This window comes from Rousettus aegyptiacus, unplaced genomic scaffold (assembly GCF_014176215.1).
Source record: "Rousettus aegyptiacus isolate mRouAeg1 unplaced genomic scaffold, mRouAeg1.p scaffold_m13_p_7, whole genome shotgun sequence".
NCBI classification, from domain to species: Eukaryota; Metazoa; Chordata; class Mammalia; order Chiroptera; family Pteropodidae; genus Rousettus; species Rousettus aegyptiacus.
The window spans coordinates 93,472,049-93,544,137 of record NW_023416310.1 but is presented as its reverse complement, the minus strand read 5'-3'; positions in this window follow the sequence as shown (position 1 = coordinate 93,544,137).

Below are 72,089 nucleotides of genomic sequence, written 5' to 3'. Positions count from 1 at the left end.
CTCTGAGATGAGAACTCAGAGGAGGAACAGAGAACTTTCTGTCCAGTAGCCAAGGGTAATTGCTGAAAGTATATTCAACCTGAAGGCACAGGACTTTTTATTTGCCCGTTCAGAATTGAGCAAAGAATCACACGATCTATAAAACACTCAGTTCTTCATGAGTTCAGTTAGAGCCTTAAATGCCCAAATGCACAGACTGTTCTGCTTTAAATTGCTCCTGTTCAAATGGAATCTGGTTTTACTACCTTTTTTCAAAACTTAGCCAAATTCTTCACTTGTGTTCAAAGGGTCAGGATTAATCTGATCCGCCATGCTGTCCGTATCTCCTCTGAGTTCCCCCAGTTAAGAGCTTTAACTAATCTTTGCAGAATGGGAGATTAATGTAAAAAGAATAATGAAACATTTGACTGATATTAGGTACTTGCCATTCTTCATTAGATGCCCCTGAGTCACCTTCGTAAAGCCCTGCAAACAGAATAAAATGGGATATGCTGATAGCCCATGTAGCATATTAATAAGAAGAAATGTAAATGGGAAAAGGCTTTCATTCTGCCAGAACAAACAGCAGTACGCGCCTCTCCATCTCTGAGCATTTTGTAGTTTCTCCAGGGGCTCAGTCCAATTAGCTATTTCATATTAATCACTATTTGTGCAGTTGATTCTTCCCGTGGCAGCTTTCCATTTTCATATACCTGGAAGACTAAAGACTTTTCTATTTCTTTGGACACTCTGCAGGCCCAAGCCATGCATGGCCCTCAGTAACAGCTGCTGTACTTTGTACCTAGTACATATTCAAAATAAGTTTTTCAGATTCATGCTTCTCCATTCGACAGATAAAGAAAATGAAACTCAGATATTCCAAGGGATAAAAGAAGACAGAAATACTTAATGACAGTAGTTAGATGAACTGCCATTTCTCTTGACAACTTGTTTAGATACTAGTAGATAAGCAGACTTCAGTAGCTTATAAAAGGTTTAACTGAACCACTCCGACCAGATGAAGTACAAATAAGGGTATGCAATAAGAGTCTGCACCAATTGTAATTTAAAATATTTATTGCACTTGTATTTTCAGACAATATTTCCTTCAGATATTTTTGTAAAGTAGTCTAATAACCCAAATTAATTTAGCAACTGGTATTCTCATTATTCAAAAAACTGGTTTGGGTCAATGCACTTTTAACTTTTACCAAAAAATGCATTAAAAGGATAGCGTGTATTGGTTCTTCCTCGGGCTTATACATGAACTTCCTATTTTAGAGAAAGGACCTTTGCTTTGGACTTTAATTTAGGTTCAGTCTCTTTTGAAGCAGTTGTGGATATGACATCCTCAGACCTCCCTTTCATAGAGTTGCTAACCATTTTTTAAATTATCTATCCATTTGTATCATATTTTCAGAAGAGCCACCCTTTCAAATTAGAGGTACTAGTTATTTTCTCCTGGACCATACCCCCTTGTTAGAGAGTCTGTAGGTACTATTAAATGTCACATGCAATACAGAGGATGAACCCAACCACTCTGGCTAGAGCCAATTGGAACAGAGTGGATCCTGGCCTAGGTTACCTTTCCCATGGTTTCAAAGTAATACCTCCAATACTGAGTAAGTTGCTTTGTGGGAAGACAGATTCAAGAGCCGAGGGCTTTCCTCTTTTGAGCAGCTGGTCATGAATGAAGGGATGCGTTGGGAGAGGACAGGAAAGGATAGAAGACAGGAGTGGGAAAAAAAGAAGACAGGACAGAAGCAGAGAGAGAGGAAGTAGATGAGACAGGAAGAAATTCTAGCAAAAAGCATCCATGAATTTCCCCCATATACTTATAATATATTGTCCTTTTGCTTGACTTGAACTACTTTAAGTAGACTTCTTTGCATTGTAACAATATCTTAGGCTTTTAGGCAGTACTTTTTTACATTTTTCTTCATAGAATCATGGCTCCAGCTTTTAAAAACATCAGAATATATTAAATCACGTAAGGGACAAACTGTCATCTTCTAGAGAAGGGCATTGATTGGTTAAGGAGAATTTTATGCTTTACAAATGAAAAGTATTAGGTAAAAAGTGGGATTGCAAACAAAAAATTATAGAAACCCAGATCTGTGAATGAAGAATCCAACCTTTTATCCCACACTGATTTTATGTGGATAAAGCCAAATAAATTGAGTCCTTAGAAAGAAACAGTTTTAATAGAATTATAGAGTTTGGGGATTGAAAAGACATCCACTGAATTAAATATGATGCCCTATTTAATTCAGTAATTCTACTTTTACCAAGTAGACTCATTCAGTGGGACCTGACAGCTTGACATTTGATTTTTTTTTCTTTTAACTACAGTGTGTTTTAGAATAAAGAGAAAGTTTAAGGTTTTCATTTGAGAAGTAGGATGGATCATATACTTCGAGGACAGACAGACTGGATTTGCGTCTTACTGCCATGTTATCTTGGGAAATTCACTGAACCTACCTCAGGCCGGATTCCCTCATCTACATACTGGACTAATGGTAGCTTCTACTTAGAACGGTTATGAGGAATACGTGAGAAAATGCACATGTTAGTCTAACAAATAGTAAGCGACAATTTAGCTGTTGCCTTTCGGTGTCAGGGGAAAAAGTGATTGGAGATCTTTTTGGGTGATGTACTTTCGATGTGACATAAGTGGATTCTTATGAACTTAGAATCTGAAGCATCCCAGTGTCACCACACATACAGCATTCTGTGGCCAAAGCATTTCACGACGCGCTATGGCATTTAGTTCTCCTCTCTCACTCATGTATTCCTTCCACAAACATCTGTTAGACGCCTGTCATGTGCCTGATTTCGTGCTATTCAGTAGGAGTTCAAGATGCAGGCAACAGACATAGTTCTTGCCCTCCTGGTACCTACAGGCCCTCTGAGGCAGATTTACCCAGTTTTACTTTTTGTTTTTTAAAGGTGGAAATAATAAGGACTAGAGCATTTAAGTAACTTGTTCAAAATGTACCCAGTTGGAGAGGGTCAGGCCAACATTGAACTCAGTCTCACTCAAGGGGTAGAGGACCAGCTGTTCTGTTTAGGTCCACAGAGGGCACTCTGCTTCTAGAACTGAGATGCCTTAGACAGAATTAGAACAAGTCGTGTTTCTACTGAATATATATTTACTGATTTGGTTTCATTTGCCTGAGGGCTGAAGCCAAGCTGGTACTGATTCATAAGCCTCATTTTCCATTGTCAAGATTTTCTCTTGACAAAAGTTGATTAGCCGCTCTTGTGATTTTAGCTTACCGATGATGACTTGACCTGATTTCAACTGAGATCTGTCGGCTCTAGACTCCCGGTAAAAGGAGCAGCACCACATTGAGAATCCCAGTGTCAACCAGACCATTTCCCTGTATCAGACCTGATGTCACTGCTGTGGGACTGTTCTCTAGTCCTTTAGTTAAATAAAACACTGGTCCAGAGTGGAGTAGTGAATTCCCAGATCCCACACTGCTGGCAGTCTGATGATAACGAAGCTCTGGAGTACAGTTTTATCGTGCAAGTCCAAGTGAGCTTCCTGGTGTTTATGTAATTTCTCTACCAGTGCCCTCAGCAGTGCCCCACTGCAGAGGGATAAAATCCAATTTCTTTTACGTGGATGCAGACCTTTCATGGCCTGGCCTTCACACCCTTTTAGAGCCCCATCTTTCATTAATATCTCCACATTTTCTATGTTTCAACACAACCAAAATTCTTATGTTTATGGATTCCTAGATACCATAGTATCCCAACTTTATGCACTTAAAGAAGTTATGTCTGCAAATATCAGCTTGCTATTATTATCTTAATAACTAGATGTGCTATGGTTTCTTCTATGCAATCCTCAACTAAAGAATGAGACCCAAAGCTTTATTTAGGAACAGTGTCCAAAGATGCCAGGTGTCGCGAGCTCTTCTCCTTCTCCACCAATTGGGGTCATAGCTGTTTTAATGAAAACTAATAGAATGCTATTTATATGAAAGACAGGTTGTTGTGAAAGAAAATCAATATGAGGTCAGATTCAGTGGGAAAATGGAAAGTTTACAAGGTTGAGCTTGTTGGCATATCCTATTTCAGAGAGTGCTATCTAAGGTGACTGTGATGGAATACTGCAAGACTGATGGGCAGCCAGGATACATACGTGATGTTAGATATCTATGCTGGGAGCGAAATGAATGTTGGGTTTTGAAGACACACAGACAACTTCCCACCTCTAACCAAATTACATTCTTTGAACAACAGATTTAAAGTGAGAAGAAATTTAGATGTTATACGAAATCCTTCTGGTAATTTTAAGAACAGTACATTTTCTATTAAAATAGTGCGATCACAGAGATCAGTGCCTCAAGGACATCTCTCAGTTCAATTTGCTAGAATCTGTCTTTGGGCAGGAAAACTCCTTATGAAATAACCAGATGAAAGTTGATGATACTACACTACAATGGGATCCTAAGGTTAGTCCTATAAACATAGATCCTAATATTCACAAATATTCATCAAGCATCCAGAAACTTACAGAGCTGAGTATTCCTTGGCAATCATGTCATCTATAAGAAGAAAAGATATTTTCCAAATCTGTCAATCATGTCCCCTTAAAGTCTCTTTAAAATAATGATATTCCACATTTAACATTATTGACATTGAAATACTTAAACAGAAAAGTATTTTGGTGAATAGGAATATTAAGAAGATAATTACAGTGTAATAAATTAAATAATCTCCTTTGATGACTTAATAGGGATAATCTTGGCTGCACTAGCTCATTTTTTTTCTCTTTTTAAAACATAATTGGGTTCAAATCTACAAAATAGGTATGAATTTTTCTGAAATTTATTCTGTATTAGACAGTCTTATTTCTAGTTTAGCCCAGTATTCAAGGTAAATGTAAAGACAACTTCATCAATGAATGCTGAGTGAGTACCACTGCTGAGTAAATCATGAGAATTTCATAGAAGAGGATGGAACTTAATGAGTCTGTTCTAGAAGCAAACAGGCAGGATTTAAATCTTGCTCTGCAAATTACTAAGAGGAATCTCAAAAAAGTTACTTAACTTTGCTGAGTCTCCATTTATTCACCTGTAAAATAAGGGGATGCCTCATAGGATCGTTGTGAGGATTAAATGAGTTAATGCAAGCATGTCAAGGCTTGGAAGAGTGACTTGCACTTCATAATTACTTGCTAAATAGCAGCTAGTATTATTATGACCCAGAGCAAAAGCAAAGTTGTGGTTTTATTTATCAGAGAAACATAAATAAGCTATGCAAGTGTGAAAGATGACAAATGAGGAATATTCTCAGAGCCTGTGTTCAAACACACATTACCTGTGTCCAAACACCATTATGTTTTCCCTGCATTACTAATAATTCCTGTCTTGTATCTCTCCAAACCACTTTATTCAGACATTCGTCCAGAGTGATCCTTTTATAACTTAGATCTGTTAGATCCCATCCTTTAGACCATGCCAACTTTCTCTCAGCCCTGTCATTATCTCACATTTAATGTTTTCTTACAGAAACACACTCTGTTCACTCACACCAGCCCTCCCTTGTATTACCCACGAATTCACCTAGAAAATTCTTACTCATTCTTCAGGCCAAGCATAGACTTTACAGTCTTTTCAGGAATCTTTCTCTGATTCTCTCAAGTCTTGTTTATATGTACCTCATCTATTTCTGTGGCACCTTGCTCACCTCTGAATCAAACTGGATCACTAAGATGTCACCTATTGTATATCTATTGTACTATTGTACAAAAAAATAGTAAATTCACTTTTCTAGTAGAAGCCCAAGGAAAAGGAAGCAACAAAATTCAACATACTGTAAATAATTACTAAAATATTTTCCAAAATTGAATGCTCAATGGCATATTTTCAAAAGGAATACGTACATATCATTACTATCATGCTTAATATTCATATTGTAAAATGATCTACCTGATGGTATTGTGGAGGATAAAAAAATAGTGAGATGTGAATGTAAAACAAGCTTCGTCAACATGCAACCCCAACTCACCTTCGTTTCTAATGCGCCCCTCCTAAGCACTGTGATCTAACTGCTTTGAATGCTACATGATGCCCTGAGCCTATCTTCCACATGCCAAAGCCTCTCAGCGTTTACATAAGGTACTCCTTTTGCCCAGAATGCGCGTTCCACATTTCTCTGCCTCATTAAGACCTGCTCATCCACAGAACAGTTCAAATGTCACCTCCTGAGCCATATCTAAGAACAAATCCTGCTCTGTCTCCGTATCTACCTCCATCCAGAAGAGTCAGTCAGGACCCTGTTAAAATTAACCCGTACTTGTACTAATACAGTAGCCACTAACCAATAGCCACGTGTGGCTATATAAATTTAAATAATTAAAATTAAATACCATTTAAAGTTAAATTGCTTAATTACATTAACCACATTTCAAGTACTCAGTGATCACATGTGCCTGATGATTAGCTTATTGGGAAATGCAGACTATTTCCATCAAGTTCTATAGAAAAATACTGGTTTATACCCTGTACCTAGTATACTCATTGTCACATATAGACACTCAATAAACAATCTGTGATTGAACGAACGCTGAATAAACTAGTATCTCTAGTCTAGTGCCTGCATCTGTCAGAGTTCTGGTCGAAAACAGACTTTGACTCAGTTGTTTAAAGTGACAAGTTTAAGTACAGGGCCTACTCCTGAGGTATTACACGGTTAAGGGAACAAACGTGAAATGTTGAGGCACGCAGAACAGCAATTATGGATGTCGCTGCCACCAAGAGAGCCGGAGCGAGATGAAAGAAATATTTTCATTTTGTCAAATAAATCCGGAGTGTGAAGGTTTCCTGTCTTGAGGAAAGGAAGAAGCCGTGCTGCCCACAACTCAGTGAGAGCCGGAGCTGGGAAGGAGTGGGGAGGGGTGTGCTGTGACCACGGAGGTCACAACCACCGCCAGAGGTAGATGGCAAAGCAGAGAGGACATCAGAGAAAACACTGCGACCCTCCCCACCCGCCTGCCCCTGAGGTCTGTAGCTGAACTCAACTCGAAGCCAGCTGGTGAGGGAGAAATTCACTGGGGTCAGCCTTCCAGGGCACCGGTCAGGGAAAGGAAAGGCAGAGAAGAAATCCATGGGTAGTGAAGAATAACCAATATCATCCATTACTTAGCTTCACTTGTCTGTTTATATGTCTCCCTCACCTTCAAGACTGGGTCCCTTAACTTAGGGACCATGTCCGATGCACTTCCAGTGCACAGCACAGTGCATGCCACAGTGGGTGTTCAGTAATGTCTGTCGAATAAAGGAAGTAATCTTTATTCTTTCTGTGTTAGGTGGGTGTTTTCAGAAGTTAAGGTTACTATCTGTGTGGATCGCTCCCTTCATATTATTATGGTACATCCATGACCTTCAAATCCTGAATTTATTTGACGAAATGAAAATATTCCTTTCATGTTTTAACTGTTGAAGCCATGCTTTCAGGTTTTGATGCAGTTGTCAATATATCCTTTGACAGGCTTAGCAAATATGCCATTTTCATTTTCCTTGGCACATTGCTTATCCTGATGGCACAAGTCGGTGACAAGTCAGGCTCCGACAGAAAAGTGTGATCAAACACTCAACGAAAGTACCACTTTCTTGAACAATAAGGCACCATCTGCTCTCAGATCTCCTGGCAGAATTTCTAAGAAAATAGACTGAGTCGAGAAGAAGGAACACCACACCGCAAAATGGCTTTAAAACAACACAACAGAGAACCTGGGTCACAAATGAGAGGGGGAAGGGTAATGTTTCATATCAACAGAAACCTGTTGCATTTCAGCTTTATCTCCCATTTGCCAGAGTGTCACACATGAAGTGAAATTCCATATAATTACTCATATTCTGTCATTACACTTATATTGTTTTTATATAATATTAGAAGACTCAAGTTCTACCTTAATTGATTTTGGTTTATATGGTACCTCAGCACAATCTCCATTACTGTACATGTTTGGTGACTAATATTAGGGGTAGAATTGAAGTAGGATTTCTAGCATAGGATCATCTGCCATATTATACCTCCTCCTAATAACAATAATAATAATAATAATACAATAATCATTTATAGAATGCTTTCTATGTGCCAAGCACTGTAGTAAATGCTTCAGCTTGTTATAGAAATGAGGAAACTGAGGTTCAGAGGTATTAAGAAATTTGCCCAACATGTGACAGTTACTCAGCCAAACTAATGTACTTAACCATTATACTATTAGCTCTTGACTTCTTCTGTATGCTGACATTAATTGGAATTTTTAGAACAGTTGCAAGAAATCCTTTTCCTAATTATTTCTAAAATTTTATCACTTGGTTCTCTAATATTAAACTTTGCACAATTATGGGGACTCAAATACTCCAAAGTAGCTCTCACCTTTTCAAACTACATATGCTTATTATTGTATGTTTATATCTGGAGAAAGACTTAGGCTGGAATTTAACTTATAACTGTTGCAACCCAGTGGTCACTTTAATGTGTCAGCACTTTTAAAATCACTGTTCCTGGAAACTGAAATTCCTTTTCATATAGATTAATTGGCTCTTAATTCAAAGGAATATGATATTCACAGAATATTTCCAGTTCTGTTTGATGAGTCTACATGTACTTGGATAAAGGGCCAAGTTTTTTTTTAGAGTAATTCGGTACATCCTATGAGACAGGTCACAATATCTGATAATATGTCAGTATACAGTCAGAGTCCAATAAGGGTTCAGCAACTAGGAAGAAGGAGCCATCCTTTCAGATTCAAGGTGGATGGGTGAGGACTCGTGAGGGAGAGTCATCAGAGCAGCTCTGCATCCTCAGACAAATGAACTGAGCTCTCTGCACCTCAGTGTTCTCAACTGTGTATGGGGGTCATAACGACCTACATCACAAAGTCATTATGAGATGTAGAAATGAGAGCCTAGGTTACCATTTAACACAGTCCTTGACATCCAGTAAGCGATAAACAAATGCTATGGAATTTGAACTGTGTTTTAAAGACACAAAAAAACTCCAAATTCCAGACTACCTCAACTGAATCATTCAACTATTATCTTAGAGACTTTGGATGACAGAATCTTCCCTCCTAATTCTTCCTTCCTCTCTTTGAAACTCATCCATCAAAATTTGGTTTAGACCTTTCTAAACTTTAGGGACAATTGGATGTCTATAGAATATGATTTTTTTATTTTTATTTTTATGGAATACACCTGTTTGGGAGGTGCCTGTGGAATATGCCTTTTTCTTTTTTACAAATTACTTACACATTAGCTTTAATTTTATCCTCTGTTTCCTGGCCTCTGTTTTTGTGTTACAACTTCTCAAACAGAACACCCCTTAGAGCTATTTTACTGGTGCCACAGCATTGCTGTATGCCACTCATTCAGTCATTCATCAAACACTGAGTAGTCAATAAAATAAATCAACTCCACTCATATGGAATTTGAATTCTGCTTGAGGAAGACAGATGATAAATAGATAAACATGTTAAATGTGGAATATTTCATGTAATAATTAGTCTTAAGGAGAAATATAAATCATGGTAAAGTGGATAAAAAATAGTCAAGGGCATTGTTTTGGAAGAAATGGGAATGAGGAAAAGTGTTTCCATTAGTATTTACAAATCTGAAAGGAGAAGGGAGTCTTGAGAGGATCCAGAAGTTTGTTTCAGGCAAGGAGGGGGATCCAGTGAAACTGCTCTGAGGCAGGAGTATCCCGGAAGGCAGCTGGTACGGCTGGGGCCAGGCAAGAGAAGAGAGGGCGGCAGGAACTGAAATTACAGAGGTCCGAAGAGCGTTAAGGGAGATGGGAACCACTTAGAGGATTTAGGCAGCAGAGTTAGGAGATATGACTTGCAACTTAGAAGAATCGCTCTAGCCTCTGTGAGAAGGATAGACTACGATGGTGTCAGATAAAGCAAGGAGACCAGTTAGAAGAGTGTTGCAATAGTCCTGGCGAGAGGTGACGTAAGGTTGGGCTAGAGTGCTGGTGGAAGGAGTAATGATTTCTGACCAAATTCAAAATATCTTTTGAAGTGGGGCTCGATAATTTGCTCATTAATTGCTGATACATAAATGGAGTATGAGAGAAAAGGAGGAGTCAGGCATGAGTCCAGCATCCTTGGCCTGGCCAAACCCTACCCAGAAGGAGGCTATTATGATATTATAAGCCCTAAAATTGCAATAGATTCTCAAGTCCCCTTCCTCCATTTCCATCACCCTCCTAGCACAACATCTTAACTTTCCAAATTTGCACCATGAGAGTGGAGGAAATAAAGGTGAAGAAAGATCCAATCAAATTATCTATAAACAGACTCCTTTGTGCAACCTCTGTCAAGCCTCAGCAATGCTAAGAGTTAAATTGGGTATATCAGATTGAGAAAGATAGGGATTCTCCACTTTTCTCACTGGTGCTGTTATGGTTTGAATTGATGGTCAAAAGTCTGAAAGCCTATTAGTTTAATAGGGTATCCTATCTAATTTCCTTGGAATGAATGAAACCATACTATCCCCAAAAGAATATCCCACAAAGTTTGGGTAAGAATGAATCATTTGAAGTTTTTTAATTGAGTTTTCTGTCATTCTGTTCATCAGACTATTCTGTTTGAGTACTGAATAATAATTCAGTCCCCTAGAGTTGCTCTGTATTATCTAAGAAGGTATATGTACTACAGCGTAAGTTAGATAACTGGGTTCTAGAACGAGAGAATCTGGGTTCAAAACCCAGTCTACCACTTAACTGCTGTCAGGCATTGGATATAAGCTCCTTATCTACCTGAGCCTGACTTTTCTCATCAATAAAATGAGGATAATAGTAGTACCTTTAAGTAATCTCAGAGAACTTAGCCTAGGTCCTATCTCAATAAAAGTGCTCCATAAAGGTTAGATATTATTAATTTTTAAATTTCATTTCTAATTACTGGGGAGAAACAAACAAATGAAAATGGCAAAAAGTCTTGTTAACTAAAGTATTTCTATCTCCTTCCACCTCCAGCCCATGTGAGCCTACAGATGTGCACAGGGAAAGTATTCCATAAGCAAACAATTTGCATAAAATCATCTGTGCCTCTTCAAACTTATTAGCTGTTCAGTGTGGGCTCCATTCAGATTCCAAGCTCAAGTTCCTGCCAATTTTATGTTACCGAAACAGGCTTACTCATCTTAGTTAAAAACCTCAAAAAATGATCTGTCATTTAGAGATTCCTCATCCTCACAGGGAGAAACCGAAACTTTATCCCCAATCAAAGAGACACAAATTCTGCCTTTGGAGATTCCATTTTGCATTTGAAAATCCCAGTAAGGAAAGCAGTTTCCCTTTTGTCATATCTCAATCAGTGAGTGGTTAGTGTTAGAAACAGCCACACCATTTATCTACTCACTGACCTAGCTTCTCAACATGGCAGCTATTATAGCAGAAGAAGAAACGTCCACATAACTCAGCTTCCTGGAATCCAGGCAACAACACATGCTTTGCACTCCAGTTATTCCTGCATGCTGCCTTCTGAATTTATCATCTCTATTTATTTTCTGCCATTGAAATTCTGATTTACACTGAAAGCCATGCTGATCAGCACAAGATTGTCTATTATGTTGCCTTTCATTGAAGTGCTAATGACTCAGTGTACTTAGCAGGCAAACCTCTCAGAGCATCTTACTTCTGGGCAGTGTTGCCACAGTTCCATTCTTTCCTTACCAAAGAGAGAGGAAGAGGGCTATTAGTAGTTTAGTGTTCCACTGGGAGGTAAGATTGAGTAATGATGACAGATAGATGAATGGATGTCAGACAGACGGATGAACAGATGGAAGGACAAACAGGTGATAAAAAGATAGGTAAGAATCTAATTTACCACAGTCATATTTTTTAATTTCATGAGTTAACCATGAACATATGCCATCCTGGTAAAATTTATTTTGGAAGACTTGCTTTAGACTTTGTATTTCCTGTATTTGTTGAAGGGTTTTAGAATTTTCTTTGCCTTTGTTATTAAAAACATATGATTCTAAAAGACCCCATCTTCACATCTGCAATGAAAAGAATCATGAAAGAAAACTAATGGGAGAAAGACTCTTCAAAAGCAAAAGTGAGAAGTCACGGCAGGTTGATAAAAATGAAATGTGTTTTCATCAATGGGATTTTTAATTAGTGTATTTCTTTGGTATTCTTTGGCTGCAGGCAAATTCTAAAATGGGTTATTGCATATAGATTGAGGCCTATAAAATATTAACTAGTATAGTGAAGTTGAACAAGTTCCTCTTGGCAAATCACAACTGAATAAGGGTGGAACCACGTCAGGGAAGTCTGTGGAATTTCACAGCATAGTGTAGTGGAGAGTGCACAGGACTAGAAATTCAGAAACAAATCCAAATCCCAGAGGCTCTAAGACATTGCGCAGGTTTCTCTATGCCCATTCAGTCAGATGATTAGCGCAAAGCACCTCTAAGCATTGTACTAAGCATTGAGCTTGAAGGGTTGAATGGAAGGACCAATAGGATATAGAAGCTGCTGTCACAGTTCCCTGGAGAAAACAGAAACAAGGATAATGTATGTGTGATGTAATAATGAACCCTGTGAGGGGACATCCTTAGAGCTGTTCATAGTCTTATTCCAGGCACACTGTGCTTGCTGCCCCCTGTGAAATTAGATGTGTCCATAAGACTTCTTCAACCAAGGAAAAAATGAAGTACTTAAGTCATTCCTGATCAGTAGTGTTAAGAGCCAGATCACGATTTCTCACGTTCCTGTCCCTCTGATATGCAATCATGGATGCACACGTGAAGATTGAATTTCCATCAGCCTCAGTCCCTAGCTGACCACAATGAGCAAAGAAAGCCCTACCTGTCAATCCTCAAGACACTTGGCTATAATTAGAAAGACACCTTAGTTATTTGAACCCTCTGTGATTTTAGCCTTGCTGCAACAGTACAAACTAGCCTCTAACTTTATCATAATGATAGACTTTATTAGCAACATGGATCAGATAAAGTGAACCATTAATTTAATTGAACCAAAGGGTCGATTAAATCTAAGTAAGGCTAGAAGTCTTTCAGAAGTAATGACCAGGTTTCGAACAATGTATGGTTTTAGATAGGCAGAAAAGGTAAAGTTAGGAAATTGAGGAAAAGAATGGGCTGGAAAGTATAGAGCCAGAAAAGCACATGACTGTCTAGGTGAGTCGTCTGCTAGGGCTGGAGCTTAGTGCTGAGAGTGTCAGGTGATGAGACAAGGATAGATTATAACTAGAACATTTTTGGAATTTTCATTGTGATATAATTTAAAATTATAGAAAATTTGGAAGAACAGTATAAACTACCTCTACATAAACTTTACCAGAATGTTCAGTTGTTATTTTTTCCTCCATTAGCTTTATCTTTCCTTCTATCTCCCTAGATGATAGAAAGATAGATAGATAGATAGATAGATAGATAGATAGATAGATAGATAGATAGATAGATAGATAGAAAAGAAAGAAAGATAGATAGATAGATAGATAGATAGATAGATAGATAGATAGATAGATAGATAGAAAGAAAAGAAAGATAGATTAGATAGATAGATAGATAGATAGATAGATAGATAGATCGATCTAGACAAACAGTATATAGATGTATATTTAATATAAATGTGTATGCTTATATGTGTATGCAAATTATTTATTCTGGAGCAATTAAGGATAAGTCAGAGACAAAATAGTCCATTACTTGTTTATTTCATAGTATATTTCTAAGAATGAAGACATCCTCTTATATCAGCACAATGCAGTTATAAAATCAGGAAATTTTATATTAATACAATACCATTTAGTTCATAGGCCATATATTCCAAGTTCTTTTAATTGGTCCAACAATGACCTTATAGCTATTTTCTGCTGGTCCGGGATCAAAAATAGGATCACACATTGCATTTGATTGTCATGTCTTTTTGATCTAGAAGAGTTTCTCAATCTTGGTATTCCTTGGCCTTGGCATTTTAGAGATATATATATATATAGGGAGGGGGAGGGGGAGGGGAAGAGGGGTCAGTCAGAATCAGAGTCAGAGTCAGAGTCAGAGATAGTTTAGAGATAGGTAAATATAGAGATAGATATAGATATATAGATATAGATAAAGATAAATATGTATTTAAAATACATTTAGATAAATATATATATTTACACATAATATTATTCAGCCATGAAAAATGAAATCCTGACATTTGCAACAACACGGATGGAACTTGAGGTCATTATGCTAAGTGAAAAGTGAGACAGAGAAAGGAAAATACTGTATCATTTCACATATATATGGAACTGGAAAAAAAGGAATTCATAGAAACAGAGAACATATTTGTGGTTGCTAGAGGCAGGGGATGAAGGGTGGAGGAACTGGATGAAGATGAGCAGAGTACAAACTTCCAATACAAGTTAAGTAAGTTCGAGAATGTAATACATAACAGTGTACTTACCGTAAAAATACTGTGTTGTATGTTTGAAAGTTGCTAATAGATCTTAAAAGTTCTTAATCACAGGAAAACAAATGTTTAACTATGGATGTTAACTGGACTTATGGTGGTAGTCATTTTGCAACATATACATATATCAAATTAATATACTTTACACCTTAAACTAATACAGTGTTATATGTTAATTACAACTCAATAAAACTGGAAAGAAAATTTGTATATTACCAATTCAGGGACACTGCACGTTCCTTTCACTGAAGTTAATTTATCTAATACACTAGTATTTTAATAAAAATTTAATTTTAACATACTTTTCAAAAAAATCAAAGATCCAAATGATAGCAGTTTCTTTCCTTTACCTCATATTATTGGAACAGTGAGCAAAATGGTTTTCTTAAAGGTGAGGCTATTATTCATTTAGAATTGAGGTGAAGTTACAATACTTCATAAGGATAAGAAAGCAATGTAGTTTAGTAAGACTTCCATCTAATTTAGATTTCAATAATGTTTTTATTAAGTAATGAGAAAAAAATACAGTGGATGAAAAAAGCATCAATAACCTGGTCCACTGTTTGGTTAAAGGAATTCAGAAATGTAATCTCCTCAAGATCAATGTTAACATCTGCCATTTATCATTTTTTACCACGAGGCTCTGTGGTCGTTAGTGATATCCATTCAACAAATAACAGCTACCCTTTTCTAATCAGAAAAGCAATACATGTTTTCATTATACAATTTTGAAAATACAAAAACTATGAAGAAGAAAATGAAACTCTGAGAAAAGTTTCTATAACATTTCAGACATACATATGTATATTTTGCAGAACCTGATCAAATTGTATGGGAGCCAAGGATCTATCTCTGGGGCAGTGCTGGGGATGGTGACCACTCAGATTGCATGTGACCAGTCAGATTATATGTGTCTCCCCATTTCCAGGGGCTTGCTGCTTCCAAGTGAGTGCACCTAGGGTATTGCCAAATCTCCAGGATTTGGGAGAGGACCTAAAAATATAGTCAATTTATAGTGAAATATTCTGATTCTTCAATATTGGCAACTAAGTAAAAAAAATTAACACCAGGCAAACCAAACCGAATAAATCTATAGGCTGAATTTCATCAGCGAGCTTTACTTCTTCTATATTTACTCTTTCATTTCCTACCTTTTTCATTTAACTTTATCAACTAAGCATTTCCCCATGTCATTAAATAATCTCTCTAAGGGTAAACATTAACTGTTATGGCAATTCAAAATTGAATTATAGGCATGTCATTATTTCTACTGCTGCATCCCTACTATTTGGGTATAATGTTGTTTCCTTCTCATTATTCTTAAAAATTCCGGAATGAACATGCTTATATATAAATCTTTGTGTACAACTCTGTATTATTAATTCCTAGAAATGCTGTAATTGATAACAGTGACATTTTTAATGTACATCTAACTAAATTGTTTTCAAAATCGTTACACCAATTTCCACTCCCACTAGCAATGTTTAAGAATACCATATATCTATGTTGGCCTCACCATTATTTTATATTTTTTTCATTTTAAAAATTTAACAGGTGAAAATTATATAATAGTATTTTTTTTTTTTTACTTAATAGTTTGGGATTAGACTTTAAACTGGGAACATTTTCCTTTTTTCCTGAAATCACTAAATTTTCTAATCCAATAATAATAATTTTTGAGGAAAATAATTAACTAGACAAAACAGAGTGGTTCCTTAATAATTACATTACCGTGAACAAAGTAAAAGGCACCTTGCTAGAATGTGGTTTAATGCTCACCGACTTTCCATTTCTTTCATTTATTCAGCTTTGGGGACTGATTAAGCCAAAAAACAGCTAAGGAAAACTATGTTTTTAAGGAGTAAATGACAATGCATATTTCAAAGTGTAAATGTCTCTTGCTTTGCAGAGCCAATCCATTTCAGCAAAATTGGCTATAAAGTGAATCTTGTTTCCCTACAGACTTTTGATACAAAATCAGCAATATGTTGTTTTAGCAAGAAAAAAATGACTAACTTGAGTAATAAAAATAGCTTAAGTATAAATAAAGATTAGCAGTTTGTGAGATGTCGCATGGATTCATCTATTCATGTAACAGATATCTGAGAGCCTGCAAGGTGCCAGCATTGTGCCAGGGACCGAGAATACAATGGACAGACACAAAAAGACAATATTATACCTTATAGCAGCCTCCGAGCTTTGTGTTTACGCCTCACTTGAGGGATTTATATCCCATGCTAAAGGCCTAGTTTGATGCCACGCTCTCCTCCTGTGCTCCAATTGCTTATGAGATATAGCACAATTAAAATGCAATGTTTGAGTTTTGCAGGCAGGTATCAGTATGCAGTATGTATCATCCACTCCTTTCTTAGATGAAAATGTTAACTTCGTAGTGTGCTTTATCTATTTTGTAAGTTGTATCTTTGTTTAAATTAACTTTCTTAGAATGAAGAATACTTTATCTTAGCTTAGAAGTTATTCATAATGTTCCTATGTTAACATTATGTTAGTACTAGTGAATACCTATTATAAAGTACTAGTGAATACCTATTAATGCAAGACACTAATATACTGGGATCTCGACCCAGATGATCATGCATATATAGGCCCTGCCTTTGTGGAATTTATGCAGTTGATTAGAGAAATCAGACCAAAAACTGAATAAGCAAATTAGTTCATTATATATTATCATACTAAGTGTTATAAGAGTGAATCTACTATAGGTGGAATGATCAGGAAAAACATCTCTGAGAATACGCAGTTTTATCTGGGAGCCTCAAGCGTGAACATTGGGGTAATGATGTTCTAAGATGAGGGAATAGTAAGTGCAAAGGCCCTGAGGCAGGGAATAAAAAGACAAAAGGAGACCAGCACGGATGGAGTTCAGTGAAAAGGGAAAAGGGGACTAGAAATGTGTCAGGTACACAGGGGCCAGATCTTCCAGGGCATTGTAGATCATGGTAAAGAATTCAGACTTATTCTAAAGGAAGTGAAAAATCGTAAGAGAAAAAATTATAAAGGGTCTACCCAACAACTACATGGTGTTGTGAGTGGTTTCCCAGGACTGAAATTTCTAACAGAGACAGGACTAAATTTCATACGTGTGGTATTAGAATGGTTAATTTAAAGATAAAAGGGCTAACTGTACTCAAGACTGGCAGGGGGCGGGGGAGGTAGATGATATGATTGTATGAAGGAACCCAAAGGACATGCGAATGAGTAGCATGTGATGGCATGAGAAAGACGCACATCTCTGGGGAGAGAGAAGCTATGGGGACAGAGCAGTTCACCAGGCAGTCAGGGCAGGTGACCCCAGAACATGAGCACTGGAATGGTATGCCTCTCCCCAGCAGGCAACACTCGTAACGGAAGTTCTGCTGTGAACATGGGATTAAAAGCAGCCCAACCAAAATAGGGTGAGGTGCCAGTACAACCCTAGAAAATAAACATTTCGATGAGAGTTTAGGTGTGGGTAGCTAGTTTCACAGTATTTTTTCAAGCCCTACGAAGGGCGTAATAAACTTTATCTGATTTGTAATCTCTGGCACAACTATATTGCAAGGGTCCATACAACTTCCATAATCACAGCTGGCTATACATGGTTTCCTCAAACACATGGGATTTTTCCCATATTAAAGAATTGATTCAGAAATAACAGTTCTTAAGCGATCATTAACATTGTATGATCTTTGATTTCTTTCCATCTCCCATATATTTCTAATGTTGTTGGTGTCAGCTTTTATAAATTGTGTGTTGTTTCAAATCTGCTACACCTTCTTTTATGAGATTTATTTAATACATTGCTTTTTATGACAACTTTTTAAATTTCTAATGGTGATAGATGTGGCATATTGGTGGAGAACTGTCTAATCATAATAATGGACTAATTAACATTGGGCCAAATGAAAAAGGACATGAGTTGCCTCAAGAAATGCAAGGGCTTATATTTACATCCACATCTGAAGACATCTTTCCAAGAAAACCTTTCTCATCCTAATCCTTCATCTACATTCTGTATAGGACCAGGGATTTCATTATGCAGAGAAAAGATCTTCCTGTAGAGTTCACATCCTCAAGAATAACTTCAGAGTCACAAAGGCATGTGTCCTAGGCTTCAGGGAGACTGCTGAACTTCATTTTCTGTGGCATTTCCTCTGGCAATATGTTTGCCTATGCCAAATGGATACGGCCATTTTTAGCTCAGATTTTTAGTGGTTTGGTTTTTTTTTATCTCCTCCGTGCTCAGATGCACAATTTCATCTGTTCACACCTGCATAACCAACATGTTGGCTCTGTAGACAACTTACTGCTCCTACCACATGGGACTGGAGTACAAAACTCCTAATGGGCCAGGCACTTCCAAAGAAAGTGCAAGATTCATATGGATTTGGACTCTCTTCGTGATTGCCTTGTACATGCGAAAAATCCTTTGTTCTGTTTATGCTAACCTTTCTTCTATAAAACCAGTATTGTTGAAATTGCTTTAAGATAAATAGATTGATAATGATGATGATGATGGTGGTGGTGGTGGTGGTGATGATAGAGAGAGAGATGATGGATGGACAGACAGACGGACGGACAGACAGATAGAGATAGAGATCCTAAAGCAATGTCAATAACTTCTATTGACTTCTGTTTCTGTGCCAGGCACCATTCTATATACTTCACTTATATATTCTCATTTGATACAACAACCTTATAAAGGAGATGCTATTATCCTCCCCATTGAGCTGATGAGATCTAGTAAGTCTTAGAGCTGGGATTCAAAGCCAGGAGGTCTGTCTTCAGAGCCAGAGCTCTTCATCATACCCCAGACACCTCTCCAAATTAGAAACAGGCTGAAGAGTGGTATGTGTGGTCTGCTCTAAACTGTTCAACTCCTCTGTGCTTGTTTCTCTACAAAGAACTAAATCCCTATAACAGCCCATATCAGCTTTTAAAAGATCACTCTAGTTACAATGAGAGGATCTAATTGGACAGAAGGCACACATGGAACAAGAAGACCATATATGACTCTCCTTGTACTGCTAGCAATGAGTAATGATAGAATGGACTAGGATGGAAGAACTGAGATGAAGAGAAATGAATGGATTGAAAAAATATAAAATCATCAGGACTTGCCGAAGACTGGTTATTGGGGAGGGTGGTAGAGATGTTGCAGATGGTTATCCAGACCTGGCATATGCTGCTTCTGTCTACTGAGGCTAGGAATAGCACATTAGTACAGGCTTGGGGAAAAACATCTCAAATTCGCTTCTTAATCTTCTGAATTTAAGGACTTTTGATACATCCAAATTAAGATACGTATGTATTTCTATGCTGCTAATTCAAAGTTACATGCAGGGTACAAATCGATCCATCCTGGGTATCAGAAACTTCATGAGATGCTTTCCATGAATTATTTCAGCAAAACCCCACGAGTATTTACTATTCCTCACATTTTACAGACAAGTGTTCCCTGGAGCATCTATAGTCAGTTTTATTTCTTAATGCTTTCAGAAATTTTGGTCACAAACCAAGTGAAAAATGTCAAGAGAGGTTCTTGGATGTAGCAATGAACACAGTGAGCTCCCAGTATAATAGAAAAAGCAAACTTTAAACAGATGGAGCCAGCAGTGATGAATGCTGTGAAGGAAAAGTTTAGTATGTTTTAGGGATGCATATTGGGGAGGCCTTGACTCATCAGGACGATGGGGAAATCAGGGAAGCCCTCCTGGGGAAAGTTAAGCTGAGACCTGAAAGACAAGTCTCATTTCGCCACATGGAAGAGTCGGGGTGAGAGGAGAGAAAAGGTAGTGAAGTCAGAAATTGCAGGTTGTGTGAAGATTCAGATTCCATGCAGGATATGGCACACCGAGAAACTGAAAGGAGGTCGTGATGACAGAAGCAGAAAAAATGTTTAAAGAAAAGTACACATAAGGCTAGAGAGGTGGGCAAGGGCTGGATCATCTCAGGATTTATAGCCACTTGAAAGACTGTAGACTTTTTCCTAAAGACAATGGGAAGGGAAAGGAAGAGTAAAGGATTTCAGACATTTTAGGTAATTCTTCTGCGTAGGATACATCATAGCTCTTTTTGGGCTCCCTGCTATTCCGAATAAGCTACTCACACCTAATAGCCTTAATGGAATAGAAAAATGTGGGGAATTATAAATTCCTGTAGTTATCTGTCTATCTGTCATCTACCTACCTACTTACCTATCTGTCATCCAATGTTGCCTGCTCTTTGGTTTTGATTTTGCTGTGCCAAGAAGTACCTCTAGTCTCGGTATGGATTTTGGTACTGATCAAACTGCCAATCACACTCCCCTCTGCCTTAATTTCTTAATTTCTATCTTCTATCTTATCACCACTTGCAACAAAAATTGATGCTCACTGCACATGTCCATTTTCACACAAAAATGAGCACATATTTTCTTGGAAAATTGTCGTTATATTAGTAAATTTGAATCTAAACTGGCAAATATGGCTTTAAACATTTGGAAAAATGTGCATTTCAGTCTGCTGTCTGGTGGAAGTGTACACCTGGCTAACACACACACACACACACAGAATATGTGCCTCATTGTTAAAGTCGGCCATGCCTAAAATCTCCATAGAAAGTTCTGTCAAATTGTAATCAGCCCGAAGCACACTATCATGGCTATGACAAGGATTGAGCATGTGTCAGCAGGAGCCATGAAACAATATACAATCACAGTTCAGAAATAAGCGTTTATGTTATTGAATGCTGCAAATGCACAGGCCTCAGATTTCTTCTTTCAATCACAAGGAGCTCTCCAGAAGTATGCATGTTCAAGGCATAGCCATTGAAATATGTTCAAGTTCCACTTGTTTACATAATTCTCCCCAAGAAAAATGGGACTCTCCTTACATTTTCTCAAGTAGTAACACACTTCTAAATGCCTATATTCCTTAAATTTCCACTTTAAGAAGAAATAAGACTGACTGTTGACCTTCATTTATGGTAAGCCAAGAGGGTGTGTCTTCCCCACACTTAACTTTCCCATCAACCCCCACAAACCCAAAAAGAATAGTTGATAAAATATATGAAAATAGAGGTATGTTTTTCAAGGCTTTTGTGAATATCAATGTTGACAGAAAACCCAAGTTCTCTGAGTTTCGATGGTTCTAATTTATTTAGAAGGGTGTCTTGAAGTTTTTCTCTTTAGCCCAAAGACTTTATTCAAGGACTCAGCTTCAAAGGCCAGAACTTATCACTGAGTCTCCTTAGCAGCTTGCGATGCCCTTGCCATGACAGTCACACATGGGGGGAGGACGCATTTAATCTGCAGTTAACAGAACTATTAGTGTTTACTAGAATTGGCTTTGTGGATATTTTTAGAGAATCATTTTTAAGGTTTTTATTTTAGTTTTTCTTTTCTATCAGCAAAGATGGAGGGAGGGTCAGAGCAATACTCTGTTTAAACAGAGCTCTGGAACATTGACATAATCTAAAAAGATGCAGTGTTGAGCATGGAAGATGGTGAACACAGCTGGCAGTTTCCAGATGCATAATAAAAGGCACAGATGGGATTCACCCTTCCACTACCCACCCAGCTCTGATCAGATGCCAATAGGATGTTAATGTAAAAGTCTATTCGGCTCCAATAGACCCTCAACTCACAGCCACTCATTTGAATTCCTACCTAAGGGGCAAACATAAGCACTGAACTCTAGCATTCTATCATGAGCCATGGCTGAAAGCCCAGCCCAGAGAGCTGGCCATGTATGTGGACAGCCAAGAGTAAGACTTGAAACTTTTTTCCAGCCTCCCTCTTGGACAATTATTCTTTCTCAGAAACATAGGCGAGTCATGGGATGGCCATTCTATATTGGAACCCAAAGGTTCCATCTTACTCCAGAGTGCGTAGTTGAACCTGGATAGCCCCCAGACTGGTATGCTCAGGGCAGCATCATCAAAGCTTATAGTCTGGCTGGTGAAACTACACGCTAGATAAGATGCTATGGTATAGTGAACCATCCACACTCATTGAACCAACTCTGCTCAGTGTCTAGCACATAATAGAGGCTCAATAAAACTTCATGATTAAACTTCCAAAGACCATTGAAAAGTCATCCCTAAACCATATTTCCTATATCAGCAAGTATCAACCTTAACTTCCTCAGTTTATCATAAAATAGGCTATATTTGCAGAATAGATCTGTTACCAGCTTTGAAGAGCCAGTGGCCTCAGTGCTTTTGTCTCAGGAGAGACAAATGAGTAGATTGTACCAAGTGACATAATCAGGACATTCACAATGTTATTTTGTACTTGGCTGTCCTATCATCCTCTTCTGAGCCAGCCAGTATAATCTCTTGGATTGGGACCCACGTGCCACTCCACAGAGCAATAACTGATTCTCCCTAAATGTGTAGCTACTGACCTATCAACTCATGACTCATAGCTTGCAAGACTGAATGAGATCCACTCTATTTCAGGATTGCCACCATAGGATTTCTATCATAAACATTTGGAAGCCCCCTGTTTTCAGAGACTGTTCACTCCACCTTTGTTACACTGGGAGCACATTCTTCTTCTTTTGAGCCATAATCAGCCACCTTTTGTGGCTACGTGGATCAAGTTTAAATCCTCATTTTGATGGCAACCTCTCAAATGTTCAAAGACAGCTATTGCAACCTCTTTGAATCCTTTCTTCTGTAGAATTAATTCTTGTTATTAATTTGTTGAAATCAGGGGCATATAGATGTGGTTTACAGATTAGAACAAAAATAAATAGCTGTAAATTTATGTCCCATGACCAGAACAACAAGAAAAAGGAAAAAGACACCAAAATAGAAAATACACAGTACACAGTCTGAAGAGAGTCACAGATGTTGCATTTGCTGGGTCCTTTCTCAGGACACCACCTGACTGGACACAGCTAACCAGGACACAGAAAATGAACTTCAAACCAAAGCTATTGTCTCAAATGAGATAGTCCCTGGGTCAGGGATCATCAAGAAGGCCCAACACAGAGTATCCGGACAGGTGGGTGGGTGGAATATGGTATCAGAGCAGGGATAGGGAATAAACCATCCCTGGCTGCAAGGGAAAATTCACCAGCTGGTGACTATCCTGTCCTCTAGACCAAGGTTTTGAAGCAAGACTTATATTCTTAGAAGGAGACTAGAAGGCAGAACTTCAACTGTAGAGGGACTCAGCTGTTGGACAGGATCTCAGGACTAAGACTTAAGGGAGAATTCAGAGATCAATTAATATAAACCGAAGCAAAATGTGGGAGTGGAAGCAAAGGAATGAGGCAAATGCCTAGAGGTCAGTAGGGCCAACCTCAATGGCAATGTAAATCTTAATCTCAGAAGACTTGGCTAGAAATAGGTAAACATCTCCTTCCTCACGTTAGATCTGGGAGACAACATAGCTTGAAGGTGATAGATGTCTCTGGCAATAAAAAGAGAAAACAAGCAAAGCTGGGGACCAAGGCCTGATATGCAGTCCAAAAATGAGAATATTGTGTCATTCTTATATTTTCCTGTTTATGCTTTTAGGAGCAAACTAATGTGATATCGTGTTTCTAGCCAGGAGCAGACAATCACAGGAATGTCCTAATAGTACTTCTTAAAGCAGGCTATGCATCAGAATCACCTAGGGAGCTTGTTAAAAATAAAAGTGTGGAGGCTCCAAACTGGATCTACAAGTCAGAATCCTGAGGGACCCAGGAATCTGTATTTATAACAAGGTCTCCTGGTGATGCTTACACACAGCTTGACTTGGGAGCCATTCACCAACATACCAGAAACTGTTACCTGAAACTTGAATAGAAAATTTTTAAAACTTGAAAACATCACCCTCATAGGACCTGTCAGTCTACCACACCATGAGTTCTGAAATGGTTAAAATCTACCAGTGTTCCATTCTACCTCTATCTCAAACACACGCACGCACACATGTACACACATCCTTTAAAGTAAATTTCCCACTTAATCTTTTCTGCACTGATCTGTCAAATATTTGAACTTGATGGTTTAAGTGATTTTTCTTTTGAAATTTGCATCTGATATTTAAGATCCTCAGCTGAATAAATACCATGCTGTTAATCAAACAAATTCATTGTGGAAAAGTAAAAATATGCTCTGTATTAAATTTAATAACTATTTCAGGCACTCACCAACAAATATCCAGTATAAGTTAATCATCTGATCTAAAGTCCCTAATAGTTCACAATCAAATAAATCAAAACCCCAGCAATGATAGATTCTTGTAATTATGTTTATCAAGTTAATGTCTGTGTATAATTACCCACAATATAAGATTATGTGAGACAGTGAGCTCTGGAACTGATTCCCCAAACAACAAGCATTTTATCTTATAAATTAATAACAACAATTTTCACTTTACTAACCTTCTCATCCATTGGTCTCATTGCAAAGATGAATTAATTTGATTGTAACATTACTTCCTGAAACAAAAGCGTCATTCTCGAGATAAAAAAATGCATTTAAATCATTGTCATGATGAAAATCCATTTATTGTCCAATTTCTTTGAAAATATGTCTTTCAGTTATAATCCTATTCCTCCACTGCATTATAGAGGTAAAGGGATAAAAAGTCTTTAGAGAAAATTTTATTTCATAATTTTAAATTTATCTCTAGTCAGAAGTAGGGCTATTAGCTACGCCAATTCAAGACCAAGTCTCTTTCCCCAATTTCACCCAGCAAATGAGAACGATATAAGGGATTTTTCAGAGAACACAGAAGCCACAGCTACTATATCTGACTAAGAAATTATTATCTCTGTCCCCCTGGTCCCCACTCACAGATTCCTTTTTGAGTCCCATAGAGAGGTCCCTACTCAAAACAGCCTCTTCTCTTAAATCTTGCCTGAGTGCCAAGGATTAGATCCCAACCTCGGTATTTAGCTTATCCTTTTCCCTTAATACCATGAAGATTGATTTTTATGGATTTATTGAAAGCCAAAATAATAACTCTATGCATCAAACACACAACCAAGAAGAGATAAATGTTGCTTAACCTAAAGGATTCTTGTTACAGCAAGAATACTGTGCCCAACAGCTAAAGATAAAGCCCTCACATGCTGGGTCATCCTCAGGACCCCACCTGACCAGGCCCTCTCGTCTCCTCCCAAGAGTGTAAGTCCTGCTTCAAACGTCAGTCCAAAGGCCAGGACAGCCACCGGCTGGTAGATTTCCCCATGCAGCCTGACATAATTTATTCCCTATCCCTACTTTGATACCATATTCTACCCACCCACCTGTCCAGATACTCTGGGTTGGGCCTTCCTGATGATCCCTGACCTAGGGACTGTTTCACCTGACAGACCAGCTGGGCCTCCCAAATAATCCCTCAATGGGATCCCACACCCAGCACCTGACTTCAATCAAGGGCAGCTCATTAGAAGCTGGAGGTCCTAGCAAGGAGACATACAGCCTCCACTTTGTGTTGTTCTATTGTATCTTTTCTAAAAAAAAAAAAAAAAAAAAAAAAAAATTTAAATGCAGAGTATTTTGATGTTTTGCTAAAATGGGTCAGTATGCTATTGCTGTGTGATAAAAATCCCAAAATTTAATGGATTGCTACAATAAACATCATCTCACAGTATCTGTCTGTGAGTCAGGGACTCAGGAGCAGCTTCAGTGGTTGATTCTGGTTCAGGGTTTTTCATGAAGCTGCACCCAAGATGTCAAGCAGTGATGCAGTCATCTGAAAGCTTGATGGAGCCCATGGTTCCATTTCCAAGGAGATGCACTCACATGGCTGTTAGCAGGAGGCCTCAGCTCCTGACTACACGAACCTCTCCATAGGTCAGCTGAGTGTCTTTGTGACACAGTAACCGGCTTTCCCAGAGGGAGGGCAAGGAGGAAGCCACAATGCCTTATGTACCCTAATGTCAAACATTACACACCTTCACTTCCTCGCCATACTACTTATTAGAAGCAGGGCACTAAATACAACCCACACTTAATAGGCAGGGAATTAGAATTGACCTTTAGAAGGAAAGATTATCAATTTGTTAACATTTTCTATTAAAACCACCTTGGAGGTCTTTTCCAGGACTTTGCCGTATTCTACAATAACTGCTTATCATGTTAGGGCAATTTCTAGAGGTGATTCATTCTTTAAACTGAATACAATGCTGACCCCGTGTAGGCCTTTACCACTGGCGTACGCTGGAAGAGGTAGTCAGATAACAAGGGGCAATGCAAGGCATTTTAGATACTTGTAAGGCTTTAAATAATGGTTTGAAATTGACACTGGCAATTTCAGAACAGTTCGTGAAAAGAAATAACAGGCGTAAACAGTTCTACGTCTCATGGACAGTTGGGCCACCCACTAGACTTGTGTCTGAAGAGCTTCAAAGGATACGATAGCAATGAACTGTCATTCTTCTAATCCCTACACTTTATTTGAGCATGTTCAATTTTACAGCCTTCTCTTCTCTGCTAAGCTGAAATCAATGTATTGACATCTTTGTGGGAAAAGTGGAACATGAGACAGCTAAGCTATTCCCTGGAGGGAAACCTAGCATGAGAAGGTGACTTCTTATTTCCATGGTCAGAAGAGTTGAGGTCAAATTCTCTCTGAAGGGTGACAGGGGAGACCCCTGAATGAATACACGTGCCTGTCATCTGTCTTTATTGCATACTCTGCTTGGACCATCCTGGATGCTGGTGTAGTGAATAACATCTTTCTTTCTCTCTCCCCCCGCCCTGTCCCTCCTGGGATGTGAATCATCCCTTTGTGCCATATACCCACGCTCTGTATATGCTGCCAGTCGGGTTATCTTAGTAGCCGTCCTGGTTATCAGATCAACTGTCGAGGTATCGCAGTGCTTGTGTTCAGGTAACCCTTATTCCACTCAGTAATTCTCCCAAGCACAAAAGTAGTGATGCTGGCAGTTCAGATATGCCAATGAGAAATGTAAAGGGTATGTATATTCAGGAAAAATCTTATATATAGGGTCTGGTACTCTTTGTGGTTTCTGAGGGTCTTCGTATGTGTCCCCCACTGATAAGGAGAGACTACTGTATGTATATAAAAGTACATAAATACAAATGTAACTGAAGGTCAAAGACTCAGCCTTCAGACTGTAGTCAAGAAAGGGAGCTCACAGGCACCAGCTCTTATGGTATCATGACATTCCTTCACTCCTGTGATTCTAGCATGTTATTTCCTCTGGTTATGGAGTACAGTTACTGCAGAACTATGCAACTGTTGTTCGTTCATTGATCAACTTAAGCACAAGGTATATTTGTTCCTCCAGTTGCTTATGAGCCTCCAGAGAGGGTGCTGAAATCAGCTACTCCCTGGGCCTGAAAGCATCGAGGGAAATCTAGAGGTGGCTGCTTTCCTGGCAACATCAATTGACATGCAAACTGACATTAATGAGAACAGGAAATTAGGATTGAAGATAACGCTACATCTGTGTTCCTTTGCTGAAAGTTTAGCTCATTTCTTTTTGGGTCAACACCCAGGGTCATTTCTCTGGTTAAAAAGATTTGATTTAATTAGGACAAAAAGTAAGGAGATGGATCTTCCATCCTACAGGGTATTAGAGGACAAATGCCACATATGGTAAGCCCTGTAAGTCTTTCTTAGGAGGAAGTGTAGTCCAGGCAGGGGGAGGGTATATGCAAATAAAAAATGGTGTGTCCCTGACTTCAAGCAGTGTTTTTGTCTGGATCACTGAGGAGTTTCCAAATATGAGGCCAGAGAGGTGAACAAGGGCCAGTACATAAATCATGCTAAGAATTTTGGATTAAGTTAGCAGGTCTAATCTCATCATGCTGTTAAGAATGCAGTGAGACGCCAAAGGGAAGAAGCTATCATCCGACGATCTAATAACTAGACTAAACGTAGCTAGAAGATACTTGGCCTCAGCTTTCCATAGGTTCTTTTCTTTCTCTCTTCCTATGCCCAATGAGCATCAGAGATGAAAGATTATCAGACTGAGAGAGTAAGTAAGTATAGTAGACTAGCTAGATCGCTCTAGATCGTCCCGCTCTCCCAATCCTACTCGACTACAAATACCCTTCCCTCACTAAATCACTCCACGCCTCCCTCCTCCCTCCTCCCTCTCTCTCTCTCTCTCTTCTCTCTCCTCTCTCTCTCTCTCTCTCTCTCTCTCTTTACTGCAATTGAGGAAGAAGCCTGCTAGGCGCACTGACTCACTGACTTACCCTGGTAGAGCACAACAAGGAAGAATCTCCTGTGGTAGATTGCATTACTGTCTCCACTCTTCCCTGTAAGAGGATAATAACGTCCTCAACCACTGCCTTATCTCCTGCAGTACTCACACTTCCTCACTGATATTGAGCTTGGCCTTGTGATATATGAGATTTCATTGCCAGTCATACAGGGAAAAATCAAACAAGCAAAACAGAACAAAACACCTCTGAGTGGGGTGACTGTTTATGCCTGAGGCTGAGCTTTCATCCCATGTGCCAACTCCTATGATTTTGTAATGGCTCCTGGAGCACTAAGACAAGAAAATTTCTGTAGTCATCTCTAACTTCAACAGGGAAAACTAGCATAATCGATTAGTAACATCTGCGGCGACATAGATGCCGTGTTTGGTGGTCTGGAGCCTCAACTTCTCTGAGTACCATTCTAGCCTTTCAAAAAAGGAAATTTTGTGTTTTTTTCTACTATCCATTGCCTTCCTCTGGGTCCTTCTATGTGTTCCTCCCTTTTCACTGGAATCTCACAATTCTGGTTTCAGTACCATGGAGAGTAGCGGTGAATGAGGCTGGCTTTTTTCCACCACCAGTAACAGAGTAAAGGGTCAGTGAGTGTAAACACTCATCTTTTTCCTTTGGATGACTTGCCCATGTGCTTTTCCTCTCTAATCACTCTTTCCTATACTTGCGAAAGAAGTGGTCAGTTTTACTGACTCTGTAATCAGTCTCACATAAAATACATACAACTCTTCATGAAGCTGACAAGTATGGATATCGTCACAAAACCCCATTCTTGCCAACTCTACTGGCTCACTCAGAGTTAGGCTGGGACATAAAACTATGAACCAGAGACACATTTCATGTAGTAATCAGGCATTAGCACTGAGCATATATATATGTCCTATTCCTTCTCTCAGCCACCCTCCAGCAAATCACGCTTACATTGTTAGAGCGCCATCTAGAGGTCACTATAGCAAATACTGTTTCCCAAGCCTCCCAAGTACCTTACTGTGAAGTGCAAAATTGGAAATTAAATTGGGGCGGGGGGGGGGGGGTAGTAATTTTGAGTGTGCATGTCTGTGTGCCAGGGTGCTATTATAGGAGATTAAATGTTTATCTCACTTAACTATAAAACTATATAAGATAGCTCTTATTTTCCCCATTTTACAAAATGAGAAAATTGGGCTCAGGGCTCAGAGTGAGTTATTTGCTAAACCAAGAAGCAGAGGATTAAAAGCCGGGTCTTGCTGATGTCAATGCTGATGATGTCCCTTCCACTATTCAACACTTTCAACTCTTGATTTGATTCAGTCCTCTTAGATTTCAGGAAGTTTTGCTACTCCTCTACAGAATATATCAACTTCAGGGAAGAAAATTTATCTGTGTCGAACCCAAATACATTTATTTAGCCTTTTCTTATCTCGACTCTTCCATTCTTTTTCCTCTTTGCCAGACATATACTAAATAAATATTTGTTAAATGAATGACTAAATGAATAAAATGCTTTTTCCTTACTTCCTTTCATAGTCTTTTCAAAATTACATTCCCAGAGTAGCTGCTCCTAACCTCTGACCACTCTTTACTCCACATTTTCATCACATAAAAGGTCTACCCTATCACCCCCTTGCCCACCCTCCAAATAAATGCCAGGCTACACAATCCACGCATTTCTAAGGGTAATGCAATCAGCGTTAAAACTAATCAGGGTATTCCCTAAGTGAATGAAACTCTAGGCAAAACCATTTTCTACATTAAAAAAGTCATTTAAAATTCTGAATAGCTACTTTCTTATTCATCTGCTTTCTTGAGTTTGATTTCCTGATACTGGTTCATATTAACTAAGCTGTAGCTAAATATTTATACGTTAATGTTCATTTTTCCAAGATATGCTGTTAACTAGCTTAAGTATATTTTTGGAGACTCTATGCAGCATTTCAGTAAGAGTGTGAGCTCTATGCGGGCAAGTACTACTTCTGAAATTACTTTATAACGCTCTGATTCCTACTGCAGTGTCTTCAGCTATCTTATTAAATGTTTATGACTGACCAAGGATTCCTCCTCTTCTCTAGCTAGTCCTTTGAAAGAAATGCTAATGAGCAATTAAATGTTAAAAAGGAGTAAAAGGATGAGAAGGAGATTTTCCCAGAAGGTAATTATGGAGTGCCTACCATATCCAGGAGCCACACTGGTGATGGGACCACATAGTCTCTGACCTCAAGGATAAAGTCTCACGGGATAAACAGGCAATTACAGTGCAGTATTCCGGGAGGCAGAGGCCTGAGGGTAGCCTCCACTTTGAGAGAATGCAAAAATGACTGACTGCTGAGGTCTCTAATTACTGAGCTTCCTCCTGAAGTGATGGTAAATGCTATAATGCAATTATAATAAATATTATAATGCAATTACAATGAAAGTACATTGAATTGAATTAAATCAAATTGCTGCCTTGCTCTCCAGAAGCTTAAATGTGAACCATGAAAATTGGAAATGCCTTCTTTTTTTTGAATTCAGGGTTTCCCAGTAAGTTACTCTTGAATATTTCAGAAGATTTTAACCCATAAAAGTTCTTAAGAAATTATATAAGATTCTGTCCAACCCAAATGGCTTTTGATCTGTGGAATAGATCTTTCTAGAAGCTTCTTTAGAATTTTCCCAGACATTTGAGGTAAAGGAATCCATGGAGCTAGCAAATCAAGAATCTAATCTTTCTGCCACTGAATGATTGAAAGTTCATGATAACAACTGAATAAGATGGATCACATCCACAATCGGAACAAAATTATGTCACATAAAACCGTGCGTCCCCCTAGGAAAATCATATCTATAAATGCTGTTCTCTAAGAATTAGGTCATCTTCAGCCTCTTTCCTACCTGGCTAAATAAGTTCTTTGAGAGCACAACCTGTGTCTTTTTTATTACTGTATTCTGAGTCTTGCCAAAGTGAAAGACAGAGAATAGGCATCTTACATGTAATGAGATGGATGAGCATATGGTAATTGAATGCATAAAAGTGAATAGAATTGACTGTTCCAGGAATGCTGAAGTTTTATAGCATTTATAAACTTGGATATTTCTCCAACACCCTCTGTGTTGAGCAAATATATCTTCTTTTCAATTTAAACTTTCTGCTTAACTGCTTTCTTTTTCATCATATAAGTAAAAAGTGTTTTTACATCCATATTAGAAAATGAAAATAAACAATATTTTTTAAAAGTAAAAACTTATACCACCTAGAGTTAACCAGTATTAACATTTTAATATGTCTTTTTCAGGATTTTCCTATGCAAATACACACTTTTAAAAATAAAAAAATCATTTTCCTGATGTATATATTATTTTATAACTTGTATGTGCATAAATAGTAAACAAACATATTTCATGTCTTAAGTATAAAGGTATATTCTCATCTTCAGTGTTTACAGAATAATCTATTGTATTTCAAAAGTTATTCAACCTACACTTATTATCAGACAGCTAGATTGCTTCCAAATGTTTGCTATCTTAAACAACATTGTGGCAAAGGTCTTTATACTTTTATCATCTTGCATTTATTTGGGAGTTTCCTTAGAAGATCAGTAGAATTGCTGAGCCAAAGTGAGAGACCATTTTAAAGGCTCCTGATGCTTAGGTATAAATTTCTTTCCGGATCTACTGTATACAGCCACTGCCCCTTCCAAGGTATTACCATGGTACCATTCTATATGATAAAGAAATACTATTTTTAATCATACATTTTTTTTCCTACATTTAACGAACAGTAACGCGGTTCCATAAACCTTGCCTATGTATATAAAGGCAGAATGTGTAAGAAGTATGTTCTTAAACTAGATTACCTGATCGCATATCCTGGTTCAGTCACCCTCTAGTTCTGTGCCTCAACCAAGTTAAATAACTTCTTTATGCTTCCATTCCTTCATCTTGAAAATGGTATAATCAAAATACCTATCTCTTAGGGTTGTTCTGAGGACTAAATGAATTGATCTATAAAACTGATTCAGGACAGTACCTAGCACATGCAAGGGCTCAATAAATACTACGCATTCTTTTGTTCTTCCTGTAAATACTACTAAATTAATTTTAAGCATCCTTTGCAGTTATGTCCGTGTCCATGACAATAGAATATGAGATGAATTGATGTGTGTCATTTACTGACCTGACCCATAATACCTTCAATGTATAATCCTCATCCATTTCTCTATCAGCCAGCTGAATAGAGACAACCCCGAGGACCTAAAGCAGGTGGAACCACAGAACAGAAGGAGGCAGGATTTATGAACGAACGTAGGGACCAAGAGCCCACCCCCTACCAACTGCATAGAACCATCACATCAGTGAGAAACAAATGTATATTGTGTTACCTTTGAAATATTCAATTACTCCTGTTATAGCAGTGAGCCCTTCTGGACTAATAGAGTTGCCTATTATTATTCTCTTTCACATGCCGTTTTAAAGAAGAGAGAACTTGATCTCAAAATGTGAGGGATAGATAGAGGAAAGCAGTTCAGAACTAAAAATTTGCTACAGATTATCCATAGTTTAATAATGCATGAGTCCAAGGGTCATTCGTTTATCTGGAATGTATTTTACCTCATCTCTTTTGTTTTTTTATTTCTCATTTTACTCCAGATTACAGAGGTTAATCTCAATAAGGCTAAATGGGTTTATTCAACTTAAAAATACAGATTCTTCATATTCCCTCCTAGCTTCACCAGTGAGCATTGTTTTTTCTTACATTTAATAAAACAAACCATAAATACCAAAGTACTAGCTGAGAAGTATCCAGGATGAAACATTCTTTGGGGAAAAGAATTTTCAAAAGAAACTATTGCATTTTTTAAAAAATTCCACCAACAGCAATAGAAAGTTCTTTATAATGGTTCTGAAATGTCTGAAGCAAAGTCATACCAAACAGGAATGTATTTTCCAACTCCTTCCCTTGAGCACCACAGGCATGAAAGAAAAATGCTCAATCTAGAGTAGTGTTCATTTTGCAAAAATGTTATTGGTTACCGAAAGAAGGGAGAGGAAAAAGGATACCAAGAATGATGTGGAATATAATTGTGTGTGTGTGTGTGTGTGTGTGTGTGTGTGTACATATGCCATTTTATCAACACTGAGGCAAAAATTTATTCAAATACAAACCACATGTTTTATCTTCGAAAGTTAGAGTTTCTGGTTGAGACTAGCTGAAATATTTTTCTGAGTATTTTGACTGTCCAGAGACCATGAGATATTAAATAACACTATCAAATGTATCTTTCTAAATATAGACTTCAATGGCTCTCCCCTTACATTGTCATCATGCGTTTTACATATAGCATGGTATTATCAGCCTCGCACCACAGATGGGACACTGATATTCAGAGGTTAAGAGCTTGTCCAAGGTTTCTGCAAGGCAATGCAAGTAACCATCCATTAAGCGAAGTGTAGGCTTCAATATTCACATGTGAGTTTTCTGAAAATGGTTAAAGCGACAGCTATAATCAAGTTAATCAATGTGATAGTTATAGATGTACCTATGAGAGAAAAATGTGAATAGGATGCATTTGAATTAACCCCAGTGTAAGTCATAGAAAACAACAATTGAATCACTTAATGAGCAGTAAGTTAAACCTTATTCCAATAATTTCAGTGAAAATACATGAAATACAAATAGTTTACCAAGCTCTGTTCTAATAGCATACTGGTTTCAGAAAAGAGTAAATAAAACAAATTTTTAGGCTAATAAAGTGATTTTGCAAGTGCTATGAATCTTTAAATGTCTTGATTTAACCCCTACATGTATTCCTGAGAAATAGCTATGTAACAAGTATTTATATATTTAAATGCTATTTCCCATTTATTTTTATCATTCTATTTAAGACATAATTCTTCAGAAAAAGAATGGCTAAGAGACCCTTTTATAAAATCTTACAAATGTAACAAAGTTGTAAAGTCATTTATTCAAAAGAAAATGATACTTTCTTGAAAATGTACTAAGAATATTCCAAACAAAACACAAAGTAAGAAGTCAGAGTAAGAACTGAAAGTCATTTTGACTTGTTTTGTTGTTGTATAATTTTTATACTAAGCTGAACAAATACAGCAACAAAAACAACAAAAGATAGAAATGTCTTTCAGTTCTAAATCAGTTCAGCCAATTGGCATTGAAGATCTTCTTTAGTAGTAAACATGCCAGCAGGTCACAGAATCCACCCCAGATGATTTAAATGAATAGACTTTGATAAAATGACTATTCATGGAGGTGTGACCATGGTTAAAAGAATGAAAAAAAGTGCTGAATGGTGATGCTAGGTAAGTCTTTCTTTCCTAAATCCGAAAAATGAAAAACACAAATACTCAAATAGTAAAGTCCACCATAGTCATTTATATTAACATCCAAATTTGATGTTTTGAAAGATGAGCTTAATGAAAGATATGGTTAGTTACAATAGCACCCTCAATATGTATCATCCTTCTCATCATATCATCTTCATCATCTTCATAAAAACATTTACTATTCATCGAGTGTCAAGAACCTGGCATGATGTTGAATAATTGTTAGAGCAGTCAATCTGGGGGGAATGAAGGAACAGAAAAGAGAAACCAAGAGTTCAGAAGCTAGCGAAGTCCCTAGGAGACGATAGAAATGGAGAATTGACGACTATGAGAAGTGATGTGGTGACAGCCGGCTAGAAAAGGTGAAAGAGAAGGTGGGGCCAAGAAACAGTGGAAGGAGGATCCACAGAACCTGACGGATGACTGCAGCAGAAGGGAGAGAAGGGAGGGAAAAAAGGAGACGAATGTATTTTCAAGGTTCTATTCTAAAAGCCCAGAAGAATAATGAAGCCATTGACAGCAGAGGGAAGAGAGTTGGGCCGAGCAGGTTAGAATTGAGAGTGAGGAAACAAGGCATTTCTGGTCTTACTGGGCGTAAGAACAGAGACCTACTCTGACAGACCTGGGTTCAAGTCCTAGTTCTGCCCCTTACTGGTGTGAGAAATCGGGCAGGCCTCTGAGTGTGTGTTTCTTCATCTGAACCACCACACTAATTTTTAGTGTCTTAGAGAGGTTTTGGTTTTTTTAAATACTTTTTTCAGCAGCTTTAGGTTTACAAAAAAAGCAGAAAGTACCGTACAATATACTACCTTACTCCCCTTATTAATATTTTGTATTAGTGTGGTACATTTATTACAATAGGTAAGCCGATGTTGATACATATTTATGATACATTATTAATAACATTATTAACTGACTTCCACAGTTTACATTAGGGTTTATTCTTTATGTTATACATTACATGTCATATACATGATATGGTAAGATAAACAAATGTATGACATGTATCCACCATTACAGTATCATTCAAAATAGTTTCACTGCCCTAAAGGTCCCTCTTCATCCTCTTTTCCCCCACAACCCTGGCAACCACTGATCTTTCTACTGTCTCCATAGTTTTGCCTTTTAAGAATATCATATAGTTGGAGTCAGAGATGTAGCCTTTTCAGACTGGCTTCTTTCACTTAGCAATATGCATTTAAGGTTTATAGCATTATATTAATGCCTTGCAGATAGTAAATGCTTAACAAATGCTAGCTCTTGTTACTATTATCATTAGCATTGTTATTTCCTTTTTCTTAGGCTTTCCTAATACTTTTTATTTTATTTTATTAGTTTCAAGTATACAGTACATTGGTTAGACATTTATGTAGTTTATAAAATGATCCTCCTAATTGCTCTTTCTCTCCTCTGGCTCTCCACCTAGTGAATACATTAATGCTAACTGCATTCCCTAAGCCATGCTCCCCAACCTGTGCCCATCTATCAACTACTAATTTGTACTTCTTTAACCCTTCACCTCTGTCCATCACCAGATTGTCCTCTATATTTGTGAGTCTGTTTTTGATTAGTTTATTCTTTTTGTTCCTTAGATTCTGCATATAAGTGAAATCATGTGGTATTTATCTTTGTCTGACTTATTTCACTCGGCATAATAACCTCTAGGTCCATCCATGTCATTGTAAGTGGTAGGATTTTGGTGGATTTTTTTTTAATGGCTGAGTAGTATTCCATTGTATATATGAACCATAACTTCTTTATCCAATGGTCCGTTGATGGGCATTTAGTTTGGTTTTGTATCTTGGCTATTGTAAATTGTGCCACAAGGAATATTGGGGTGCATAGATCTTTATGAATTTTTCTTTGGATATATACCTAGAAGTGCAATTACTGGGTCAAAATGTATATCTATTTTTAATTTTTCGAGAAACCTCCAGATTTTTCCATAGCAGCTTTACCAATTTGCAATGCCACCAACAATGTATGAGGGTTCCCTTTTCTCTGCATCCTCGCCAACACTTGTTCTTTAATTTATTGATGATAGCCATTCTGACAGGTGTGAGATTATATCTCGTTATGATTTTAATTTACATTTCTCTGATAATTAGTGACCTTGAGCATATTTTCATGTGTCTATTGGCCATCTGTATTTCCTCTTTGGAGAAGTATCTGTTCAGGTCTTCTGCCCATTTTTCGATTGGATTGTTTGGTTTTTTGTTGTTGAATTGTTTGAGTTCTTTATATATTTTGGATATTAACCTCTTATTGGTTGTATCATTAGTGAATATATTCCCCAATCAGTTGTCTTTTTGTTTCGTTGATGGTTTCCTTTGTTATACAAAAACTTTTTAATTTGACATAGTCCTGTTTATTTTTTCTTTTGTCTCCTTTGCCCAAAGAGATATATCCAAAAAGAAGTGCTGTTAGAAATATCAGAGAATTTACTGCCTATGTTTTCTTCTAGAAGTTTTATGGTTTCGTGTCTTACATTTAAGTCTTTAATCCATTTTGAGTCTATTCTTATATATGGTGTAAGAAGATGGTCCAGATTCTTTTTTTCACATGTATCTGTCCAATTTTCCCAACACCATTTATTGAAGAGAATGTCTTTACCACATTGTATATTTGTGCCTCTCTTGTCATATATTAAGTGAGCAAATAGGCGTGAATTTATTTCTGGGCTCTCTATTCTATTCTATTCTTCAGTGTATCTGTTTTTATGCCAATACCATGTTGTTTCCATTACTGTAGCCTTGTAGTATAGTTTGATATCAGGTAGTGTGATACCTCCAACTTTGTTCTTCTTTCTCAAGATTTCCATGGCTATTTGGGGATTTTTATGGCTTCATGTAAATTTTAGGATTATTTGTTCTAGCTCTCTGAAAAATGCCGTTGGTATTTTAATAGGGATTGCGTTGAATCTGTAGATTGCTTTGAGTAGTATGGTCATTTTAACGATGTTGATTCTTCTTACCCATGAACACGGTATATGCTTCCATTTATTTGTATCATCTTCATTTTCTTTTTTCAATGACTTATAATTTTCTGAGGACAGGTCTTCTACCTCCTTGGTTAATTTTATTCCCAGGTATTTTATTGTTTTCTATGCAATTGTAAATGGGATTGTTTTCTTAATTCCTCTTTCCAAAAGTTCATCATTGGTATATAAAAATGCCACTGACTTCTGAATATTTATTTTGTACCCTGCTACTTTACCGAATTCATTGATCAACTCTAACAGTTTTTTGGTGAATCTTTAGGGTTCTCTCTATATAGTACCATGTCATCAGCAAATAACAAGAGTTTTACTTCTTCCTTTCCAGTTTGGATGCATTTATTTCTCTTTCTTGTCTTATTGCTGTGGCTAAAACTTCCAATATAGTGTTGAAGAGGAGTGTTGAAAGTGGGCATCCTTGTCTTGCTCCTGATCTTAGGAAAACACTTTTAGCCTTTCCCCATTGAGTATGTTGTTAGCTGTAGGTCTGTCATATATGGCCTTTATTATGTTGAGATATGTTCCCTCTCTTCCCATTTTGCTGAGAGTTCTTGTCATAAATGGATGCTAGATTTTGTCAAATGCTTATTGTGCATTTATTGATATGATTATATGGTTTTTATCTTCTGATTTGTTTATGTGGTTATCACACTAATTGATTTGTGGATATTAAACCAACCTTGCATCCCAGGGATAAATTCAACTTGAACATGGTGTATGATACTTTTAGTGTATTGCTGAATTTGGTTTGCTAACATTTTGTTGAAGATTTTTACACCAATGTTCATAAGGGATGTTGGCCTCTAGTTTTCTTTTTTTTGTATTGTCTTTGTCTGGTTTTGGAATCAAGGTAATGGAGGCCTCATAAAAGGAATTAGGGAGACTTTCTCAAATAGCATTGTTATTTCTGCTTCATTTTCCTAGGGTTTCAAAAAGATCATGAATTTCCCTAGAGTTACATAGGTCTCGTTTGCTGGTTCTCCCTGTTGTATCTACTTTCTTTTACTCCCAACTTTTTCGTAACATCTATTTCACCTCTGATTTGCTTATTCAATCCTCTTCTCCACTCTGAACTGACAGCTTTGTAAGAACAGGGACCACTTCTGTCTTGTCCACTATTCCATTCCCAGAATTTAGTATAGTGCCTGCAGGTGGAAGGTGTTCCATAAACATCTGAAAAGCGAGTGAAAGGTTGGTATGGTGGCCTGAACTGAAAAGACGAAAATATGTAGTAACACTGCTTTTGGGGATGGGCGGGAGGAAAGGCTGGGATGAGACCATGTTGGTCAGGACTTAAATAATGGTGGAGGACTTGATACAGCCCTACGGCTTGCATACACAGGGATTTAAGTACTTGCTACACAGAGGCTTCATTTAAATTATTCCCTAATCTCAACTTGTACTGTATGAAGTTTCTGTATTGCAAGAAGGATCTCAAATGGATTTAGTTAATACATCGAATATGTTATATAAATATGTAAAATTTAATATCTAATTATAACTTTTGAGATGACTATTACTTATTGAAGTCCAACTCAGATCAGAGTTAACTTTACCCTAATTTTCCTTGGGATGCAAAACACATTTTGCCTGCCCACAGTTCTACCTGAAATAAAATCAGCACTGTAGTTTATGAGTCTTCTTTAGAATTTATTCCAAATAAGAGAATTGTTACAAAAAGCAATTGAAGTCTCTCCTCTGGCTCATCTCCAAAGAATTTAAATCATGTCTTTTCATTCCTGTATGTTTTTCTTTTTGTCCCATTTTTATTTTAAACTAGTGATAATGATACTTCATTGATGTCGCTCTACCAGAATGGTTAAGCGGAAACTTTCCTCTACACCAAAATGTTCCTTTAACCCGCTGGAGAATTCTTAAAGCTAGATACTAATATGTCCTGTAATTAAGAAATAATGAGCTTTCCACCATGATTTATTTCCATAGATTTAAATTCAATGCTGAGAAGCTGCAGTTTAAATTGTTGAAATGCCCGATAGGAAAAACTCTTGTAAATCCTCAGAGGTCAATTTTAAATAAACTTGCATATCAGCAAAAATAAAGTTAAATGGAAATACCCTTCTCATCCTTCCACCCAAAGTAATCAGACAGGCCGATGCCAGGACAGAAAAGGTGTGGAAAAGAGGAGGGAAGGGGGAGACAGACAGACAGACAGAGACAGAGGGGCGGTGGGGAGAAAGAGACAGAGAAAGAGAGAGATAGAGAGGGAGACAGAGACAGAGTTGGGGGGGCGGAGAGAGAAGGAAGAGCAAGAGGGAAGGTGAGAGAGAGAAAACTAACATTAAAAGTATTATCCTGAGCTTGCTGTGGAGTCTTGGGGGGAGTTTTTCTGGCTAGGTCTACTCCTCCGAAGGCCAAAGCAGATCCATTTCCATTCCTTAGGTGCCTGCAGTTAACGAACAGTAAGAAAATGAATGAATGACAGGGTCAGAGGCCCTGATTAAGATACTTCTCAGCTGCCCTGAAGGATGAACAATGACTGCACAGGGCAGGAAAGGCCCACTGTGGACTCGAAAGAAAGTGAAATTTAGCAGACTCCAGCAGCTCGAATATAATAGTTCACAGCACAGGCTTTGGAATGAGGCCACTTAGCTGTGTGAACTCAGGCAGTTCACTTACTCTCTCTGAGCCTCATTTTCTTCAACTGTAAAATGTGGCTAATGATTTCTCTCATGGGACTGGGTATGTCATTATAAAAAGCACAGTTAGTACATTTCCACGTTTTTATTATACTGGCCTCAGCTCTTCTTCATTGAAGCCTCTAGAGAGGACTGGGGGAGGAGGGGAGGTCACAGAACCCTTGGCTTAATTTGGAACCCCACGAAATAGGGCAGATCCTCTGCAGTTATAGAAACCTTGAACTGAAGAAGGGATATTTTACCTAGAATATACAAAATTGAGATGAAGATTAAATTATAAAATCATAAATCTGATAAATGAGATTAATGAAATTCAGTTTTATCCTAATGAATGTCAGATATATTTTTCTATCATCGCATAATGAGAAAATCAGGATACAGAGAAAAATAAAGTTAGCTCTTATTAACACCCACACCCACAAAGGTGAAATAGGCTATGTAGCTTCTGACAGCTTAAGTCTCAGAAGTTGGGGATTTGGAGGAAAGTTTTAAACTCACAGTCAGCATTTTATTTATTTAATAATTTTTTCAAGTTTTTGGAAATATAACTATAAAAAAAGATATGTTCTTTGCTTCATGGGGAAGAGAGTCATACGCATGGAGTCACACAAATAAAAAATAATTTGAAAATACAGTAATCACTCCAAGGGAAAAGTGTGATGCCTTAAAAGGTGCTCTGATTTAAATTGAGAAGCCCTCTCTGGGGAGAGGCAATTATATTCCCTTCTTCCTTAGCATGAGCTCTCCCCGGCCTGCCCTGGGATAGAGGCTCATGCCTAAGTACTTCACTTAGGAGCAGGCATGAAAGACAGGGAGCAAGAGGACCAGCACAAGGCTCTGTGTGATCGAATTTGACGGTGGTGCTAGAAATAAGTGGACTCTCATAGGGCCAGCTGAGAAGTCTTAATGAAATGCCTTTCAGTGCCATCTCCCTGAGAGAAGGAAACAAACAAACAAAAAAAAAAAACATTTGTCTGTGGGCTTCCATCCCACATAAGTCCAAGTCTGCTCCATGGGGTGCTAACTCCCCCTAATTCTGGGTTGCATAACTAGCACTGAGAGCTAACCAGGCCTGCCAGTGTCTACAGCAGAGAGAAACCTCTGGGCAAGGCAAGAGGTGTGGGGTCTGCGCCCGGGGTAAGGCCCTTTCATTCGCATATGCATAAAGCTGGTCCCGATGCCGGGGCTGGAATAGAGGAAAGAAAGGCTGTGAGGTCTGATGAGCACAAGAGGATTCTAGAGCATCTCTCACTCTGAGCCACCAACCCCACCCCGACCCCCATTCCTCACCAGATTCATCTTTCAGAAAGCTTTTATCATGGCACTTCCAACCACTAAAACCTGCTTGTAACTACCTATTATCTCAAAAAAAAAAAAAAAAAAAAGTCAAACTCCAGTGTGGCAGTCAAGGCTGTCATAGCATATAGAAGGGACTTGAAAACAAAATGGCAATGAACAGAATCAATGTAGGAGAAAAACAAAAAAGAAGAAGAGAAACCAAAGATAGACTTTTAAGTAACATCGACATTTGGAAGGTAGCTAGAGTCACAGGAGTTCATAGAAAAAATCTTAACTGTTAAGAATTTAACTGTAGCCCACTGAGAAATAGTTTGATAAATTACAATAAAATATTAAATAACCATTAACAGTGATATTGCAACAAAATCTTTGTGACATGGGAAAGTAGGATGTAATAGTAAATGAACAAGTAAAATTTCTGTTTTCATTCTTCCTCTCAACACTTGTATGTGTGGGAAACAGTGGGTGAGGTGGACAGAGGCCCTGGGAAAAACAGAATAAAAAGACAAAAGATACTTATACCATTTTCTTTGCTTAAAATTTTTTTCAAGTTTTGTACAATAAGCATGTATTATTCTTTAATTGATAAAATTCTTTTAATAGTAGTATTAGGGCTGTCTGAGCTTTATACTTAATTTGGAGTACTTTGAATATATAAATGCTCTTCTATAATTATCTTACAAAATTCTCAGAAGATTGGCCAGTTAATGTTACATTCCCAAAATCTGTTTTCCTCTTTTAACAGTAAAGGTCAAAATGCTCATCTTTTTTTTTCCTTTCTAGACTTTTGTCCATTTCAGTTAGAGGAATTATATTGTTCTTCTCTACATAAATCTAGGAACACTACAGCTTTTCCAGGAAAAAATAAATTACAGCATTAAGCTGCAAATCTATAGGTTTAAAGGTTCACCTTCCTTCGACACTATTTTAAAGGAAAAATACTATATTTCGGCCAGCAAAGAAGGCAAGTTCTTGGGTCTCCTTCCCACTATTAAGTTCAGTTCTCTATTTTGGAATGCCTAAAGATGTCTTACGATTCTTTCCATAAAAAAAAAAAGTATAATTTAAAACGTTGGGCATTGGCCTCGATGAATAACAACGTGATTGAAGTGCGGGCGCCATTATTTCTCAACACCATTTACAGACGTTTCTCTACTGTTCCTCCCTCTCCCGCCGCCCCCCCCCCCCGTGCATGGCCAGTGACAATGTGCACATAATCTTGCTACAAATACTTAATTGAAAATCCACAACCTGAATTTTCTTTATAAATCTAGACTTTTTCCATTTGTCACTTTTATAAAATATAGTTTAGAAAGGTAGTGTATCATATTTTGTGTTCTTTCCAGAGAAACCACTACTCTTAGTTTTCAGCAATCAAAGCTGAAATATATTCTCAAATATGCAAAGACAGACCTCATCAGCATGAACTATTCGGGGGCAAGAATCAGGTTTGCAATGTGCAATCGAGTGTTCAAATAATATATCTGACTTGAAAAGTGTTTTGCATTCTGAAATACCTAAATCCTGTCTGTAGAGTTCTGTGCCAATGGTTGTGAGGATTCAGGATGTCTGACATCATTCAAAATGCAAATATCTGAACCAAGCCATTCGCTTCAGAGCGAATCAGAGTAGTCTTACAAAGAAGCTGCAGGACTGACCTACGTAAAATCAAATCATTGATGAGAGGAACTAGGAAGTTAAGAATATTGATGTAAAAGGACTTGAAGGTATGGGCTATGGAGTTTAAGGTTGGCCTGAGGGACCCAAGAGACTTAGATGCATGGTCTAGATAAGAAGGGCCAAGAGTCAGTCAGTGCTTAATATTTAGAATAGTGGGGCTCAGATTTCTGAGATGGAATACAAAAGCTATGCAGTCATAAAATAATTAGGTAGAGATATGGGGATATTTTTCATTAAACATTATTAAATTTTAAACCAAGATATAAAACAGTACATAGAGCATGATCCTTATAAAATCAAACTAGAATAAATAAACAGAAAGAAAAAGTTACTGGTGATCACTTCTGGGAGGTAAGATTATGGACACTACAATATTTGTTCACCACTGTATCCAATCTTAGTAAATTACTTTCATTTTCCAATTCCATTCAGTTTCTACAATAAACTCCCAATGCCTTTGTAATCAGGAAAAAAAAAAAGTTATTTAGAAACATATTTGTTTCTGGCACGAGATTATTGTGAGAGGTGATAAAGAATAGATGGCTCAGCTGGATAATTCTGCCCTCAGTCAGATGTACATCTAGATCAAGAGGGATTGCGAGGGACGAGTCAAGGAGATTTTCCTGATCCATCCAGCAGTTTCTGATCTTGAAGACCATGAGCACAGCAGCGGAAAGCAATGGAAGGCACACTCCAGGCTGGGATTATATAGATAACGACGTTGCTAGGCATTGGAGATTTTATTTCTAATTGTCACCTTAAGCCAGCAAATCAGTTATTTTGCATTTGTAGAACGCATAGTAGCATCATGGCTAAACCTGCTGGCCAAACAAACTTTTCAAATGGGCGAAGCTCCAAAATGCTGTTAGAATATTCCACTGACATCCTTCTGAACCCCCCATGCCTTAGAAACCCTCAAGGGTCCAGGTCTCTCTGTGCAGTGATTCCTTGCTCAGATCACGGGCAGAAGGTACCCTCACTCTAGAGGGTACCTCACAGCCTGCTGGTCTTCCTCATCCCACCCAGAAGAGTAGGCCGTGGCCCTCAGCTGAGGGCAGGTGGTCAAGCACGCCTGTACTCACTCCACCAGGCCACTCAGCGTTTCACTTGGGTGTAATACTCCTCATGGCCTTTTGTAAATTATTTGACCTCTGGACACCCTTGCCAGGATAGTTGGGCCTCTTTTCTGCTTTTCAACGCTAGTTTTGGTCACAGACATGGCACCTTATTAGAGGCCCACCGTTTATCTTGGTAACCTGGCCTCTCCATTGTGAATTCCAGTTTCTATGAATACTTTTCTTGTAAAACGTTTCTTGGAGGGTCACATGTTGTCAAAAAGAGGGATACTAAAGAACTTTCTGGGATGATGCAATGCCCTATTTGTTGATGAGAATATGTGTTACTCAGAACTCTATACTATATGCAAAGTTTATCTAAAATTGTGAGTGTACGTGAGCTCCACTTCAGTTGTCCCTAAGGCCAAATCAACACCTATTCTTATTACATTTTTGTTACTGAAGCCAACACAGTCATATTTCAGACTGAAATTAGTTCCAGTTGGATTTCTATCATTCCCAGATGAAGAGATGTATATTAAAAGCAGGAGAACCATTGCCTTTCCTTTGTTTTGCCCTCCCTCTTGGTTTGGGGGAGAGCATATCGTTTGCTCCTCCTCCAGTGTGTTCTTCTTCATTATTGGCACCTCCTTCCAACCAATCAAAGCCAGAAAACTGGCCATTTCTTTCATTCCCCAATGTCTAGTTCATCCTCCAACTTAGGGACTACTTCCTAAATATCTCTCTAGGCAATAGAATGTCACTAGTTTTGAGAATATTTAAAGTATCATAGTTAATTTGAGAGACTATTATCCAAGTATCAGGATTTATTCCATATTCAATAAATTCCTTATAGATTGCATTCCTGATCACGTTATGTTTCTCTGATGGCTCACTTCTCCCCTGGGGAATCACAGCCCATTTGTTGTGGAAGTCCTGGAATCTGGGTGGATAAGATGGGAGAATTTTCTATTTTTAGAAGCATCAAATGACCTACCTTGTAACTGAACTATGTTCTTTATTACTTTGACTTATTGAGAATACACACTTTTCACCTCTGGGCACAGAAACATAACTGCAATAATTAAATTTGATTATACTGAGAAGATTAACATTTTAATTCTTAGCTGGAAGATAAAGATGGAAGTCAGGGGACTTGATCAGGCAAGAAAGCCAGCTTCTAAGATTTGTGCAACCTACACCAAAGATAAATTCAGCAAATGTTACTATATTTTAAGGACTGTGCTAACACTTCAAAAATTTAAGCAGAAATAGTCTTTGGTCTTGGGGCACTCAGTCACATAAGGGACACGAACAAACAAATAATAAATTACTGTAATGTGGCATGATGCATGCACAGACAGGACAGAAATGTTTTGCAGCATCCTCTGGATACACGTGTGTGATTAATAGTCTGAAACAAAGGGTCCATGTTTTTGCCCTTCCAAATATCACGGACACAGCTAACAAGTTATTTATTATGAACATAAATTTTTAATATCACTGTGACCAGGGCTCTGAAGAAAACTACGATGCATATTTTGGGACCTCTAATGGAATCTGTTTTGTCCTGGAGAATTCAGGGAAAGCTTCCTCCAGAATGTGGCAGTGAAACAAGCCCTAAAAGCTGGCATTGTCAGGAAAAGAACACAAGAAAAAGGTCATGGGCAGAAGCAGCAGCATGTACAAAGGCACTGAGGTTGGAAGGGGGGTTCAAAGCACAATGGCATGACTAAAGCATCATGAACAAGAGGGACAGTGATGCACAGTGAGGATGGAGAGGTAAGGGTTTGCAGGATGTGAAATCACAGGCTTTTGATAAATGTTCATCACTTGAAATAGACCAAGGGATGCAAGCAGTTGGGTATTATATATGATTATTAAATTCAATTAATTCCTATTTTTGATCACCTTCCATGGAAAATCTTAGCACATTCAATGGAGTACAATTATTGTTTTATTTCAAAGGCTATAGATACAAAGGTAGAGGAATGGAGGTAAGAGCCCATCTTTCTCCAAGGCTCTGTTCCTAAGCTAAAATTTTATTTGCATTGCTAAAGACTTTCTCTTTATACTGGGTGGGGAGATTAACAAGCAGTGCAGCAGATATATGAGAGTCATTACTGCTGATTAAATGATAATTTTCTAGAGCGACATTATGCATCAGAAAAGAAAATAATGAGCTCACTTGGATTTATGGACCCCACGGCATCTGGGAGAAGTTCTCTCATTTGCTCATCAATACCTTCCCTACGAAATATTCGGAAAGATTATGTGGACGTTAGAGATAGGCGCAGACGTAGAGGTCAAAAAGTGGGCACCTCGGCAAGAGAGTTTACATCATTGCAATCTACCTGCCAGAAGTAATAAATAACACTAATAAAGACAATAAAAAAGCATTAGCATATAGAGTCTAGTCTATCCATTATTTTGAGTCAAGAGAAGAGGAAAAGACAACCGAGTCTCATGGGCAGAATATAGTAAAGAAGCCTTAGTTTGACGCATGGAAAGCAAAGCAAATCAGAGTTGAAGGAAGGCCCGTTTGACGTAGTATTAGTTACCCAATGATCAGCTTGGGCTGTCTTACCAAAACACCGCAGACTGGGGGGTTTAAACAACAGAAATCTGTGTTCTCACAGTTTTAGAGGCTGGAAGTCTAATAACAAGATATCAGCAGATTCAGTTTCTTCTGAGGCCTCTGTCCTTGGCTTACAGATGGCCAGCTTCTCACTGTCTAATCTCTTCTTCTTATAAGGACACCAAACCTATTGGATTAGGGGCCACATATGCGACTTCATTTTACCTTAACTACTTCTTTAAAGGCCTTATTTCCATTACAGTCACATTCAGAGGTACTGAGGCTTAGTATTTCAACATATACATTTGGTGGGAGAGACACAATTCAGCCCATAAGACCCCCAAAATATTAACTGAGCACTTGCTCTGTGCAGGGTGCTATGTAAGGCCCTGGGAATACAGGAAGGCATAACCCCATCCTCATGAATCTTGGAAGCTAGTAGGGAAGACAGGCATCCAATATGGGATTATATGTAAATAAGTGGTAATCATACCAGTGCAAAATGCAAAGAGTGTGAAACAGGAGTGCTGGGGAAGGATGTCTGGAGAGAGGGAGCTGTAAGCCAAGTCCAGAAGAGGGTGTAGGCATGAGCCAAAGGAAGAAGGGGACGTGGGTGCCCAAGAATGAAGAAACAATATATTTCATGGGGACAGGCAGAAGAGATCGCCATATGTCAGAAGTGCTGAGTGAAGTTAGCAGGACTAAGAGAGGCAATGAGTCTGGATCCATAAGTGGGCATCGGACCATTTGAGGAAAATAAAATATGATTGCTATGGCTACGTGAAGGGTGTACAGAGTGGCCCATGCTAGTGTAAGCTCTCTTTATTGATACATTAAGAGGTACATGAGGAGATAGTTATCTAATAATTCTGAGAGGCTTTGGTACAATGGTTAAGAACTAGAGCTCTGGGCCAGACTATGTGGGTCAAATCTTAATACTACCACTTTCTAACATTGTGACTTTGGGTGACTGCCTTAACCTCTCTGTGGTTAGAGATTAAGGACTAATCATAATACACATCTTATAGCATAGGTAGAGTTAAATGAGTGCATACATGTAAAGTACTTCTAGCAGCTCCTGACACATGGTAATATTCAGTATATGTCAGCTGTTATCATTAGGACAAAGGACAGGATGTTATCTACATAGCACATGAAGGTGTCACTTGAAGGCAGGATAAAGGCCAAAAGCTGAACTCTTTCTCAATGAATTCGGCGAGCATTTATTGAGAAGTTCCCCTTTCACTCTCAAGTAACATTTTTGTTTATAATACAATTTTCCTGTCAAATAAATTGGTGGAAGCACACTGATAACAAATGTGCCCTGGTTAAAATACTACAGTGGTCTGGGAAATTCAATGTCTTTATTCCACGTTGTTCTGTTAAAACGTTTCATCAAAGTTGCCTCTCTTTCCTCTTAGTATTTAAAATTTCTTTTTTCAGTCTGGTATGTCATCTGTGTATATATTACACATGGTCAAAGTGTACATATTTAACGTGAGAAAGATTATGATGAAAATCAGTTGTCACTGAATCAAAGAAAGGGTCCAGAAGTGAATCGTTCGAATATTGATTGGTACCCTCTAAAATCACCAAGGCCAGCAGGACGCGTTGTGTAAAATGCTACCCCTGGCGTTAATTTCCTACCCTCTCTGTCAGACAATGGTGTTATCAAATTCCTAACTCCTAAAAAATGTCAGCTCAACTTCTTATTCTTACTTGTTTACAAAGGATTGCTTGACTCACCAAGTTGGTTCATGAATGATTGTGATATGTCATGAAACTCTTTCTGCAGTAGTAAATGTTCATATCTGGCAGTATGGTCTATTGATTGCTGGACATTTAATCCTGTCCAAAATGTCCACAGAGACATTTGGTCTATGCCAAACGGTCCTTGAAATATGGACCTAGCAAAAATGACCATGAGTATATTTGGTCCACATCAAATGGACCTCGATATTTGGTCCTGTCTAAAACATATACTCTTAATAAAATGTCCCTGGGATCAAGTAGCCCATAACATTTTGTCGTACATTTGGTTTATAAAATTAACACATAAAATTACTATCATGTTTTATTGGTCCAATCATTTCGTCGTGCCTGGATTTCCAATCGTAACCTTTCTTGCCTCTACAGCCTAGCACATAAGTTTAGGTAAATAGTTTGGCATGGACAGAATGTCTTCGTTCACATTTTGGACAGGACCCAATGTCCTACGAGAGGTATATTTCATGTTCTGAAGATGTGGTAACTTCTAGAAATAAGTAATACAAGGTTGGCATGTTTTGAGCATTCAGTAAGTTTTTGTTGAATTCATGAATCAGAAAGAGTCCTTCGAGCAACTCTGTGGGTTAATGGTTATTTCTCCATTTTACAAATGCAGGAGCTGAGATCGACAGAGGTTAAATGATTCATGTGAGGCTGTACAGTGGGAAATGAGGGGGGAAATGAAGGCCAGGTCTCCCCAATTCAGTCATGCCATGCCTGGTCAGTTCATCTGCGTGAATGATGAGCAAGTGGTCTGAGCCCTGGACAACTCCAGGCTGAAGAGTTAAATGAGCTTTGCATAAGGTGAGCAGTACTCAGACATTTTGGAGGTCAAACGACAAAGCATCCAATACTAGGTGCCTATTTTGTAGCACAGCTTGGTCCTTTACAAAGCTGTAATCAAGGCGTTAGGCAGGACTGGAAGCCCATCAGAGTGGAAGGATTTACTGCCAAGCTCATGTGGTCATTGGAAAAATTCAGTTGCTTGCAGGCTGCATGAATGAGGGTTTCAGTTTCTCGCTGGCAATCCAGAGAACACTCTCAGGTCCTCACCACCTGGCCTTCCCCGTGGACAGCTCACAATATAGTAGTTTGTTTCTTAAAAGGCAGAAGGACAAGAGTTCTAGCAAGACAAGTATTAAAATCCTATGTAACCTAATCACAGAAGTGACATCCCATCAACCTTTCCATGTTTATTTGGTGGGAAGCAAGTCACAGGTGCCACCTTCATTCATGGAGAGAGGTCCACAGAGGGGTGTGACCAGTGGGAAATGAAGGCATATCCACCTCCCTTGGGCTCCATTCTGTATATTTTAGCCCTAAATAGAGTGACTCTTTCTTACACTTACCAATAGTAGAAGAAAAGTGCCTCTCTGATGCTTTTGGCTCTTGCCTTTCTGGAATATTTGGCCTAGAGTTGGAGAAAAATAAGAGATCCAGAAATCTCCTAAGTTGAGGAAATTTATCCAAGAGTCATTTTTCTGTTTTCTGAGCAGTGAGAGAAAGTGTGAGCAGAGATGGCCCTGTTCTCTCTTACCCAGAACAAAAACCCTGCAGCAGGGGCCCATGGTAGGAAGCACATGGCAATGGGAGTCTGCTGTCCAAATTATCCAGAATACTTGCCAGATAACATTTTATTACCCATAGTATAAAAAAGCAGTTCTCGGTTTCTGCCGTTCTCTCCAATTCTGTCATTCTACACAGCATTGTATCCGAGAGCCTTCCAGAACAGGAGACCCACAATCCACCCTCTGTTCTCACTTCAGTATCCACTAGGTAAAATTCTCAGATTTCTTTTGCCAAGTTGGCTCAAAATGTTGTCACCATCAGATTTACACTATAAGTGACAGGTACAATGAAATTCTCAAGAACAAGACCTTTTAGTCAAAAAAGTTTGGCTTCTTCCACTTTATAACTGTACTGTGTGAACTTAAGTCTTCATGCCTCAGTTTCCTCACCTGTAAAATTAGCAATAACAGCACCTATGCAGTGTGTCGAGGTCGGGATTAAACGCGCGAGCCACTTAGCACAGTCGTCGACATACGAGAGCATTTCCCAAATGCTAGTACCTAACATTATCATTATTACTGTTGCCAAGAACAGTGATTGGCTGACAGACCCAATCACTGGCTACCAATTTTTAATTTTTCGAATCAAATTTATTTTCAAAACCATCATTTAATATCACCATTCTTTTATCAAAGAAAACAAATATTTCAAACCAAACAATTAGAATGACAATCTCAAATAAAAGGAAAGTCTTTTTAAATGAAACGACTTTTGCTTTGAACACACACACACACACACGCACACACACCCACACGCACAAAACTTCATTCTTTAGTATTGATTTTTCTTTTGTTGCCACAGCACAGTGAAAACTTCATCATGGATTTCCACTGATCCATAGCCCAGGGTTTGGCAACTGCTGGATTAGAAGCCCAAGGTCCCCCTGAAACCAGAGTAATAGGACTCATGTTACTGCCCTCATGTATCTCAATCACTAAATGAATAATTGGCTCATTCTACATCAACACACATTTTTCATTAAGATTTCTAAAATCAAACCAGGCCTCAGACTTTCAAGCTACCTTGATTGATTCACTGTGAGCTGGACCAGTGAAACTCCTTAGCAATTGGCCATCTTATTTCTGTGGTAGATGAAGTTCGAAGGAGTCATTATAACTTGATGAGTTTGTTTGAACCATGTCAGTCCCATCTCTACCTAGTAGGGAAACTTGAGGAAGAGAGGTGAGGTTACAAAAACCTCACACGTTTTAAATACAGAAACATTCTGCAGTCTTTCTGGCAAATTACACTTGATTGAGATGGAATATAATGTCACAATTGAGAGCAATTTGTAAAAATGCAACTGGAAATAATTTCTTTGCTCATGTTGTTAAAAAGAAATATACTCCTGATTGTAGGTTTAAACAGAGTGGTGATGTATGAGTGCATTCACTGAGCCATCATGCAGCTCTGCATGATGGTTTATTTACATATATATGTGTTTTGTGTGTGTGTGTATGTGTGTGTGTGTGTGTGTGTATGTTGGCAGTCAGAAAACGTTTGTATTTTAATATACTATTTCTGTCTGGATGGGAAAAGGAAGAACAGAGATGGGTTTTCTAAACCTTGGCTTGCTTGTGATTCTCTTAATAATGAGGTGCCTCTTAATTCATAAAAAAAAAAAAAATAGATTGGAACATTTTCCTATATAGTTTTGTTGATTTGTTGAATGAGCCAGGATATATTAGTTGCAAATGACAGCAACCCAACTAAAACTGGCTTCGGATGGACAGGAGTGATGATGGGGTGGGGGGGGGGGAATGTATTAGCTCACATCCATGGGGTCCTCATTCGGAGGCACAGTGGGATCCACATGCTCAAATGACGAAATGAGAATCCTCACTCCATCTCTCCATTCTGCATTCTCCTCGGTTGGCTCCATTCTCAGATTCTCTCCAAGAAGTGGCAAGAGTGGCAGCCAGCAAATCAGGATGATATCCTTGAAGCCTAACTTCTTTAGCTAGCAAAACATGCCTTTTTCTTAATTCAATGATTAAAGGGCTCCAGTGAGGTCCAGATGTCCGACCCAGAAAAAAATGCTATCCATGGAAGTGGAGTAGTCTTATTCATTAGAACTGGATCAGATGTTTACCTCCTGGACCTTAAAGTGAAGTCAGCCTCCACTACCAAAACCCATGAGATCTGTAAATTGGGGGTAACGGAGGGGGACAGGGTTCTCCTAGAGAAAGAAAGTTTCTTCTGAGGTGCAATGGGCAGTCAGAAATAGAAGTCCCCTACCCTTCCATAATTATTATGTTTGTCTCTGTCCAGAGCCAATTTAAACTCTAGTCACTACTAAGGCATACTAGAACTTCAACCCTTTTAATAATTGACATCGTAGCACCAAGATAAGGCACGTTACCTGCCTGGGTCAATACCGGAAGCTTATTTTACTGTATCTACCATGAAATAAGACAGTCATGGCAACACCTTCAAAGGAAACAATTGTGGAATGTTTCACAATGTTCTCACACAGAACGAGCAGAGACCATGTGCCTGCTGTCACAGAGAGACTTGTTTACGTGTTCCTTCAGTGACAAACTAGTAACTTAAAAATTAGTTTCTTAACTCCTAGGAGAAAAGGCAGCATTAATATAATAGATTGAGCATCCAAGTTAAAATTATACATACTTGGATTAAAATTCTGTCTCAGGTCCCCAATAAATAATAGCTCTTTAAAAATTAATTGGCTATGTCATGTTAGATAAGTTGTTCAAATCTCTAAACTTAAGTTTTCGCATCTCTAATATAGGGATAATGATATTTTACGTACAGATTTGTAATGAATACTAGACAGCAGAAATTAAGTACAAGAGTTATATACAGTCATGAAATAAATCATAGCTGTTATCCTCAGTAATAAGAACAGCCTTTTAGTATTGATATAAAAAGCTACTGAGGAAATAATCAATACTTGGGAAAACCAATTCTGGAAAAGAGAAGGATCAGGGAACTGAAACAAACACACAAAAAAAGACTCATTCTGACTTTTCTCTATAGAAAATGTCACACAACATTCAGTTTTTAGAAATGACACACACCAAGAGAAAAGAGACATGTCCACAGAAAGAGCCTTAAAGACATCGGTATCTACTGAGAGGGTATAATCCCATAACTTGGGACATCACTATATGGATAGCATAGATGGAGTGCAGGGGATGAAACCTACATCTACGTGGTTCTTTAGGGTTCTTAGGCACAGTCTTTCTTAAGAAGTTGGGGAGCTGAAGACAGTTGTCATCACCTTCTGACCTTTGGTCTTCTGCAGAATATCACTTTTATAATGAGCTTTCACTAATTCTATGCCTAATCCATTAGGTGCCCTGGATTACAAACCAGAGAAATCTGTGTTTGCCTCCCAAGTAACAACTATGGGTCCTTGGTAAGAGACATGATCTCTGTAAACCTGTCACTTTATCTGCAAACAGAAAGAGAGTGAGAGGAGGACCCAGCACAGTGGTCCAAACCATAAATTCACGAGTCAGGCTGCCTGAATTAGGAACTTCGCTAGCCTTCAGAATTGGGCAAATTATTCTACCTCTCAGTTTTATCTTCTGTATATTAGGGGTAATTATAGTACCTACTTGAGAAGATAAAGTTGTATAACCACATAACATACTTACTATGCCTTGGATGCGGTAGGCAGTCCACAAATGTTAACTATTTCTATAATTAATAATAATACTGATTTTTTTTTATAAATACCATGAAGTTGATATAATTGAATTTCCTTTTATTACCTTAGCACCCTACTGGCATATAAGACATGTTCAATAAATGACTCTAGGCTTCGCTTACTATACTTATTATCGTATCTGATCTTTTGAATGGCAGGATGAATATATAGCTGATACACTGAGTGGTTCTCTATAAGATAAACCATACCCTTCTTAACTGTGCATCTTCTATGCTTATTACCAAGCATGAAATATAACCATCTTTTAGTAAATTGAATAGAATCTTTTCTCTCAGCTTGACTATTTATCCAAAAATACCAAAGCCAAATTCTATAGGGATGAATTGACTTTTGAGAGAGTTATTCTTAAATGTCATTTGTATATGTGAAGTTTGTATATCAAAAATATTCCCTCCCATTCCTTGCTTCAATTTGCTTCCCATTTTATTAGTTCTCCATTAGTAAAGGTTAATCACTTGAGAGTAGAATAGTTGAGAATGATGTGTTTGCAAATATCTGGATTATTTACCAAGCCACAGGCGGAAGAGAGCTTCAAAAGGCCTGGTTTTCATTTCCCCTGAATCCTTGTAGGGTCACAGCTATCCATCCTATTTATTACAAGTTCATTGCAGCCACCCCCGGAATCAGCCTTAAGGGACCACTAAACTTTAATTGGAATGGGAAAGTCAAGACCCTCTCCAGTTTTTTAAAGGACAAAACAATGCACCTTTGGGGTTTGGGGGCTTCTCCAAACTCATGCCACCATATTAAGAGTCTCATTCCAAAGCATAAATGTCTTGGAACAATTCTCTGGAAATGCAAGCAATTTGAGTGACAAATGCAAAATTACACAATTGGGGGGAAAAGACTGTCAAGCCAAAACATAGAAAGTAATGATTCATTTTAGAAAATAAAACGCTCAAAGAAACATCAGGGAACTTGTTTTCGGCTGCAGTTAGCTTAATGAAATGGTTCTCTAAGTGGGTGTTTATTGGAAATCTGTGTTCGGAAGGCTGAAAATAAATTCCGTTTTTAAGTTATGTTCCCCCCACCCCACCCCCTGCATTTACTGGCCCATTTTATTCAAGCTGAATACCAGATATAAATAAGGATTCTTGAACTGCTTTTAAAGTGGTGGCATCTGTTAGATTAGAAGGAAGTCCGATTTAGCAAAACTTAGAACAGCACAGAACAATTGCCAAAACGAGAGAATCTTGTATTTCTGTTGTACGACAGTGTTATGTAACCATGCAAGTCGTTCATCTCCATTCCTTATGATGAGTCTCTGGGACAATGTATCTCTTAATGTTTGGCCAGCTGAGAGCCCATTAGCTGGTGCTGCATTATTTAAATGTTAAATTGATTTGAGAGGAAATTAATTATGTATGTTCAGCTAAAAAAACATCCCTGCATTCATCCGTAAGCTCTTGCTATAAAGACCTCCGCCTGCCTTTTTATTTTATTTTATTTTTTTTCAGGGGAGAGGTGGTGGTGGTTTTACTCTCCTTCCTAATTTCCAGGGTCTCCAGAAAGCAAGTAGTGAAAGGTGAGAGCAATGCAGTCAGAGAGATGTTGGTTAGAAACCTAGCTCTCCTCTGTCGAGGTGTTTGATTGAAGAATATCATTAAGCTCTCTAGACATAATGTTCGTCGATAAAATGATGATAATAAGAGCATCCTCCTCACATGTTCATTTCAAGGATGAATGCATACATAAAGTGGTCTCCACATGATTTGATACATAGCATGTACTCCATAAATGCTAATGCCGTAAAAATTATCACTACATCCTCATGGGTACAAAGTTAAGCTCTGCAACGTGAATGAGATGTAGTTTTGCTTAGTTCTGTTTGTTTTTAACAATCTTTCAAGGTTCAGTAGGGAAAACGTTAGCAAAATTATTTTACATATTTAGAGACGTGCTCTGTACACCAAGAACTAATAAGCTAGTACAACAATAGGAGGTTGGGAAAGGAAAGTGCCCTAACTGGTCTGTACACCAAAGTATATCAATCACACTGGGTAACAAATACAGAATAATAATGGTGAGAGATGATGGAGAAGGTCAGAGGGGTAAAGTACCATTTCATCACACATCAAAAGTAAATGCTACTAATATATCACTGTTGCTGTTAACCTTGATCTGCTGGCTGAGGTAGTATTAGGATTCTTCTCTGTAAAGCTACTTTTCTCCTCTCTTCATACTGTACTTTCTGGAAAGAAGTTACTGTAAGCAGCATATCCTTTAAGGGGCGGGCAGTTATCCATGGGAGATTTGTCTGTTTGCCCCCAACTATTTATGTAATGTTGGACTTGGAGCCTGCAGAAATGCGAGAGAATAAATTGCTGTTGTTTAAGCCACGTGGTTTGTGGTACTATTATAGCAGCCCTACGAACTAATACAATCCAGCTTATTTTTGTTTCCTTCAAAGATCATGCTTTTGGGGTTATATTTAAAAACTCATCCACTAACACGAGGTCACCTAGATTTTATCCTGTGTATTTTCCTTGAAATTATAAAGTTTTCTATTTTACATTTAAATATGATCCATTTTGAGTTGATTTTGTGAAACATGTAACGTCTGTGCCTCAGTTCAATATTTTGCATGTAGACATCCATTTGTTCCATAACCATTTGCTGAAACAACCATTTTTTCTCAAATTGCCTTTGTACCTTTGTCAAAAATCAGTTAATTATATTTATATGTAGGTCTGAGTTATACTTTTAATGCTAGGTTATTTTCCATATATGATATAATCCATTAATTTTTTTCATAATTTTTTTGTTTGCAACAGCAGATTTTATTGCTTTTCCTTTCCTCTAGATCATTCATCAAAAAAAGAAAAAACTTCAGTTTCTCTAGGCTCTACACAAAAATGGTGATATAAATTTCTTGCATCAACTAAAAATGATTCATAATCATTTTCTTATTTGTACCTCCAGGCATTGAAAAAGATAAACTTTCCTTTGGAGCCACAGGTTTAGAAAAATATATATTAAGAAATTTTAAATGTTAGAATGTGTGCTTTCTATATTAGCTGTGGAGGAATTTTGCATTAGGCTAAAAAAAAAAAAAAAAAAACAAGAGAGAGATTTATTATGAAATATGAGGTCCTGCCCTATAGATGACTCATTTTATGGCTTCATGAAAATGCAATATTAACAGGCATTTCTCCACCCACCCCCGCAAATTGCTACGAGGCACACACATGTTTTAAAGCAAAGTCCAAAAAGATAAAGACCTCATCTTTCATGACAACTGTTGTATCTCCTACTCTAAGTACAAAGACTCATATACAGGTACAACTCAGCAAGTATTTGTTGAATGAAAGATGATGTCATAAGCTTGAATAAACCATAATAAAAAAGGGTAACATACTGATAGACCAAGGACTGAATCTGCGTCACAAGTGCGTTTTAAGTGTCTTACTCTTAAAAAGTTAAAAAATAATATATATATTTTTAAAACTGAATTAGTTTTCAACATTTTTAATTGGGAAAAATTTCCATAAAAATCCAGATTTCAGCCTTAGATTGACAAAATTCAAAGTATTCAACAACACGAAGCCTTTATTCCCATTGACTATAACTGGACTGTCACACTCCAGTTGGAGAGGGCAGGGACACTATTGTGTGCCCTACCGTTCGCACTTGGCAAATACATGGCCAGCTTGACTTATTTACCTTATCTGTCTTGTCTTCATAAACATATTTCAGTGTCCACCCTTTAATATGTAGATTGGAGTGTCTCAATATTTACATAGATTTTTGGGATATTAGGAGAACAAAAAAATTATCTCATTAATTTTCATAATAAAAATCTCATTTAATGAGAATTAGAGTTATGCCAGGCTAGGCTCTGTGTACTTTATGCTAAGTGCTTGACATGAAATATATGTTTTATCCTTTACAATAATCCCAGGTAGTAGCTATAATTGTTATTCCTTTTTATAGCTGAGAAAAAACTAAATTACTCAAAGGTATAGCAAGTATGAGGCAGAATAGGGATAGAAAGAAGCTCAGATCTGAACTCATAACCATTTCACTATGATTTGAACCACCTTGACAGCCCTTGAGGGCAGGAAGAATTAATTCCTGGTAACTCGTGGTTGTTCAGGTTCATTTTTTAGTGTTCTAGTGTGAGCGTAATAGAAAGAGTAGACAGACTGAAAATGACATTGCTACTTCCTAGCTTTGTAACCTTGGGCATGCCATTTAACCCCTTGTTTACTCATATGGGCGATGTTGATAGTCATAGTAGCCTCACTGCTTGTCAGGAGGATTCAAGATAATGTAAGCAAAGCTTGTACACAACTCTTGCCGCATAGTCAATATTCAATCTGTGGTCACCGTTGTTCTTAAATTCAAGTCAGAGAGAAGTCTATTTTAGAGTTAGAGAATGAAAAGAATATGGCCTCCAGATGACTGAGACTGAGACATGACGATAGGCAGCTCTTCTAAATGAACTGGGTGGGGCAAGAGGAAAACACCAGGCTTCATTGACCTGTGAGGGATACACATAACGGGTTGATTCCAAGCTCTAAATTACGGGCCCCAGACATGACCACATGAGGCTAATAACAGTGGAATAGTGCCAAAGAACCTAAATCCTTGGAAGTTTACAATTTTTAATTTTTCCAAGCATGCAAATTTTTCTCTGCAATGCATTCTGCTGTGCGTCACATATGAGGCAGCTAGCATCCAGTTATATCTTTCATCAAAAAGTTACTGTACAAATGTTATTTGTGCTAGGTGTTGAAGATGTTGGAAGAATAAGACCTAGTTCTGGTCTTCTCTCTACTTGCTCATTATGAGGGTTTGGATAGGTGGGGTAGAATCAAGGAAATAGTTAGTTGCCATACAACAGATTAAGTAAATTGTTATCTGAGGAAAAGATATGAGTATGACTTAGAATACTATAGAGACCTTCTTGGAAAAAAGTGAAACTTAAGGGGGGAATGAGTTGTGGGGAATGAGCCAAAAGCAGGCTTTGTTGGGATAAGTAGGAGATAGAGCGGTGAATAGAAAAGAAGAGTGTGCTCTGGGCAGAGAAAATGGCACACGCAAAGACCAAGAGGAGAGAGAGAGCATGCTTTGTGTGTGGGCTTTTAAGCAATTCAGAATGCTGCAAGTTTAAGGAGTAAAATTATGAAGATGAGAAAAAGAGCCTAAAGAAGTAAGCAAGAGAGACCTTGTAAACAACATTCAAATGTTTGAAATTTATTCTCAAGGCTATAGGGAAACATCGAAGTCTTTAGACAAATGTACACATAAAGAAGAATGTTCTGACTTCCATGTGGAAGAACTGGAAGATGGTGGGAAGAAAAGGTCAAATACAAGAGACCAACTTGGAGATCTTGCAGTGACCCTGTGGATTTAATCTACTTAGCCCTCTTTATGGTTGCTGTGGTAAACACTACAGTATACTGCCCAAAATCCCTTCAATGAAGGACTTTTGGTCTCAGCTGCAGAAAGCTGCCTGGCCCAAAGTCATGCCTTCCTGGGCATCCAAAGGCCCACCTCCAATAATGACCTGCTGTGTCGCTATTGAGGCCTGGCCATCTGCACTCAATATCTGCCTATGCTTGAGTACTGTTCTAGGCCCAGAGCTTTATGTTGAGTCAACTGAGGAAATCTTTGGGCCAGAATCACAATTCAACTTCTCGCCCTGTTCAATTATGCATCCTTCTCCTCCTTTTTTAAAACATCATGCACAGTGGACTTCAAGTGTGAATCTGCTTTCTGGGAAACAACCTGTAACAATTTCCTTCTACTTAGGAATGCCATCTCATGGAACAGGTGAGGCAATGTGCCTTCATAAACATTATTTTATTATTAACACAACTAATGACTAACTGGCAGAGATAACAGAAGTTCTAGAATACTAAGGAATTAGATTTTCTGAAAAGTTGCCAAACCTGGTCATTTAAATAATCTTGACCTTTGAATTGGTATCCATCGTCCAGAACAGGTTACATCATAAACTGAGTCAGACCAAATGACTTAAGTGTTCTGAACTTTTTTGAAACCAGAAATTCTATATCCAAAGCCTTCTAGAGTTCCATTGCTGACTCTGTATGGGCAGTGTTATATCACTTTGACAACTTTACAATATTAAGACCTTTCTTCTCTATTTCAAGATTATTAACTCAATTTTTATTGGGTTTACAAATACCACAGAGTATATAAAAGTCATTTTTTTTTTTGTAATTAACCATATATTTGTAACTTGGGCTAGTAACTTGTCTACATGGAATAAATTTATCCTGATTGACATCATTTAGGTGACAGAGCCATGTACCTCTGCAGGGATGTCCTACTTCTGCATTTAATGCCAGTTTCCCTGAAACTCTGGTGACTTAGGAGTAAAATCTCTGCTCAGGGTACCACCAAACTGCACTAGCCTAAAAATGAGAGTTCCTGGGTGGAAGAATTTTCTTTTTGACAGATATCTCCAAACAACAAGTGTGTTTTTTATGCCAACAGAGCAGAAAATACATCAGTGCTTTCCAACAATTTTGTGTGAATAAGTTACTGGGAAGCCCAGATACTGGTCCCTCAGCCTCTGGCCCGGTTGCCTGCTCTGGTGCTTTGGGCTGTGAGCAGCCTCATCCATTTTGCCCAGTGCCCCACTGAAGTAAACTTCAGACTAGCCAAAGTGTAGGCTATTCAAATGAAAAGATGAATATTTAGTTGAAATCTCTACATGTATATAGCCCTCCAAAAGTGATTTCTAAATTCCTCTGATAAATTTATTTTACAATTACTTTAATGTAAAGACTCAATTCTAAAACAGTATTTAGGCAAAACAAAACAAAACCAAAAAACATGATAATATAATTTATTATTTCTAATTAGGTAACTACCCGCTTTGTAGTGTTGCCCAAACACATCTGACACCCTTTTTCAATGACCCATTGGAAAGTGATGGCTGAGGAGAAGAAGTCTGCTTTGCTGCACACACGAGAGAACTAAAAGAAGTTGATTGTTGATTTCTTGATGGTCTAAGTGTTGGCAGAGTACAGAACAGGAAGTACCCCCAGGATGTGAATAACAGTAATGCATGCCAGATAGAAATAAATGACTGAATCACTGTTCTGCAGAATTTTAAAGCTGGAAGAGTCTTTAGAGATTATACAACCCCCACACATCATTTTTCAGATGCGAAAACAGATTCAGAAGGAAAACAAAGACTTGTCTGTGTTCGCATAGCAAATTGATGGAAGAATCAGCTCGATTCATTTGTTAAATGAATGAACAAATAAATGAATGAGTAAATAATAAAATTTAAAAACAATATTTTGTTAAGTAAAGGAGAATCAGAGAGATGATTTATAAGAATCTGAAAAAGTAATTAGGAACTGGGAATTGTTTGTACTATATGATATCTAATCAGAAAAAGTCTTTGTGTAAAGCCGCTAAGGAGATTTCCAGAGACCAAGAACATGCAGAGAAATGTGATGGATGGGTGAATTCTATGAGGCCATAATTAGTGACAGAAGAGAAGATTATTCTTTTAAAACATATGTATAGTACAGTATATATTTTCACATTATATATTTTACTGTTATATATTTAATAGGCTATATACATTAGTATTGCTTTCATATATTTACATTAAAAAGTATATAATAGAGTACATAAACTTTTATTTTGAAAAGTTACAAGTTTAAAAGAACATTATGTGAAACCATTGAAAAACCCTATAAAACTTGTGTACCCTTATTAAATCTTGCTTTTGCCATATTTATATTATTTTTAACTTTTTATGATGGGAAATTTTAAGACATAGGATAAGGAGTCTCATTAACTCATCACCTAGCTTCAATAATTATCAACTCCAGACCGATCTTGTTGTACCTGTACCCTACCTTGGCCTTCTGCATCAGTTTGGATCTAATTCCAGACCTCATGTATATTTGCTTCTTGTTAACATAACTACAATATCATTTCCACATTTTGAATAATATGTTCTTAGTATCATTAGACATTCAGTTATTATTCAAATTTCTAGTTATTTATTTTTAGAGTTTTTTTGAACCAGAATCAAAATAACATGTTGAAATTGATTGCCGCAACTGTCATTTTTAATTGATAGGCTTTCTTTCATTGTATTCATTTTTCTTTTGCAGTGTTTTTGTTGAACAAATACTTTAAGTGTCCCTCGGTTTGGATTTTGCTGAGTGGATACTCATTGTGTTTAATATTTTTTTTTCTGTGCTCTGTATGTCCTGTTACCTCGTAGTTACATCCTGAGACCTTATCAGATTCGGGCTTGATTTTTTTCCTATGGCCTTCAAATCTGAGGTCATGCTATAGAGAGCCACATCCCTGGCTCATAGTGAATAGTATCATATGTTGGAAAGGGCGCAGTACCAGCTCTCAGTCTTGACTCTGTTACTTACTAGCTATATGACTATGGGCAAAGTAACTCAGCTCCATGAGCTTTAGCATCCTCGTCTGTAATGGGGACTGGTGATATCTGACTTAAAGAACTGTTGCAAAGACTGTCAGTCATGGGCATTAAATATCATATGACGTACACCAGATAGCCAGGATTATTTTTGAATGAGCAAAAAAATGTTGAAAGAGGATTTAAGCACAATCAAATTGGATTCAAGTTTCAATGAGAATCTATAAAGTACAAAGTATTTTTTGGAATATATTCAAGAACTATATAAATAACTCTGTGTCACCAAACCTTTCCTATCATAGTAGTGGTCCCAAAGTTCTAGATGTTGGTAAGGTCAGCTAATCAATTAGTTATTTCTTCAAGCTGATTACTGGCTTGTTGTTTTTTCTTTGTTTACTTGAGCCTAGTATAAAGCCATTAATGGAAACTCAGGGCTTTGACACTATTAGGACCATTTTGTGAATACAATACAAATTCCTCCCCATTCCACTCCTCCCTATCTGATTTTTTTTTAAAGCCCCGTAATCACAGGTAATATTATGAATAGCTCAGTCTTGGAGTAAAGCATTTATAAATTCAAGCCTCAGTTCTATCACTAGTTGTGTGAACTAGGAAAGTAAATTTACCTGAGCTTCTGAATTGACGACAATAATATAAATCCTTATAATGTTGTCAGAATTAAATAACACTTGTAAAGCATTCTGAAGAGCGGAGGAAAATACAATATTAGCTACATTTGGTTTAGAGGTGGTACTTAGTTGTTTCTGAAGCTTACATAATGGAAACTGTGACATCAACACTGCTATTTCAAGTCAATCACATGACTCTGATGTGACTGCAAGCACGAAGGGACATGTGGACACTGAAATTGTGTGGCAGTGCCCCATTTAAGGTCATCATCCAAAACATTAAGAAACATACTACCTTTATATTATCTTCTAATAGAGTTAATTAAGCATGTTTAAATCCTTAAGAGTAAATTCATGGTCCCCTGAGACCACATCTGTAGAACCTGGGCCAGGAGTCACGGGCTTACTGTGTCATTCTCTCTTTCTCTCCCCAGCATCATGGGAAATGTGACAGCTACTACTGGGCAGTCATCTGAGAGCTTGATGGAAAGCACTGTGTGGTCTGGTATGTCTTTATACATTAATTAATAGAATTCACTCTGGGTTCACCAGTGTTTAATTAACTGGATTAATTGAATTTCCGCTGATTACAAAAGTTATGACAGCACGAAGTTGAAGAGACTACTTTATTGTTATAAAGGCTCCATTTCATGATGATGGTTGTCCTATAAAAGCCCAAAGATGTATTCAGGGACAAGTGAGTGTTTTAAAAATGACCACCATCATTGCATGTCTTTTAATTCATTTTCTAGCACTCATGATACCTCTGTTTGGGACTGTATTAGACTCAGTGACTATCATAGGGGTGATGGAATTGGAGCAACTGTTATCCTGCTTCATTTTCACCTTCCTAATTTGGCTTCCATTTGTAAATATGCAGGTAAAGAAACATTTTCTTCTAAAAACAGTAAGATTTTTTTTTTTTCTGATTAAGAGTATAAAGGAGGATACTTGTAGGAAACTGGCAAAATATAGCAAAAGAGAGAAAAAAAATAAGAAAGATAAAGGGAAATTAATGAACAGGCAACTTCATAGAAGCCAGACCCCACAGCCTAAGACAAGGATCCCGCATCCCACAGGCTGGGCCTGGTTGAGACAGTCCTGTGTGCTGAAGGCTCCAGACACCCCTCTGCAGCAGTTACCGTGGAGGCCAGGCCAAAGCCCAGTCCTCACCTTAAAGGAAGCTCACACACCTGGCAACCCGAGTGTCTCCAGAGCACGAGCCGCTAAGGTCTGTGGACAGCGGGACCAAGTGAATCCAGGAAGGCACTTAAAGTAAGTCTGATATGCTTGTTAAAGACCCTAAGTTACTCAGTCCAAAAAGGAGAGTGCTACCTCGCCCCCACCTAGTCCAGAGAGGAGCCTAGGAAACAGAACATCATATCTCAGAGTCCCAGTCCTTGGTGCCTGACACACCTGCTCAGCTGACCTCCCCCCTATAGCTCCATCTGGGATATGGCTATCTGAGGTCGAGTCGCCCGGTCATTTCAGTTCGGTGTGGAGTGCTCCGATCGGGCTGAGATGATCTGACGGCTGCACCTAACAGTAGCCCATGTGTCCTCAGCAGGGAATGTGTGTCATAGGAACAGGACCGCCGGAACCGGCAGGACCTGAAAAAAAAAAAGGAAAGGTGGGGAAGATTTGCCCAGATCTCATTTGCTTTTGGCATTTTTTTTCCCAAACTGCAAGGAAGAGCCTTGACCTGAGCGTCTATGCGTGGTCACTGACGAGGCCTCCTGGCAGAAGTTGCCTGATCCCCCCGTCCCCCAATCATGTGATTTCGCCTAACTCTTTCTTGCTCTGGCACTTTCTGTGTGTGCTCAGTCTAATTAAAGTAAGAGGTGCAGCATAGTGAAAGAAGGGTCTTTTGAAGGGAAGAAGCAGTAATAAACTCTCATAAAAGCCACCACTAACTACTCCACAAAGAGGCATGAGCCATTATCAGACTGAGAGAGGGCACTGGACACCTCAAGATGACTGATGGCCCCCCACCTATCTTAGCTATTATTCTTGGAGACAAGCGTGGAACCCAAATGCCCAGCAGTTCTAGGATATTACATATATACCCTGTCTGTATGGATGGGCCCGTGATTTAGTGCTAACAAACATCTCTAGGAGGAAAATAGATGTGCTAATTGACAAGGATTTAAGCTGTGGGAAAAATCATCAATCCCCCTGCTGTAATGGTCACTTTGCCTTCCTTTTTTGTAATGTGATGTTTTAAAAAAAATTTTTTTATTGCCTGTGCCTACTTTTCAGTTTTCACGCATTATAATTTCAAGTTGAATTTCTTCCAACTATATTGCAGGCACACTGATTCTAGAGTTTTCTAACAAACTAATGCTAATAACTCAATCATTATATACATCTATATATCTATATATCTACCTAAATAGACGACGACGATGATGATGATGATGATAGACAATAGACAGATATGTAGAGACATATTTTTAATTAAAGAGTTGGAAGGCACTCCTTTGTCTAAGAAAATGTATTCTTTACATTGTCTGTTTGCCAATGGTATGATACAAACTGCTTCTCTTAACCCCAACGTCACAGCATGGACAAACAGTTCAATTCATAGTTAAACCACTAACTGTGTTGTAACTTTGGATAAGTTACTCGGTCTCTCTCTGTCTTATCTAGAAAAATGGAGATAATAGGGTCTTGCTTTTAAGGTTGCTGTAAGAATGAAAATGAATACATTTAAAACATTTAGAAGAGCACCTACCACATAGTGAGCATTAACTAAGTGTTTGTAATTATCATTATTTCTTTGAGGAAAATTGAATCAATTAGCAATCCAGTTTTAAATCAGCTTCCTATGTAGTCTGAGCAGAGAGGAGAGAATGATGACTCTACCCTAGTCTGCCTGACATTTGTCTTTTTCCTTGTAATATTAATTAATAGAGCAGTCAGTTTTTAACTACAGAGGTGATGGATATTCTGTAAAATTTAACTCAACCTACTTTTTTTGGTTCATAATGTTGGGCCACCTCTTCCTTCTGTCCCTTCTAGTTCCATCATTTGGGTTTCTTGGCCCCACCTAAAGGCTATATTCATCTTCATACTTTCTGACACACATCCTCTTATTCATCTCTTGTTAGTTTCCTAGGAGGTTTCCATCAGTCATTACTTGAAAATGCATCTTCATAAATTCCGTATCTCACCAGATGACTCTTCTTTCACATTAACAAAGAAAAAGGTGAAAGCTCCCTTCCTCTCTGTCTCTATTTCTCAAACTCTAAATACATGTTCCAGTCTTACCTTGAATACTTTTCTCTTACAAGCCTGGGCATTCCAGTTCTGTACTTCATGCCAGCCCTTCCTACTCTTACCCCCTCATTCTCTTAGTTAAGTTTTAACTGCTTCCTCTCAATATGATGTGTAAATCAAAAATGGGCTAGATTATGAGACAGTAACAAATTAACTCTGAAATCTCAGTGGTTTGCAGAAACAAAAGGTTATTTCTCATTCACTACCTGTCCGCTATATGTTAGCATGTGCTCTGCTCCCCATGGTCACTCAGGGACATAGGCTCACAGAGACTCTAGCATCTTATATAAAGGCCACAGTCTCACACATGGTTTCCAGGACCAGTTGCCGGGGCCAGAGAAGAGAGGAGCTGAAGTGTTTCCAGGGCTGGTTTCACGGCGTGCAGCCCAGGCAGTAGCACAGCCCTTCCTCACATGCCTATCCATCCCCCACTTAGAAGGGCCTGTGTTTGCTTTAATGTTCTGTTGTTACATCTTGAAATTCTTTATTTTTTGAACAGGATGCCTCACATTTTCATTTTGCACTGGGCCCCACAAATTATGTAGAGACTCTTATGGCCACGCTTTCTATCTATTGATCTGCTCCATTGGCTAGTACTCAGGCCTTGATTTTTGCAAAGGTTTCTGGGACAGGTAGTTTTTTTATACACTATTTCCCCTGCCATGTGAATGTCCCTAAGCAGTAATACAAATGCCACAAAAAGATACTATGCCTCAAGTTAAACAGTATGATGAAGGAACACTCTGTTATTCTCTATGCATCCCAGCATGTTGCGTGATTCCCGTTAGCCCCAGTGCTAGGTGATTTTGGAAGAACACAGAAGGATGTGAATGGCTGCTCTCTAGAAGCTTGTATTCTGGACTAGTGTTTTTCATACATTAATGTGCATACAAATCTCCTGAGTAGAATGAATATGCTAACTCCATAGTCTGAGAAGGGGCCTGTGATTCTGCCTTTTTAACACTCTGTCAAGTAATTCCAGCATAACATACCTATAGAACCACATTTTAGGTTGGAAGGTTCTAGGTAATGCCATAAATATAAATGTATATATATAAAGAAACAAGAAGTTAACACAATTACATATAGAATGGCTTTTCTGCTAAATACTCATCCAGTAAAAAAAAAGTTCAAAGTTTGTTCTGATTTTTAAAATTATTATATGAAGTTTTTCTCTATCTTTCAGCCAATTTTTCTTTGCATTTCCGGTATGTTTGCGTTCTGCATTCGAGAGCAGAAGGAAGGGCTCTTCTTATTCTCAGATTCGTTCTTGGTCTGCGTCCGTCACTGGTGGTGGCAGAGAATCATGATTAATGCTCAATCTGTGGAAACTTGCTCACCTTAGAATGCACAATTTGGCAAAATCTTCTTCTGCCTCTGTTCTCAGATAATAGTCCCTTTGTTCTGTTCAGCCAATCTACAGTGATGACTGTGGGATCACATGAGGCGGAGCTGGCAGGAGAGAGGTTAGAAGTCAGGCTTCTTTGGAATGGAGGTGAGGAGGACATGTTTCATTTCCATGAAAGGCGGTATGATTCTGTGGCTAAGCAGAGAAATATTGCTCTTACTTCTCTCCTTCTCCTCACCCCCAAAGTTGCAGCATGACATCACTTGCCTAGTTTCATGGTTTAAAAAATTGAGAAAGGTCCAATGGTTTTTTTAAGTACTAGGGTTTTGCTTAATATCATAAAGAAATAAAGTTGAAAGAACCTTGAAGAAATTCTCTAGGGCAGCCCCCCATTTTTTAGTAGGTAGGGGAATCAGTGAACACCAAAGCTAATAACGCCCTAGACTCTTCTTGTGATGGCCATTTCAAAGTGTCTGTTTTCCAGCTGAGGGCTTTAACCCTGGCCTTGAGTAATCATAGTACCCTAGAGAGCACTGTATAGTTTGCCAAAGCATTTTAAATTATATTATATCATTTTATAGTTACAGAATATTTGAGATAGGAAGGGACCATAAGACCTTTGCCATGGATAAGGAAAGAGAGATTCCAAGGTAGGGACTTAGCATTTGTTTTGTTTAGTTTCTTAATAAATGTGAGCCATTTTTCAAATAACAGTTATACCGAGATACAATTCACATGTACTACTCACCCATTTAAAGTACACACTTCAGTGGTTTTTAGGTCATCACTTCATGGTGTACAAGCATCACCACAGTCAATGTGAGAACATTCCATCACTCCGAAAAGGAAGCCAGTGCCCATTAGCATTCATTGGCTACTTTTCTCTAACCACCCTCCTCCACACCCCCACCTCTAGAAAACAAACTGCTTATCTACTTTCTATTGCTAATCGATTTGCCTAGTCCAAGTAAATGGATTTTATTCTATCTTGCAAAAAAAAAAAAAAAAAGCAAGAGCAAAATCTGTTTTTTATCTGTTAGGTACAACTTATACTTATTTAATCACTTTCAAAATACAGTGTTGTAAAGTGTAAAATTAATAAGAGTGAAAAACTTTCAAGAAAGTAACTGATAGGATTTAAATGGAGTTTTAAAATAACATTACTTTTTATTTTTCTAACTTTTTGTTATTAAAATTTTCAAAAATACAGAATATAAAGAATAATACAAGTATCCTTAATCTACCATATGGATTCAATAATGATTAAGATATTGCCATGGTAGTTTTAATTAATTTTTAGGTATCATTTCAAAGTAAGTTTCCAAATCACCCATGGTCACTCAAAATTAAGGACACGTTTCCTACATAATATTATTATAGCAAGTAAAATATTAACATTGTGAATCTGTTTTTTATTCATGTCTGAGATTCTAACTATTAAAAGGAGAAATTTGTATAATTTACCCATATTGCTTTTTAGTCACCCTTTACTATCTGTCACCTTATTGTTTAGGTCTGAATTTTATACTTCTGGTTTTATTTATTGTAATTTCTATTGAATGATTTATGATTTGTTTTCTTTGATCTTGAAAGATAAATTTAGAAGGTTATAACTGCATACGAAATCCTCTTATTGATTAATTAATATACTCCACAATCATTCTTAAATCTATATTTATGCATATGGATGTATCTAATCAGGAAGAATAACTTCCACTTCCCTTTTGTCTGTGGTGGGGAATGATAAGCATTTTAGTGTCACTCTCTTCAGACTTTTCCATTCCGTGGCTAATGTACCCGAATGTTCTACAGCTGGCTTGTTCTTCTAGTTTTTGTTGTTGTCGTTTGTGCAGCAGTTGTATCAGTTAGAGACGCTTTCTGGAAATAGCACAGCGTCACACCTATGCACCAAGTGGCAGTTTCAGTATAGTTGCCAAGAGGGAAATTCTGGAAATACGCTGCATGGCCATGAAAAATGTTAAATAAAGAGTGGCACATCTACACAGGACTGGAGGGCACTGAAAACCGTGACTATGAGGTGATGCATGTGTTAATTAGCTTGATTGTGGTGATCATGTCATGATGTAAACATATCAAAACATTAAGTCATGTGTTATAAACATACAGGTTTAATAATGTCAAATACACCTCAACAAAGCTACTTAAAATTCACAATTTTCTAATTATTTTACTATATTTACTATGCTCTATGCTTTTCAGGTTATCTGCCTCTCTAGTGTCTGTATAGTAGGAATACTACATAACAATTTGCTACTGTGTTCCTCTTCCCAATTCCACCTCCAGTGATGTCACATTTGGAGCTTGAAATCGGCCATTGTAAGGGTTTTCATACCGCTCTAAAGTAAACACTACAAATTAGGGCCTAATTATTATTTTTATTTTATATTTTTACTGTCCAGACTAAACAAAGTGGAGAACAATGCTACTAATATAGATTGAATTTTATTTGGGCTCATTCTTGTTTTTGGAGGTCGGCCTGTAATGATACGAACTTTCGTCTTATGATCACTTTTGCCGTGTCCCAAAAGTTCTGATATGTTGTACTGTCATTATCATTCATTTCTAAGTATCTCTTGACCTCTCTTTTTATTTCTTCTCTGACCCAATAATTCTTCAGTAGCGTGTTGTTTAATATCCACGTATTTGTGGTTCTTCCTATTTTCTTTTTGTAGTTGATCTCTAGTTTCAAAGCATTATGATCAGAGAGTATGGTTGGTATGATTTCAACCCTCTTATATTGGTTGAGGCTCTCTCTGTGTCCCAGTATGTGGTCAATCCTTGAGAATGTTCCATGTGCACTAGAGAAGAATATATAAGCAGCTGTTTGGGGATTAAAGGCTCTCTAAATGTCAATTATGTCCAATTGGTCTAATGTGTCATTTAAGGATGTTATTTCCTTGTTGATTTTCTGTTCGAATGATCTGTCCATATCCGGCAGTGGGGTATTTAGGTCTTCTATTACTATAGTGCTTTGGTCTGTTTCTCCCTTTAGTTCTACTAGTAATTGCTTTATATATTTTGGGGTACCCCAGTTGGGAACATAGATATTAAGAAGTGTTATGTCTTCTCTTTATCAGTATGAAGTGTCTCTCAGTATCTTTCTTTACCTTTTTTCTTTTAAAGTCTATTTCGTCCGATATTAGTACCACTAAATCTCACTTTTCTCTTGAATGCCATTTTGCTTGAAATATCATTTTCCACCCTTTCCCTTTGAGTCTTTGTAGCTGAGATGTGTCTCCTGGGGGCAGCATATGATTGGGGTTTGTTTTTTGATCCAATCTGCAACTCTGTGCCTTTTTATTGGTGAGTTCATTTACATTTAGGGTGATTATTGAAATGAGTCTTCTTATAGGCATTTTATCTTTTGCTTTCCGGTAGCTCAATGTTTCCATTGCTTCCTTGTCCTTGTGTCTCTGTTTTCTTTATTTTGGTTGCCTTTGTGGGTTTTCCCTCTGGTCCTTCTTGTTTTATGTTATATACTTTGGTTCTGGACCTTTGGTGTGTGGTTACCATTACAAATATATAAAGGATAGTTATATATGCACAGTTGTCCATTTTCTTCTTCACATACCTTAGCTCCATTCCTCTTTGCAAATTTGGATCTTTGAACCCTCCCCTTTTCAGTCATTGTTGTCTCAGTGTGTCCCTATATATGCTGAATGTTCATTACTATCTTGCTATAGCAAATCTCTTCTTATTGTTTAAGCTTATAATGCCCTGTTCTTAGTAATGGTTGTATGCCTCTGCTTCTGTCTGCCTGCTAGTCACCTTACTCCTAATTATGTATTTCTTTTCCTTGTCATTTCATTTTAGGTGAGCTGACCCCTTTCAGCATTTCCTGTAGTGCAAGCCTCGTAATGGAGAATTCCCTCAATTTTTATATGTCTGGAAAGGTCTTTCATATCTAAAGGAGAGCTTTGCTGGATACATTATTCTTGGCTGGTAGTTCCTTTCATTTAATAGTTTGAATATTTGATTCTACTCCTGTCTGGTTTGAAAGGTTTGTACTGAGAAGTCCAATGATAATCTAATGGGATTTACTTTATAGGTAACAATTGTCTTTTCCCTGGCAGCCCTGAGAATTCTTCATCTTTGATTTTTGATAATTTTAATGCAGTGTGTCTTCATGAAGGCCTTTTTAGGTTGAGATAATTGGATGTTCTGTTGGCTTCTTGAATTCCAAGGTCCAGCTAATTCCTTAGATTTGGG